This window comes from Dendrobates tinctorius, unplaced genomic scaffold (genome assembly GCF_039654945.1).
Source record: "Dendrobates tinctorius isolate UK_male_01 unplaced genomic scaffold, ASM3965494v1 ptg000019l, whole genome shotgun sequence".
NCBI classification, from domain to species: domain Eukaryota; kingdom Metazoa; phylum Chordata; class Amphibia; order Anura; family Dendrobatidae; genus Dendrobates; species Dendrobates tinctorius.
In genome coordinates, this window is record NW_027361687.1 from 58667173 (window position 1) to 58728120 (window position 60948).

The window sequence follows — 60948 nt, forward strand, 5'->3', positions numbered from 1 at the left end:
TATTGGGCCGCTAAACTGGACTCCTGGCCTGAATTGGCACAATATGCCTTACAGGATCTCGCTTGCCCAGCTGCAAGTGTGCTATCGGAAAGAGTCTTCAGTGCAGCTGGATCAATCCTGACAGAAAAAAGGACCCGTCTGTCAACCCAAAATGTGGATGATCTAACCTTCATTAAAATGAACCATGCATGGGTTTCCAAGAATTTTGTCCCGCCTTCCCTTGATGACACATAGGTTGCCAGAAAAATGGCTTGCTTTGGTCCTCCTATTCCGCGAACTTGACCTATTTCGCCTTTTGCAGCAGCTGAATGTCCCACATCAACATATGCCACTTTGTATACCGCCATAACTGGGCTGCCCCCCCCCCATGGCCGGGGTCACCTCTTAGCGCACGAAACCATGCGAGTGCCGTTGCCCTGGACAGGTGGGTAGGCCAACTCTTGGGCGCGGGCACTGGCACAGGGTCCCTCATAGTGCAATCAAGTGTCTCTGATGGTGGTGGTGCAGGAGGGCCTAAACAGCCAAGTGCAGTGAGATGGAAGATGGGGACGACAAGGAGTTCAGAGTAGTGCTGGGATTCCCTAGCAAGGAGACTTATGTAATTGTTTTCAATGTTGGAACAGCAATTTTTGGGGAGCACTATACTCTGGTGAATGATATACCACCACCATACACTGGAGCATTCCAAAGGTGGACATCAGACACTGGAGCAGCATTTACAGGGCCCATTATACACTAGAGCAGTAGAAATGGGGCCCATTATATATGGAGCATTATTTGTGGAGCTTCATCTATTGGGACCAACATATACTATAGCATTATGTGGAGCTCATCATATACGGTTTGAAACATTATATGGGATCAATGATTCCATATGGAGAAATATATTGGCCTCATTACTCTGTATAGCGCACTAAGCGCTGGCCATAATACTGTATGGAGTTATATACTGTCCGTTTTTGGAGGTATTGGAGAATTTAAAATGGATATCAGTCATGAGATGTAAGAAGTGAAGTATTTTTCATTGTACTATACTGCTATTTCTCTGCCGTATCGGAGCATCATGAGTTGTGGTATGTGTTAAAGGGGCGCTCTTTGGCCCTGGGCCCACGAAAATCTGGAGCCAGCCCTACCCCCCCACAACTGTAGCCAAATAACCCCCATTTTTCAGTGTGTAACTAGTATTATGAAGTAAATTAAGATTGAAAAGCTTAAGTAATAAGAATTGATGCTTTTGGCATTCAAATGGGCACTGTAGGTGTGTTTCCTGTCCTCCTATCACTGCCGACTTTAATTCCCCATTGACTTACATTGGGTTTCGTGTTTCGGTCGGACCCCTGACTTTTCCCTATAGTCGGCCGATTTTGCTCGACCCGACTTTTGCAAAAGTCGCGTTTCATGAAACGAAACTCGACCCTAAAAAAACAAAAGTCGCTCAACTCTAGTTGTGATCCCGGTGCAGGCTTACCTGCACACCTGGGGCTATGATTGTGGCCTCTCCCTGTTTTTGGGAGAGGCTTCTTATAGCCTCAGGACGCTCCCATCCCTGTCAGTTATACTCTTGCCCTTGGCATAGTGTGGTGACCCCTGAGTGTGTTTTTGCTGTGTTCAGGTTGCTTGATAATCTGTGTATGACTCGGTCTGTTCTCTGGATATTGCTTTGGATTCTGCTTGGTACCTTCTATGTCTGTTTGGTTTTGACTGCTGCTTGGCCCTGACTATCCGCTCTGTCTCATCCTTGGTACGTTACAGCTATCTCTGTGTATGAACCCCGTTTTGCCTGACTCTGAGTAATTCTGTATAGTGTCTTTCCATCTCACTAAGCAGGACGCTAAGCCCCGCCCCCTTCCAGTCACATGATCGTAGGTCCCATGTCTGCTTGCTAAACTTCAGCATCCACAGGTCCTATGCATCGGTGGTTTCTGGCTGTACCTGACCCCGGTACCCCTACAGTGCGGGTGAGTCCCTGCTCAGCGGAGGCTGCACACTGGCGCTGACAGGATCCTGACACTCAGGACACGCGCACTGGCTCAGTGAGCAAGTACAGTGAGGTGTTCCTGACAATACCGCTCATTACACTCATGAATATGTGCATATTCATGAGTTTAATGAGCAGTACCACGTGACCACTGAAGGCAGGAAGAGAGACCGTGGGAGAAGCGGGGGGGCTGATGAGACCACGCCAGGGTAAGTATGATCTCTGACGCCCCCACTCCCCTCCCCTGCCGACCCCCAGGTATATGACTCGTGTATAAGCCGAGAGGGGGACTTTCAGCCCAAATGGGCTGAAAATCTTGGTTTATACAGGAGTATATACGGTAATTCTTGGTTTATACAGGAGTATATACGGTAATACTAATTCCTCCATTTTGTTGGCGAGGCTTCTGGCATTAGTATACATGCACTTTATGTATCTCTCTGTACCTCTCTTCCAGGGGTCCCCAACCTGTAACTCGTGAGACACATGTGGCTCGCAGTCCCATGATTTGTGGCTCGCAGCTTTCTGTCAGCTTGGTGCATTAGCTCCAGGCAGAGGCATAGCTAGGGTTTTGGTTCAGGGGGAGGGAAACTTCTGAGTGGGCCCCTAACCAGGAAACTTTGATTACAAGTCGGTGACGCACCCTGTTATGAATGGGTCACCGAGGAGGATGGCAGGAACAAGCTAAGCCACCAGGAAACCAGAGAGGTTGGTAATTCAGCGGATTGCAGACCCCTGATCCTAACAACACAACTAGCAGCAGCCATGGAGCGTTCCTACGATGCCCTAGATGCCTCGGCACAGCCGGAGAACTAGCTAAGCCTAAAGCCAGAAAGGTGAAATCTAAACTGCCCCGAAGCAGATCCCCAAAGAAATAGACAGCCCCCAAACATATATTGTCAGTGAGACAAGATGAGACAGAAACATAGACAAAAAATAGACTGAGCAAATGATGGGGCCCAAACTGTCTAGATAGGACAGGACAGAAAAGATACTGTCTGCAATCACGCAAAAACCCTAAAAAATTCAACACATCTGATATACAAAAAACCTGAGGCCACACAAACTCACCCCCCTAGATCAACACTCTGGTGTGAACTGGAAGCAAAGCAAAAGATACTAGTATAACAGGGGACTAAACAAACTGGCACAAGCTGTAACATATGGAGCGGGGCCCAGCGCTGCCACCAGCAGGGAGTACGCTGAACCCTCGAAACAAAGCAAAAAAAGGCACAACCAGATTAGATGCAAAGGATTAGCAAAAGAATCACTTAACTGAACCATGCAGATCAGGCAGGAGACTGAAGAGCTCAAAATGCTCAAGGAGGAAATCAACAGCAACCACTAAGGGAAGCCTGCTCACTTATATGCTCCCAGCCAGTAATCCCAGATTCCCAATCATCGTCGTCAGGTGGCAAACTTCCATCAGACTGGCAAGCTCCTGTTAGCGTGGGTGGTCAGGAGCCAGAATCTCCAGGAGTGGACCCTCTGGACCATGGCACCGAGGGGCCCCGGGCGAGCTGTCAGGTGGAACCGACCCCTATACAGGGACCGTTAGGAGCAGGCCCAGGGGTTCAAGTACCACGGTAGCCGGTACCGAGAGGGGCGGCTCAGGATGGACTGGAGTAGGACAGTGGGACTGAAGTGTAGATGACAGAACAGGGCTGGCACACAGGAGACAGGAATGGAGTAAGACTATAGACTGGAACGTGGAGGAACTGAAGTGTAGATGACAGGACAGAGTTGGAACACAGGAGACAGGAATAAAGGAGGACGGAAGGACTGGAGCAGGATGGAACTGGAACACCGGAGGCAGGACTGGAGTAGGATGGCAGGACTGGAACAGGATGGAACAGGAACACCGAAGGCAGGACTGGAGTAAGACGGCAGGACTGGAACAGGATGGAACAGGATGGAACAGGAACACCGGAGGCAGGACTGGAGTAGGACGGCAGGACTGGAACAGGATGGAACAGGAACACCGGAGGCAGGACTAGAGTAGGACGGCAGGACTAGAGTAGGACGGCAGGACTGGAGCAGGATGGATCAGGAACACCGGAGGCAGGAGACGTAGGAAACAGGAATACTGGAGCAGGACTGAGAATAACTGTTAGCGAGCACGGAAGACAGGTTGCGAGGCTGCTGCAGGAAACACTGAGGACGGCACCGATAGACTGTAGAGAGCACAGGAGGAAGCAGGGCCCAGTGTGCAAGGTAACACAACGATAAGACGTCTCCTCCTGATATAGCTCCATCTGGTCTGCCATTGGTCCAAAGGTGCTTCCGGGTCAGGGCACAGCCGGAGCACAAGAAGCAGCAGGGAGGCGCGACCGCGGCCTATGGCGCATGCGCATTGCATGCAGGGATGGCGTCGGCCGTGAGCCCATCAGAGGTGACCACCGTGGCCGTCGGGTGGAGAGAGGCTGCGGCGTGGGAGCGGAGGCCGGCTGTGGCGTGGGAGCGGAGGCCGACTGCGGCGTGGGAGCGGAGGCCGGGTGAGTATGACGGAGCGGTGTAACAGCTCCACTACTCCCAGTAACCACCAGAGGGAGCTCCAGCTCTGAAGTCTGAGCAAGGGAATTCACAAGAGCACCCTAAGGGTATGTGCACACATAGTTTTTTGCCTCTGCGGATTTTGTAGAGAAAACCGCAGGAAATCCGCAGGACAAAGTGCTGCGGTTTTTCTGCGGTTTATCTGCGGATTATCTGCGTTTTTTCTGCGGTTTTGCCCTGCAGTTTTACACCTCATAATGGATGAGGTGTAAAACCGCAGCGTTTCTGCACCAAACAATTGACATGCTGCGGATTGTAAACTGCAGCAAAACCGCGCGGAAAAAAACGCAGCATGTGCACAGCTTTTTTTGATTTCCATAGGAAATAAAGGTACTGTACAACGCAGCAAAATCTGCTGCGTTTCTGCAGAGCCAAAAACGCTGCGGAAACGCAGCAGAAACCGCAAAGTGTGCACATACCCTAATAGTGGATGTAGGAGATGACTGCAATGTTACTGAAAATAATCTCTATATAAGGCTATGTGCACACGTAGTTTTTTGGGTGTGCGGATTTTGGAGAGAAAACCGCAGGTAAATCCGCCAGACAAAAGTCCTGCGGTTTATCTGCGGTTTTGCCCTGCAGTTTTACACCTCAAATTGGATGAGGTGTAAAACTGTAGCGTTTCTGCACCAAACAATTGACATGCTGCGGATTGTAAACCGCAGCAAAACCGCACGGAAAAATCCGCAGCATGTGCACTGCGTTTTTTTTTCCATTGAAAATAAAGGTACTGTACAATGCAGCAGAATCTGCTGCGTTTCTGCAGAGCCAAAACCGCTGCGGAAACGCAGCAGATTTCACTACGTGTGCACATACCCTAAAGACCAACATGGATATTACCGCCATATGGTCAGTGGTAAATGCCAGTCCTACAAAACATACAAGTGATTACTGAACAGTTATAGTTAGTGACTTACAGCTGACGTTCTTTCTGATGGAATCATTCACTTTTCACGTCTTTTCCATCTGGTCCAGACTGACATTGACAACGTCTCCAGCCAGGACTCGGCTGCAGAGAATACAACAAAGACACGTTTCATTTCCCATATTCCAGCTCCATCACCATGTATCCCAAACCTGCACAAACCCCTCATCCTGCTGATACCCCAATGCTGAGCCGCTGCTGCCGTATGTGTCTCTATTACTGCACCTGATACCCCAATGCTGAGCCGCTGCTGCCGTATGTGTCCCCATTTCTGCACCTGATACCCCAATGATGAGCTGCTGCTGCCGTATGTGTCCCTATTACTACACCTGATACCCCAATGCTGAGCTGCTGTTTCCATGTGTGTCCCTATTACTGCACCTGATACCCCAATGCTGAGCCGCTGCTGCCGTATGTGTCCCTATTACTACACCTGATGCCCCAATACTGAGCCGCTGCTGCCGTATGTGTCCTTATTACTGCACCTGATGCCCCAATACTGAGCCGCTGCTGCCGTATGTGTCACTATTACTGCACCTGATACCCCAATGCTGAGCCACTGCTGCCGTATGTGTCCATATTACTGTACCTGATACCCCAATGCTGAGCCGCTGCTGCCGTATGTGTCCTTATTACTGCACCTGATACCCCAATGCTGAGCCGTTGCTGCCGTATGTGTCCCTATTACTGCACCTGATACCACAATGCTGACCCGCTGCTGCCATATGTGTCACTATTACTGCACCTGATACCATAATGATGACCCGCTGCTGCCGTATGTGTCCCTATTACTGCACCTGATACTCCAATGCTGAGCCGCTGCTGCCGTATGTGTCCCTATTACTGCACCTATTGTGTGGTTCTGTGTGCCCTCTAAATTCTAAAACAACCCTCTATAATATAGCAATGCCTGGTGCAAGTGCCCTAGAAAACAGTGCCCACATTTTGTCCCCTAGAATGTAATAATGCCCTCTGTGTGCCTCGTTTGACAGTCACAGTAACTAACCTGAGTTCCCCTATAACAATAAGTGCCCACTTTACATTTAATAATGTCCTGAGTCTCCCCCCTGTACAGCTCCCCTATACACAGTATAATGTCCCCTCACTGTGTATATACTGACCCCTTAGTATGCCCCAATGATGGCACCAACACTGCATGATGGCCCCCTCACTGTAATCTCCACATTGTTTGATGACCCCCTAGCTAGCCTCCATATAGTATAATACACCAGATAGGCCTCAATATAGTATAATGCAGCCCCCATAGGCAGACTCTACAGTATAATGCAGCCCCCCCATAGGCAAACTCAAAAGTATATTGCAGCCCCCCATAAGCAGACTGTAATGTAAGGCAGCACCCACCTATAGGCAGACTGTAATATAAGGCAGCATTCCCCCCCATAGCCAGACTGTAGTATAAATCAGCAACCCCACCCTATAGGCAGACTGTAGTATAAGGCAACACACCCCATCCCCTATAGGCAGACTGTTGTATAAGCAGACCCCCCATCCCCTATAGGCAGACTGTAGTATCACGCAGCACACCCCATCCCCTATAGGCAGACTGTAGTATAAGGCAGCACACCCCATACCCTATATGCAGACTGTAGTATAAGGCAGCCCAGCATCCCCTATAGGCAGACTGTAGTATAAGGCAGCAACCCCCATCCCCTACAGGCAGACTGTAGTATAAGGCAGCCCCCATCCCCTATAGGCAGACTGTATTATAAGGCAGAACACCCCATCCCCTATAGGCAGACTGTAGTATAAGACAGACCCCATCCCCTATAGAAACAGAGAGAGAGAAAGAACAGAGAAAGAAAGAAACAGAGAGAAATAAAGATTCTATAAAGATACTATAGTAGCCTGGCTCCCATTGTAGTGCCCACTTGAGCCTCCCGATGCAGGACATATCATGATCCGCTCACATGGCCGGCATCCCCAATTCCAAGGCGATCCCGCTGTCCGCGCTGTCAGAGGACACGGTGATGGATCCGCTCCGCACACCCCATACACATGCGGCTCCACTCCGTACACCTTGTACACAAACGGCTGCGCTCACCCCATACACACACGGCTCCGCTCTGTACACCTTGTACACAAACGGCTCCGCACACTCCATACACACGCGGCTCCGCTCTGTACACCTCATACACATGCGGCTCCGCTCCGTACACATCATACACACATATATCTGCTCCGTACACCTCATACACACACGGCTCTGCTCAGTACACCTTGCACACACACGGCTCCGCTCTGTACACCTCGTACACACACACCTCCACTCCGTACACCTCGTAAACACACGGCTCCTCTCCGTACACCTCGTACACACACGGCTCCGCACACCGCACACCCCATACACACATGGCTCTCCTCCGCACACCCCATACACACATGGCTCTGCTCCGCACACCCCATACACACACGGCTCCGCTCCGTACACCTCGTACACACATGGCTCCACTCCGCACACCCCATACACACACGGCTCTGCTCCACACACACCATACACACACAGCTCCGCTCCATACACCTTGTACACAAACGGCTCCGCACACTACATACACACACGGCTCCCCTCCACACACCCCATATACACGTGGCTCCACTCCGTACACCTCATACATGCATAACTCTGCTCCGTACACCTTGTACACACACAGTTCCACTCGTACACACACAGCTCCACTCTGTACATCTCATGTGCACACAGCTCCACTCTGTACACCTCATACACACACATCTCTGCTCCGTACACCTCATACACACGCAGCTCTGCTCTGTACACCTTGTACACACATGACTCCGCTCTGTACACCTCATACACACAATCTCCACTCCGTACACCTCATACACACAAGACTCCGCTCTGTACACCTCGTACACACACGACTCCACTCCGTACAACTCGTACACCCACAGCACTGCTACATCCACCCTGTAAACCCCTCCTGACCCCACACAGAAACTTCCCCTCATCCAGGACCATGACAACCAGCACAACAAAGTTCTGCAGCCGCTGAGGCCCCTGATCATGTGACCCCTGACTCCTCCCCTCCTGTGACCTCCTGTGCACAGTTTCAGCCCAGCAACGTGATTGCAGACTGTGAGGTGGGGGGCTCACTGCTGGCATCGGGGCCTCCCTGCCTGCTCAGGGGGCCCCATAACGGCCAGGCGGCAGAGTAAGGAGATCAATTCTCCCTGCTCTGCCGCAGAATGTAAGCAGTACAGTACAGTAGTGTAGCTCCGGGTGGGTCCCCTCAGAGTGCGGGGCCCGGGGCCACCGCCCCCTCTGCCACCCAGTAGCTATGCTACTGGCTCCAGGTCTATTAAACAGGTATGAGGAGCACATCTCAAAATGGTGAATTTTGTGGGTAGCCCTGCACAGAAGAGCAGATCTGGATGCACATATACCAGTCTTAGAGGATTCAATTTAATTTAAGTATGGTAAACTGTAGACAGGATGATACTACCTGTCGGAGGAGGTGCCTGAAGCTGGATGTGATAGTGTGTTGAGAGTGCTGGATGGGAGAATACTGAATGGGGGAATTGTGGGGATCACTGGATCTTGTTGTAACTGCTTCGGCGGGATTTCTGTGGAAAAGCTTTGGTTATCATTATACCCATAATGGGGGCTTTGGTTGCCACTACTGTGAGGGGGGAGGGAGCTGAATGTGACTCGCAACCCTCTCTAGCTCAGAAAGGTTGGGGACCACTGCTCTATTCTTTCTGAAATCATTAACTGTTCTAACCCCTCCCCCCATGCCACCCCCACCCCCAATGTCATTATTTGTGCCCAGGTCTCTAGCTGCACTGTCTTCCCCTCCTATAAAATGAATACCCTCCCCCCAGTTCCTAGTTTAAACACTCCTCCAACCTTTTAGCCATTTTCTCCCCCAGCACAGCTGCACCCTCCCCATTGAGGTGCAGCCCGTCCCTAGCATAGAACCTGTAGCCAACTGAGAAGTCGGCCCAGTTCTCCAGAAACCCAAACCCCTCCTTCCTACACCAATTCCTGAGCCACTTATTAACCTCCCTAATCTCCCGTTGCCTCTCTGGTGTGGCATGTGGTACAGGCAGTATTTCTGAAAATACCACCTTGGAGGTCCTTGCTTTAAGCTTACAGCCTAATTCCCTGAAATCATCTTTAAGGACCTTCCACCTGCCTCTAACTTTGTCATTTTTGCCAATGTGCACCATGACCGCTGGATCCTCTCCAGCCCCTCCCAGTGATCTGTCAACCCGATCAGCGATGTGTCGGACTCGAGCGCCAGGTAGGCAGCACACCGTTCGACGATCCCTGTCTTTGTGACAGATTGCCCTATCTGTTCCCCTAATAATTGAGTCTCCCACCACCAGAACCTGTCTGGCCTGCCCTGCTCTCCTATTTCCCCCCTTACTGGAGCAGACACTCCTCCGGCTTTCAGAGGACATGCTTTGCTGCAGCAACGCTACTCCTGTACTGACACTCCCCTCACCTGCCAACTTAGCAAACTTATTGGGGTGTGCCAGATCAGGACTAGCCTCCCTGGTGCTCTTCCCTCTACCCCGCCTTCTAACTGTCACTGTTGTGCTCATTAAGATGTGTGTGATCCACCTACACAGAACTAACATCTGTCAGCTTGATCTACGTATGCTCATTATATGTGTGATCCACCTGCACAAAACTAGTATCAGTCAGCTTGGTCTGCATATTCTAATCATGAAGTATGTGACCCACCTGCGGAGAATTAGTATCTGTCAGCTTGGTCTGCGTTTGCTCATTATGATGTGTGTGATCCACTTGCTCTACTCCCATCGCGGGCAGGTTCCTCTCTCTTGTGTTTGCCTTGCATTGCTCATGTTATTGTACTTGCCTATATTTGCCCCTTTTCACATGTAAAGTGCCATGGAATAAATGGCGCTATAAAAATGCATAATAATAATAAAAATAAATAATATTCTACAGTTTCTACGCCCCCTGCGCAGCTGCTGGGTCCTCCAGGCTCACATGGCTCGGTCGGCTAGATTTTGATAGATCTCTTTAAAGAACACGTACATAAACATACATAAACTGTATCTGTTTTTGTATTTATTTTATATTTATCCTATATTTTAGCTGCATGTTTTATTTTTACCACAAGATGGCACAGTGACAAACCTGAGGCGCCTGGAGTGACTATAAATCACTGCAGTGATTTATTTTAAGTGTGGGACCGTCTGAGGTCTTTTGTATGGAGGGGCCAATCAAAGATGTTTAGAAAGCAGGGAGCTGGTGATCGGGGGCCGTATTTATTTGTGGACTGTATACTTTAAGGGGTCTTGGTTCTTCTTTGGGGTCTATTTAGAGTACATGGTCTGAGGTTTGCATTTTGGGGGGTCTTGAATATGGCACAGGTACTGTATTTCTTGAGGGGGCTGTATATATTTATAAGTCTACTCTTTAGATTATCTGAAAGGTGGGCTGAATTTACTTGGAGGTCGGGGGTTTACATTTCTTTATGGGTCAGCTCTAAGATCTATACTTCATTAGTGGGTCTGGTCAGGGGGATATATTTTTTTCTGGTTCATGTCTGGGGTCTTTATTTCTGTGGGGATCTGGTGGCTGGGTTTATTTAAGGCTTTGATAATGGGTTTTTATTTTTTAGTGATCTGATTTGAGAGCTGTGTTTATTTAGGGGTCTGATCTGAGGGCTGCGTTCATCTGGATAAATGCTATTTTCCTGCAAATATAGCGGGGTCCTTAGAATAGGCCATTTATATAAAGTCCGGGATCACCCCGTTAATATTTTGAGCATTCTCACTGCTATTTTTTGCCTCCTCATTCTTTAGGATGTTGCCTCGTTCTCTGCATGGATTTGCTTTTTACTCTATTATTGTGTGTGATACTTTAAGGAGGGAAATTCAGCACATCACACACTAAAGGGTTAACTTCCCCAATCAGCTGTGCAGAAGGGTCTAGAACAGGGGTCTCAAACTCGGCAGAGTAAATGTGCCGCACATAAAAAAAAAATTTGAGCTGGGGGGCCACATTCCTTTCAAACTTAATACACTTCATACACACACGGCTCCGCTCCGTACACCTCGTACACACACGGCTCCGCTCCGTACACCTCGTACACACGCGACTCTTCTCTGTACACCTCGTACACACACGGCTCCGCTCCGTACACTTCGTACACACACAGCTCTGCTCCGTACACCTCGTACACACACGGCTCTGCTCCATACACACGGTTCCGCTCCTTACAACTCGTACACACAGCTCCGCTCCTTACACCTCGGACACACACGGCTCCGCTCCGTACACTTTGTACACACACAGCTCTGCTCCGTACACCTCATACACACACGGCTCTTCTCCGTACACACGGCTCCGCTCCTTACAACTCGTACACACACGGCTCCGCTCCTTACACCTCATACACACACGGCTTCGCTCTGTACACCTCGTACACACACGTGTTATGAATGAGTCACCGAAGAGGAAAAACAAAAAGCAAGCTAGCCCAGAAAACCGGAGAGGTTGGTAACTAGCGGATTGCAGACCCCTGATCCTATCCACACAACTAGCAGTAGCCGTGGAGCGTACCTACGATGGTCCTAGATGCCTCGTCACGGCTGGAGAACTAAATAAGCCTAAAGAAAGAAGAGGGAAAATCAAGACAGAAACTCAAATGAACAATAGCAGAGCAAAACTTAGCTTGAGAAAGCAGGAACCAAACTGGAAACCAGAGCCCCAGGAAGGAGAAATCACCAGCAAGAAAATAGGGATTTGGCTGCCTTAAATCCAATCAGAGACTCCTGATGTCCAATCGCAAGCCTCCTCCTCAGGTGGCAGGTCTCTGCCATTTAGATCAGCTTAATTACCTCTTGTCGCCAACAGAGGGAGTCCAGATAGAGATCTCACGACTCCTCTGTCAGCACAGCCAGCTCCATCCCCCTCACCAGAAGCCAGAGGTAAACCAGAAAATGAGTTCACAACACACGGCTCCACTCCATACACCTCGTACACACACGGCTCCGCTCCGTACACCTTATACACACACGGCTCTGCTCCATACACCTCGTACACACATGACTCAGCTCCATTCTGAACACACACGGCTCCACTCTGTACACCTTGTACACTCGGCTCGGCTCCGTTCTGCACACATACGACTCCGCTCCGTACATCTCGTACACACGGCTCTGCTCCATACATCTCGTACACACACGGCTCCGTACACCTCTTACACAAACGGCTTCGTTCCGTACACATCATACACACATGACTCCGCTCCGCACACCTCGTACACACATGGCTCTGCTCTATACACCTCGTTCACATGCGGCTCTGTACACACACGACATGGCTCTGCTCCATACACCTTGTTCACATGGCTCTTCTCCGTACACCTCGTACACACAAGGCTCTGCTCCATACACAGATGGTTCTGCTACATCCACCCTGTAAACCCCTCCTGACCCCACACATAAACTTACCTTCAGCCAGCATCATGACAACCAGCACAGACAGCAATGTCTTGCATACACGGAGACCCCTGATCATGTTACTCCTGACTCCTCCCCCTCCTGTGACCTCATCCCAGGGCCTGTGCAGAGGGTGCGCACAGAACAGCCATCGCAGATCGCACGCTCCTGAATGCGCGCCTTCCCCCTGCCTCAGGGAGTGAGACATGTGATGCAACACGGGCCACAGATGCCTGCCTCAGGGGGCCCGTGGGCCACGTGTTTGAGACCTCTGGTCTAGAAGGAGGAAGGAGAAAAGTCTATATAAGGTGCTCAGTGCAGGGAGCTGTGCAGAGCGATGTGTTGTGCGGAGCGGTAGTCCCTGATTGAGGCAGCTGAGACTGCAGAGCTCTGATGGTGTGGTCAGAATTTCCAGCTTATCCCTCAACTGGGGGGATGATAATAATTTGCTCTGATGCCCAGCTGTGTAGGATTCAGAAGTAGTCCTATGGAATTGTGCATGAAGATGATGGGAGTGATGCTGCACTACATGTATTGAAGCTTTGCACTGAGGCGCACTGGGGAGCAGAAGATAAATTAGGAGAACTGTGCAGTCCAGAATCCTAGAGGATGGCGTCAGAGCTTAATATTACCCTCATGTAGCGCCGATGTGAAACCACTACCCTCGTATATTGCCAATGTGAGACCGCTACCTTTGTGTATCGCCAATGTGATACCGCTACCTTTGTGTATCGCCAATTTGAGATGGCTACCCTCGTGTATCGCCAATGTGAGACTGCTACTGTCATGTATCGCCAATGTGAGACTGCTACCATTGTGTATCGCCAATGAGAGACTGCTATCGCTGTATTTTTTAATTATTTAAATAAATACAATTTTTATAAAATGGCGTGAGTTCCCCCCCATTTTTGACAACCAGTCAAGCTAAAGCAGACAGCTGGGGAATGGTATTCTCACGTTGATAAGAATGACCACCGAGACCTTCACTGAGCAACTTATCTTGAGTAAACAGTATTTACTTTATATGGGTAAACATGAGATAAGAGAATTCAGTAGCACACAACCCGTGCTGCTGGCATAATACACTCAAAAGCGAAAGAAAAAGTAACAACAACAAGAGAGCTTCCCTCCCCACAATACAGCAAACATATAACTTCACACTATCGCCATCTGCTGTCACCTTGGTGGGTGCAAATACCACGGTGGGAACTGCCTCTGCCGGAGGAATGTAAGTCTGCCCTTTTTCATAGGCCGCGATGAAGTCCTCCGGGATGGGGCGCACATTCAGGGCATATCAGCCGCGTAGCCCCTCATGGCGGGTGAATGTCACATAAACCCCCTGTGTAGATCACGGGCGGGGTGTCCCCTCCGGAGGTGGGACTCTACATCCCTCTGACTGACGAAGAGGTCTGAGATTCTCTGGGGGTCCGAGATGAATCCAAACCCCAAACCCCCTCTCCAAGTTGAAATTCAGGACCCGTCCCCACCCGGTCGAGTTCCGGGGACCGTAGTGCCCGGTGCGGGCCTTTTGTTTCCGGTCAAGATCAGGGCCCAACACTGCCAGCCTCCTTTGTTCCTGCTCCCGCTGTTCTGCTGCCAGCTTGCGGATAGTCTGCTGGCAGCGGGTTTCTTTCTCCTCCTCCTCCTCTCGGGACCGGCCTCTGCCAACAGCGGACAGGGACACCACTGCCAGGGGTTCGGGTGTTTCCTCCCAGGGACTAGTATCCCGGGCCCAAACTAGGTCCATCACAACTTCCCCGGACGTTGGAGCGGATGGGAACTCAGAGGTCTCCCCGGCTGCAGGGGCGGCGGTCAAACCTGACGCTTCCTGGTGATGTTCTGGCTCCGGTGCAGGCACTGGACAGCAGCCGGTGGCAGCGGTGGTTACTGGAGCTAGTTCAAGGACGGCTGAGGCCTCCGGTGGGACCTGCGTGGCTGCGCCAGGTCCAGACAAGAACACAGTCTCTGCCTCACAATCGGCTCCCGGGTCCTCAGATAACTCCTCCTGGCAGGCAGCGCCCAGTGGCGGTAGCAGCGTGGAGGTGGTGACAGGCGCTGCCGAAGCCATCGCAGCGGCCACGGGTTCCACAGGTACTGCCTGGGGGAGAATTGGCGCAGCGGTGGGTACCGGTGATGGAGGTACCGTTTCTGCAGGCCCCTCCTGGGTGCACTGCTGATCCAAGGTCCGCAGCGCCTCCTGCTTCAGCTGCAGACTGCGGTTCAGCATGGCGATTTCTTCCTCCAGCTGCTGACGGTCCATCAAGGAAGCAGGGCCAGAGTCTTCAACAACTGCGCCGGTGCCGGTTCCGTTGCTTTAAATGGGAGATGTCACAGTGGCAGTGACCCGGTCCGTGACCTCACACCAAACGGATTTTCAACTACTGACTGACAAGGGCACGAAGAACTGTGGAGTGTGCCTTTGGATTGCGGGCATCTAAATGGTGCATTTTTGGAACACCCATCAATCTAAAAACTGAGACAATTGATAAGCTTGTAAAAGTGACTCACCCCAGAGGCCGTGGGGTACTCGGTGCCGGGCCCGTTGCTTTCAATGGGAGATGTCACAGTGGCAGTGACCCGGTCCGTGACCTCAGGCGGTCAATGTAAAAGGGGTAGAGGGATGGGGATAAAGTTATTGAGATGATTCATGACGCCACCTATGGTTTCTGGTCAGTGTGACCAGCGCTGCAGGGTTGCTTCTCTGGGACAGATGGTGTGTTGCAGCAATGATGTGGAAGGTCCCCACAGGTGGAGCTGTAGTCCCATGGCAGTAGTAATAGATGTTGAGGTAGATGGTGCAGTGTTAGGCACAGAGATGAAGCAGGGCTGAGAGGGTTGGCGCAGGAAGAAGGCAATGAGACAGCTGAGTGCAGTTCCAGTTCTTTTACTCACGTTCTTGGCACAGACAGGTGCCCGCTTCAATGCTGCGGTCTCCAGATCAAGGGCTCAGTCAACTCCCACGCAGATGGAATTAACATTTCCAGCACCCCCTTTCGTGTGCCTGTTCTGAACGTCTCCTTTCTAGCGCTTATCTGAGGTACTTGCAGTACTGAGTAACACTGAAGTTCCTCCTGCTTGTTGTTACTCAAACTCCACTCGCATGACAAGTGACTGTAGCCTGCTTCGGGGACTCCATCCGCTCACACTTAGGTTGCCACCGTGTCTTAGTCTTTTGTGGGAATAGAGTGGTCACAGGTACTATTCCTCCGGTTTCTGCTGCAGGAACAGCCTCGGAGACCGGACTCCGGCCATGCGCTCCAAACTTGAGGAAGGCCTATGCTCTGACCCTAGTCCTTAGTTCTCTTCTCCTTACTTTCCTCACAAATCTTTCTTCCTTCTGAAGAATCAGACTATCTATTGCTCTTTCCCGTGCCAGCAGCTCCAGGTCACTGAAGTCTGCTGCAGCACCTCCCTTCACTCCATCCCTCTCTGGGGATCTTCTCTCACAGACTGACCACTTCCTAACATTCTCCCGCTCTCTGGTGTCATCTCAGCTCCACCCACCACCCAGCACTCTTTGTGTTCCAAGCAGGGAGCCACAAAGGGTGCTCTGCTATTCTAAAGTGTTTGTGTTGGATGTGAGTGGTGGAGTCTGGTCAGGTGTTCCATCTTACCTGGGGAGTGGGATACTACACATCAGGAGGAGGTGCAGTACCCCTGTGGTGATTGAAACCCCAGGGGCGCCACATAAGCGTGTGTTGTTCTGCACAATTACATCCTGGTGAAAGAGCGATCCAACTTAGAACTTGACGAACCTGTTGCTAGCACTTTTCAGGATTACCAAGATCACCCTCTGAGGACTACAGTGGAAGTTGCCCAAATGAGGGATAAATTTGCTGCCTACTTTGTTTCAGATATTGGATGTGTGGCATGGCAAGATGAAATGGTTTAAGCCGCTAATAAGTAAAATCTACCTGCAATGTTTGCTGACTTTAATACTAAACACCTTGACTGTAACACCCATTAATACGTCACTCAACAATACACACATCTATATATATAATTGCCTTAAACTGTCTGTCATCCACTTCCGTCTGGATGTCCCCGAATCCCACAATCCACTGCGCCACATCGGAAGTACGCCAACCGCCATTATGGAACACCTAAGTCATGCCGCTCGGACCAGGATGCCACTGTAATCCCAAACGCCGCTGCAATCCCGACCGCCGCTGGGTTCCCAGCAGCCGCTCGGATCCAGGTTGCCGCTGCGATCCCAGCAGCTGCTCGGATCCAGGCCACCTCTGCCGCTGGGATCCAGGCTGGCGCTGCAATCCCGAACGCCGCTGCGATCCCGAACGCCACTGGGATCCCGGCCGCTGCTTGGATCCCAGCCACCGCTCAGATCCCAACTGCCGCTCGGATCCAGGCCACCGCTGCGATCACAAGGCTGTGAAAGGGGTGTAATGAGGGGATATAACGAGAGGGGTATAATGAGAGGGTGTAATGAGGAGGTGTAACGAGAGGGTGTAATGAGGGGGGTAATGAGAGGGATGCCCCCGTCGGACCCCCGCCAGGACCCACTGCCTGACTACACGCGCCGGATCCCGCCGCTGCCTGCCCACCCAACTTCGTGCAGTCACAGCCAGCAGGAAAGACCGCGGCTTGAGGCCTGTGTTGAAGATTGGGTGCGGCCACCCTCTGGTGGCGCGGCACACCATCTACAGCACAGGCCGCAAAACACCATCTTTCCTGTTGGTTGTGACTACACAAAAGTGGGTGGGCTGCCATCCCCAGCACCACAAAGCTGCCCCCATCGTGATGTTACTGCCCTCCTGATGCGATAGCATCGGGCACACATCTAGTGTTTAGATAAAGAGATAACGAAAACACAAGAATTTTTATTAACAAAAATAAAAACAATGTTTAATTTAACGCTTCCTGGACCTGCTCATTCTGAAGAAGGCATGCGTATCAAATGAAAGGTATGAACCACTGAGGACTCTCAATTCTGAAAATTTTTCTATCTACTGGCTAACACGGTACAAAGATATACACCTTTCCTGTACTTCTAAGTGTGCATTAAGGAGCTTGAAAGGAATCGAATAGAGTCCTAGGAAGCCTCAGTATGTTTTACAAGTCTTTTTTGAGAAATGAGTACTTTCTATTAACCGCAAATCTATTAATTGTGAATAGAATTTCCTTGGAAAATTCAGATAAGCTGCCGAATTCGAATTTCGAAAGATTCACTTATCCTTAATAAAGAAGCACCCTACAGCAGAGAACATTGCTTTCCAGTAGGTTTTGGAAGGCTTTTATGGTGTCCAACTCTACTAGGAGATCAGGAAGTCTCCACTCTTTAGAATACTCCCTTGGATGCTCCTAGAGAGTTACAAAAAGATATATTGATTTCTTATAGTAGAAATCCTATTAAACAACTGTGGTTATTTGTTCATAAGCCTAATCACTGGATGGAGGAAAAACTTAGGAGATCCAAAGATCTTTAAGCCAGTAGATGAAGAGATTTGTTGCTCAAGGCACAAATTTCACAACCAAAGGGGAACCTTTCTTCTACATGTGAAATGTACTCATTATCAAAACAGAAACGAATGTGCGGTTTCTTGTCTAGACTTCCCCCTTCTTGAGGTCTTATCGCACATAGAACTGAGATGTAAACCCTTGAGACATGAAAAACCACATCAACTGTCTACGCTGGGTTATTTGTCAATGTACCCTCAGGAAGTTGAGATGTAAGCTGTTGTAAGGAAAGACTTAGGCTACTTTCACACATCAGGTTTTCGGCGTCAGGCGCGTTCCGGCGTCGTGCCGGAGCGCCGGATCCGGCAAATGTTTCGTAAAACCGGATGTGACGGATCTGGTTTTCTGCCGGATCCGTCTTGCTCTTGACAGCCAAAACCGGATCCGTCTCATCCGGTTCATCCGGTTTTCGATCCGTTTTTCGACGGATTACGCCGGATCCTGTTTTTAAAATCGCCCCTTGTGGCCTTCCAAAAGGGATTGGCTACTGAAAAACTATATATAGCGTGTTCCTACAGCCCTTCTTTGACAAGTTGTAGAGGAGAAAGTGCAGGTTGGAGAGAAGAGCAACTGGCGAAGATGGATGTTGTGATTGGAAATATTTTGAAGAATTTGGCGGATTTTACAGCGGAGGCGAATCGTTTGAGGGTGATTGTTCTGGAGAAGGAGAGAGCGAGACAGCAGCGCATCAGGCATCGTAGACGACGTTTGTGGATCCACCCCATCACAGCCAAGAGAATGATGCGTGGGGTCTATTCTACACTCTGCATGGACCTCAGACGAATCCCGGATAAATTTTTTTGGATATGTTCGGATGAAAATGGAGAATTTTGATTACTTGGTGGAGCGCATTGCACACCTCATAAGAAAATCGGACACCTATTGCCGCTTCTCTGTTTCACCCGCAGAGCGTCTGATGGTGACTTTAAGGTGCCACATTTATTGGATATGCTCGCATCAGAGCACACTTTCACTGCAATCTTGTTGGTGGTAGTTTGCAGCTCCAAGTGTTATAGCTGACTTTTGGTATGTAATGCTGTGATTTTAAACTAATTGATTGTTTTTTAATTCCCCACAGATTTCTTGCAACTGGAGAATCCCTTTCGTCACTGCATTTCCAGTACAGACTCGGGATTTCCACCATATCTGGAATAGTGAAGTACACATGCCGTGCACTGTGGGACTCCTTAGCTGAAGAGTTTTTACCAGAGCCCACAACAGAGAGGTGGATTGAAATTTCAGAAAAGTTTCAACAGATATGTCAGTTTCCGAACTGCTTGGTCGCTGTGGACGGGAAACATATCCGCATTGTAAAGCCAGCCGGATCGGGATCGGAATATTTCAATTACAAGAAATATTTTTCAATTGTCCTCATGGCCATCGCTGACGCGGAATACAAATTTATTGCTGTTGATATTGGGGCCTATTGCTGCTCCAATGACTCTCAAGTTTTCAGACTGTCTGCCATGGGGCGTAAACTGTAGTGAGTTCATTTTCCCCTTCTTCACTGAGGTCTGGGGAACTCCCTATTCTGGTAAAGGAAGGTAATGAGCCTGATTATCAGGCACCTGAGTCTAATGAGGATGACTGGCTGAGTGGAGTCACTGACTGGATATAAGGCTGCCGACGCCCTCCTGCCCTGCGGGTGATTTCTCTGTGGACTCCTAGGACACCAGTCTGATTCCTGCTTTCCTAAAGCTAAGTTTTTGCTTTGCCTGTTTGCATTTATGTTTTGTGTTTGTTTTCCTTGCTTTTCTGGATTCTGCCATTCCCTGCTGGGATGAGCTGAATCTCCTTTTGCCGGTTGCTCTGTCTTCAGAATATTCCTGAGTACTGACATAGCTTTTTTGAAGCCTAGCTTCTTCAGGGCCTTTTTCACTGTCAGTCTGTTGGCTCTTATTTTCATAGGGTTTTTTTACAGATTGCAGACAGCAGCCTTCCTGTCCTTTCCTATCTAGGTAGTTTTGGGCCCCGTCTTTGCTCAGTCTATCTTTCTGTCTGTGTTAGTGTTTTCATCTTGCTTCACCGTCATTATATGTTGGGGGCTGCCTATTGCTTTGGGGTCTGCTCTGGGGCAGTTTAGATTTCCCCTTTCTTTCTTTTGGCCTATTTAATTCTCCGGCTGTGATCGAGGGGTCTAGGGCATCGTAGGAACCCCCCACGGCTACTGTTAGTTGTGGTGATAGGATCAGGGGTCTGCAATCCGATAGCTGCCAACCGCTCTGGTTTTCTGGACTTAGCTAGCATTTTTGTTTTTGCCTCCTACGGTGACTCAATCATAACAGAATCACCCGCCATACCGCAGATCCTAGGGTACTCAATAGCAGGAAAGAATTGTGTTTAAAAAAAAAAAATTAAAAAAAAGGTGTGTATATTCTTTCCTCTATATCTCTGAGGCCGTAGGGGGAATTTTTTTTTCTCTCAATGGAGATAAAGCAATTGTCTGATCGTGTGGAGCAGCTCGCTGCGGAAGTGCTGGGAATTTCCACCTACCTTGCTCGTTCGCATGCTGTTGAACCAAAGATCCCTACACCTGATGTATTTTTTGGGGATCGATCTAAATTTTTGAGTTTCAAGCATAATTGTAAATTATTTTTTGCCTTGAAGCCTAACTCGTCAGGGAGCTCCGCGCAGCAGGTTAAAATTGTCATCTCTTTGCTGCGTGGCGATCCCCAGGATTGGGCGTTTTCTTTGAAACCAGATGATCCTATTCTGACTAATGTGAACGCATTCTTTCAAGCTTTGGGGTTGCTGTATGACGAACCTAATGCTATTGATCAGGCTGAAAAGACCCTGTTGGCATTAAACCAGGGTCGAGATTCTGCAGAGTTGTACTGTCAAAAGTTCCGAAAGTGGGCGGTCCTTACTACCTGGAATGATAATGCCTTGGCTGCTCTCTTTCGGAAGGGTTTGTCAGAAGCCGTAAAAGATACTATGGTGGGATTTCCTGTTCCCTCTGGTCTGGACGATTCTATGTCATTAGCCATTCAGGTTGATCGGCGTTTACGTGAACGCAGGATTGCACGAGAGGTGTTGCCACCGGTTGAACTGACATCTGAACCTATGCAATGTGATAGAGTTTTGACTAAGGCGCAACGTCAGGAGTTCAGAAGGCGTAATAAGCTGTGTTTTTTCTGTGGAGATGCCTCGCATATTATTTCTGTTTGTCCTAAATGAGAGAAACGCTTTGCACACACGTTTTCTGTTGGTGGTGTTCAACCTAAGTTTCTTCTGGCAATTACTCTGATCTGCTCCCTGTCCACATTTTCCGCCAAGGCTTTTGTGGATTCGGGAGCAGCGCTAAACCTAATGGACTTGGATTTTGCTAAACGTTGTGGATTTCTGATGACACCTCTGCAGACGCCTATCCCTTTGAGGGGGATTGATGCTACTCCTTTGGCTAAAAATAAACCTCAGTTTTGGACCCAGGTGGTCATGCGGGTCGCACCAGACCATCAAGAAAATTGCAGATTTTTGGTGTTGCATGGTCTGTATGATGCTGTTGTTCTGGGGTTTCCCTGGTTGCAAATTCATAATCCAGTTTTGGATTGGAAATCTGTGTCTGTGGTGAGTTGGGGTTGTCGGTGTGCCTTTAGTGAGGCTCTGGTTTTTTCCACCTCTCCTCAGTCGCATGATGTTCCTGACTATTTGGCGGACTTTTATGATGTATTTAGTGAGAATGAGTCTGCGTCTCTGCCTCCTCATAGGAGTTATGACTGTGCAATTGAACTAAGCCCGGGTTGTAAATTTCCCAAGGGTCGGCTCTTCAATTTATCTGTACCCGAGCACGAGGCTATGCGGTCCTATATTAAGGAGGTGTTGGAGAAGGGTCATATTAGACCATCCTATTCACCCTTAGGTGCCGGTTTTTTTTTGTAGCCAAAAAGGATGGATCATTAAGACCTTGTATTGATTATCGTGCTCTCAACAAAATTACTGTTAAATATCAGTATCCGTTACCCCTGATTTCTGATCTATTCTCCAGAGTTAAAGGTGCTTGCTGGTTTACCAAGCTTGACCTTAGGGGGGCGTATAATCTTATCCGCATTAAGCAGGGGGATGAATGGAAGACGGCATTTAATACTTCGGAGGGACATTTTGAGTACCTGGTGATGCCTTTTGGGCTCACTAATGCCCCTTCTGTCTTCCAGTGCTTCATGAACGATATTTTCCGAGACTTTGTCGATACATTTTTGATTATCTATCTGGATGATATTTTGATCTTCTCCAAGGACTGGGATTCTCATGAGGAACATATTCGGACTGTGTTCCGGATCTTGAGGGAGAATTCCCTGTATGTCAAAGGATCGAAATGCCTTTTTGGAGTACAGAGGATTTCATTTTTGGGATTTATTTTGTCTCCGTCAACTATTGAAATGGACCCGGCCAAGGTACAGGCCATTTATTATTGGGTTCAGCCCACTTCTTTGAAGGCCCTCCAGAAGTTTTTGGGGTTTGCTAATTTTTATCGGAAATTTATAGCAAAATTTTCTAGTATTGCCAAGCCATTGACTGATCTGACTAAGAAGGGTGCTGATGTGTTGAATTGGTCTCCGGAGGCTGTTGCTTCCTTTCAGGAGCTGAAGCGAAGATTTACCTCCGCCCCGGTTTTGCGGCAACCGGATGTCTCACTCCCGTTCCAGGTAGAGGTGGATGCTTCTGAGATTGGTGCAGGAGCTGTTTTGTCCCAAAAGGATCCTGTAACATCTAAAATGAATCCCTGTGCTTTCTTTTCCCGAAAGTTCTCTCCATCTGAACGTAACTATGATGTGGGGAATCGGGAACTGTTGGCCATGAAATGGGCATTTGAGGAGTGGAGACATTGGTTGGAGGGAGCTAGACATCAAGTCGTGGTCCTCACTGACCACAAGAATTTGATTTACCTTGAGTCGGCCAAACGCTTGAATCCTAGACAGGCTAGGTGGGCCTTGTTTTTCACACGTTTTGATTTTGTGGTTTCTTTTCTTCCTGGAACTAAGAATGTCAAGGCAGACGCCGTCTCTAGGAGTTTCTTTGCTGATTCTCCTGTGGTGACCAAGCCTGCTACCATCTTAGGCGAAGGGGTAGTTCTTTCTGCCATCTCGCCCAATTTGAGACTTGCTCTGCAAGAGCTCCAGGAGGACAAACCTGAGCGTTGTCCCAGTGGAAAGTTGTATGTTCCTGACCAGTGGAAGAAGAGAGTGATGTCTGAAGTTCATTGCTCTGCATTAGCTGGTCATCCAGGTATTTTTGGTACTAGAGATCTGGTGAGTCGCTCTTTTGGTGGCCCACCTTGTCTCATGATGTCAGGAATTTTGTGCAGTCCTGTGGGACTTGCTCCAGGTCTAAATCTGGTTCTCGCTCTAGTGGGTTGTTGATGCCTTTGCCGGTCCCCAGGAGGCCATGGACTCATATTTCAATGGATTTCATCTCTGATATGCCGGTCTCTCAAAGAATGACTGTTATTTTGGTGATTTGTGATAGGTTCTCTAAGATGGTTCATCTTGTACCACTCCCTAAGTTGCCATCTTCCTCTGAGTTGGTGCCCCTGTTTTTGCAACAGGTGGTTCGCTTGCACGGGATTCCTGAGAACATTGTATCTGACAGAGGAGTTCAGTTTGTGTCTAGATTTTGGAGGACTTTCTGTTCCAAGCTGGGAATTCAGTTGTCCTTCTCCTCTGCTTTTCGCCCTCAGACCAATGGGCAGACAGAGAGAACAAACCAAACCTTGGAGTCGTATTTGAGATGTTTTATTTCTGCTGATCAGGATGATTGGGTTTCATTTTTGCCCTTGGCCGAATTTGCTTTGAATAATAGAGCTAGTTCTGCCACTTTGATGTCACCTTTTTTTTGTAACTTTGGGTTTCATCCTCGATTTTCTTCAGGGCAGGTGGAGCCTTCTGCCTGCCCAGGTGTTGACACTGTGGTGTAGAGAATTCACCAGATCTGGGACCAAGTGGTGGATAAGTTATCTCTCTCCCAGGAAAAGGCCCAGCGGTTTTCGAATCGACATAGGACCATTGGTCCCCAGTTTAAGATTGGTGATATGGTGTGGTTATCTTCAAAAAATATTGCTATGAAGGTAGCTTCTCCTAAGTTTAAGCCTAGATTTATTGGACCTTACAAGATTTTGGAGATTATTAATCCAGTCTCTTTTCGTTTGGCTCTTCCTGTCACATTTAAAATCCATAATGTGTTCCATAAGTCCTTGTTGAAGAGGTTTGTTGAACCAGTTGTTCCTGGGGTGGCACCTCCAGACCCTGTATTGGTTGAAGGTAACATGGAATATGAGGTAGAGAAAATACTGGATTCCCGTCTGGCTAGACGGAGACTCCAGTATTTGGTTAAGTGGAAGGGTTATGGTCAGGAGAATAATTCCTGCGTCTCTGCCTCTGATATTCATGTCAAAAGATTGGTGCGTGCCTTTCATCAGGCTCACCCTGATCGCCCTGGTGGCGTGGTTGAGGGTTCGGTGACCCCTCCTCAAGGGGGAGGTACTGTTGTGAGTTCATTTTCCCCTTCTTCACTGAGGTCTGGGGAACTCCCTATTCTGGTAAAGGAAGGTAATGAGCCTGATTATCAGGCACCTGAGTCTAATGAGGATGACTGGCTGAGTGGAGTCACTGACTGGATATAAGGCTGCCGACGCCCTCCTGCCCTGCGGGTGATTTCTCTGTGGACTCCTAGGACACCAGTCTGATTCCTGCTTCCCTAAAGCTAAGTTTTTTCTTTGCCTGTTTGCATTTATGTTTTGTGTTTGTTTTCCTTGCTTTTCTGGATTCTGCCATTCCCTGCTGGGATGAGCTGAATCTCCTTTTGCCGGTTGCTCTGTCTTCAGAATATTCCTGAGTACTGACATAGCTTTTTTGAAGCCTAGCGTCTTCAGGGCCTTTTTCACTGTCAGTCTGTTGGCTCTTATTTTCATAGGGTTTTTTTACGGATTGCAGACAGCAGCCTTCCTGTCCTTTCCTATCTAGGTAGTTTTGGGCCCCGTCTTTGCTCAGTCTATCTTTCTGTCTGTGTTATTGTTTTCATCTTGCTTCACCGTCATTATATGTTGGGGGCTGCCTATTGCTTTGGGGTCTGCTCTGGGGCAGTTTAGATTTCCCCTTTCTTTCTTTAGGCCTATTTAATTCTCCGGCTGTGATCGAGGGGTCTAGGGCATCGTAGGAACCCCCCACGGCTACTGTTAGTTGTGGTGATAGGAGCAGGGGTCTGCAATCTGATAGCTGCCAACCTCTCTGGTTTTCTGGACTTAGCTAGCATTTTTGTTTTTGCCTCCTACAGTGACTCAATCATAACAGTAAACTGTATGGAAACACCTTCCAGTTCCCACCCCCTAGACCGCTGCCGCAAACATCTGGTCCACCTGTGCCATTTGTCTGTGTTGGGGATGAAGCCTTCCAGCTGTCAGAACACCTTTTGAAACCGTACGGTAGCAGAGGATTGTCAAGAACAAAACGCATTTTTAATTGCCGCCTCACAAGAGCAAGAAGAATGGTTGAATGTACCTTTGGTATTCTGACAGCCAAATGGCGGGTCCTATTGACTGCGATCAACCTCAAGACAGAAACTGTGGACGAGGTGATCAAAGCTTGCGTGGTACTCCACAATTTTGTTATCTGCAAGGAACCCATTTCCATTGAGGACACCTCTGAAGAAACCACCTTGCAAGATTACCATGACATTACCACTAGAAGTTCTGTGACGGTTTCAGTAATGAGGGACAATTTTGCACTATACTTTATTTTACCTCAAGGCAGAGTACACTGGCAGGATGACAGAGTGTGAAAGATTTGTGCCCTTAACCTCAACTGGTGTACCTTCTGTACCAACAGTATATACCTTTGCCAACCAAAGTTGGCTATCTTGTCAAGGTCTTACTATTTTTACCTTTAGGCCACAGGTGTCTGCCTGGTTGTGTTTTATGCAAAGTATTTCACCTTTTAACAAAAGTTGTGTACATTGTTAGGAAATCACCAACAATAAACACAACTTTTTAGGTGAAATACTTTGCTTCAAACACAACCAGGAACACAACTGTGGCAAAAAGCTAAAATTTACCCACAGTTATATACCTGGTTTTGAATACCTTTTTACCTTTGAAATACCCTGTATTTAACCTTTTTTTAAACATAGTTCGCCGCAGAAAGAAATGACAGACAACCATTGTAAAACGATAATTTAACTTTTATTTAAAATATTTTTTTTGTAAAATGTTTTTAAAGTGTAAAAAACTTTTTTTATAAATGTTTTAAACCAAATGACCATTTTTATTAAAAAACACATTATAAATCTGTGTAGTGTGGGGTGGAAATACTGCTGGAGAGGCTGCGGGACACTTCGACACTGGGATTGTGTTGAGAGGACTGGGATCGTGGTGGGGAAGGAACAGTTAGAGGTGAAGGTGTGGAAAAAGCTACAGAATGGGTGGACATGTGGGAGGCAGAAGAGGTGGTGGGCGGTGGAGTGGAGGGTTGGGCAGGGACTGTAGGAGCAGATGATGTTGATGGCAAGTTGTATGGGGAAGGAGTTTGGTACGGGGAAGGAGTTTGGTACGGGGCAGGTTGCTGGAAGTGGGGAGATGTCTGGTACTGGGGAGGTTGCTGGTACTGGGGAGGTTGCTGGTACTGGGGAGGTGGCTGGTATGTAATAGGAGGGGGAGGATGGAAAGTGGCTGGAGGGGGTGCAGGTGGAGGAACTACTGGGGAGGGAGGAGGAGGTTGGGAGGTAACGTGCTGGAGAGCACCGTGGCATGAATGCATTACATGCATCTGCTGGGTAGGAGAGAGCGTTTCCATGCGCTCCACAACAGACCTGAAAAAGGTGTGGTTTGGCGAAGATCTTGCTTCTGAATGCATGGTTTGCAGAAGTGTCTTCACCTCCAGAATGCTGGAGTTGATCTGCTGAAAGCCTGCGGAGATTTGCTCTGACAAGACTTTTAGACAGTTCTGGTAAGATGCATTCAGATGCAAGAACTCTGGCGCATAAGTCTTTTCCTGACCCCTCTGCCGCTGCCGCCCAGTACCCGCAGGTGTACTAGAGGTGGCAGGGGCAGAAGGGTGGGATAAAGGGAAAGCGATCTCCTCACCAGCAGCTTCATGTAATGTAGGCGGCCACGATGCTCCTGTGCTGGTGGATGGGACAGATGGGTCGAATGTGTGGGAAGGCTGGGAAGGTGCAGATGTACCGGGGCGGTCGAAGTGTCCCTCGGTGCCGGTCTCCTCAGGGATCGCCTCAGAAGGGTCCAATCGTGCAGGCTCCCGAGTGCTGCTCACCGTGCTGTGGAATAAAGAGAAAAAAAAAACAATTAAAATAGTGACATGGCATGGCCCTGGCTGAAAAAAAATTGTTACATCTAAACATTTTTTTTTTCACATGTGGTGTGTAATATTTACCTTCTGGTGACCATTGTATCCCGGAGGAACGACAGGGCTCGTGCGTACTTGTACTTGCTCCTGCGTCCTCCAGATCCACTCGGGGCCCGCATCTCTTTATTGAACTCCTTCTTGAAACGATCCCTCACAGACCGCCACCGCTTCACAATTCTGTCCCCTGAAACGAGAAAGGACAAAGTGGTTAGTATACAACATCAGTGTATTTCTATTTCCATAGTAAATAGAAATCCTGAACACATGATCCGTGGGGACCACGAGGACTGGAGTTCGGGAAACACTGGTTTACATCAAGCAACCGGTACTGTATATACTTACGCTCTTTAATCTGGGCCTGAGCATCGAGGTCCTCCCAGCGGGCCACAAGGAGCGAACAGATTTCCTCCCAGAGTCGTCGGGTAACGATCAGGTCAGCATGGCGGCGGTCAGCCATATTTCATAGCGACTTCCTTTCTCTGACGAGATCGATGAGGTGGTCCACATCAATTCCTCCATCCTCACCGTCTGAGTCGGGAGCACGCTGTGAAGGCTGTTAAAGTAAAAGAGAAAAATAGCAAAATTAGTCACCACACTTAAGACATGAAATAAAAAGTGTACCAAAATTTCACTTAAATATTATACTTACACGCTGGTGACCGCCGCGTTGCTGTCGCCAACGACCCTGGGAGGCACTGCGAGGACCTCTTGGCCGAGCACCAGATTGGGAAGACTAGAGAAGAAAAGAAAAAAATTTATGTGTTTGGATGTAGGCATTTGTTTGCTGTGTGTGGTCTGCAGAACATTGTTTTCTATGTGTTGTGTGTAGTGTGATGTTGTGTTTCTGCGTTTGATGCAAAAAACTTACCAATTGTGAGCCCACTCCAGGTGTCTGTCCACCCCTTCCTTCTTCTTCTGGGAGCTCCTCTTCAGCTTGTGATTCCTGTTTTGAAATAAAAGGCAATGAATAGACATATATTACAGAGATGATGGATTTTGGAAATAAAAACTTACCGTCAAACGCTGATGATGCGAGGGAGGGCTCCCAGAAGAAGATGTGCTGTCCTCTTGCTGGCCAGACTCCATGGCTGTGGGTGGTGCTGTTGCTGCTGCCAGTGCTGCCAGTGCTGCCACTGCTGCTGCTGCATCTCTTGGGCGGCTGTTGAATAAAGAGAAACAAAGGGCCAATGAATATCTTGATATTCCATGGCCCTAGTTTTGAGGAATGGGGGATTTGATAATTACCGTCTCTCATCTGCTGCTGGACTCCCCTCCCGTTGTTCAGCATGCTGCTCCATTTGGGGTGGTGGTGGTGGTGCTGATGGTGCTACAGTGGTCTCCTGCCTTCTCCTGCGCCTGGTTGCTGTCTTGGGTGGCATGTTGGGTGTGGCTGAGGGTCCCACTGTCATGCTTTTATATATGTGTCTTGTGGGCAGAGCTACTGAGCATGCTCAGACCCAAAAAACCGGATCCGGCCACCGGATCGGCTATCGCCGGATCAGGCGCATTGCGGCGCTCATAGGCTTTCATTATGTGAAAAAGCCGGACACGCCGGATCCGGCGTGTCCGGCTTTTTCGCCGGACCCAAAAAATGTTACAGTAGCCGTTTTTTCCAGACGCTGGATTGCGACACATTGCCGGATCCGGCGAAAACCGGATGAAACGCATGGCCATCCGGCCCGATCCGGCGCTAATGCAAGTCAATGGGGGGGAAACTGTATCCGGCATTGCATTTCGCCGGATCCGGTTTTTGTCAAAAGTGCCAAATCGCGCCTGACGGCGAAAACCTGATGTGTGAAAGAGGCCTAAGGCCTCTTTCACACATCAGTTTTTTGGCGTCAGTCACAATTCGTCAGCTCTACGGATCCGTCACAGACTGTGAAAATCTGATGTGATGGATCCGTTTTTTCAATGGATCCGACTGACAGATCCGTTGAAAAAATGGATCCGTCGCATCTGTTTTTTCATTTGTTTCATCCGTTTTTTGACGGATCCGTTTTTAAAAATAGAGATAGAAAGAATAGATAGAAGAAAAGATAGATAGATAGATAGATAGATAGAAGAGATAGAAAGGATACATAGATAGAAAGAATAGGTAGATAGAAAGGATGGATAGATAGATGGAAAGAATAGATAGAAAAAAAGAATAGATAGAAAGAATAGAGGCTATCCGTCGCTAATACAAGTCAGTGAGAAAAAAACGGATCCAGCAGCGTCAGTCGCCGGATCCGTTTTTGTTTTTTTTACAAATTTGATGGATTGCGACTGATGGCAAAAAACTGATGTGTGAAAGAGGCCTAAGTGGTAATTTCATGTGATTTCCTAACTACGGTACTTCTCAACGAGGAGGCCGCCATGGGGAAAGCTGTGCAAATTTGCTTTCCTCCAAGAAGAAGAAGAAGAAGCTGCCTCTCTAGTGCCCTCTCATGACATGATATTTCTTCAAAGAAAAGGAAAAGACTCCCATTGATTGCCCACCAAGCTTGAAGAAGGGGACCTACAGGCCAGGTAATGTTTCCTGGGGGAAAAAAGTATGCAAATTAGCTATCAACCAAAAGGAAGAATCCTGTCTCCCCAGTGCCACCCATTAGAGGTAGCTACCTAATAAGGCCAAGTTCAGACATCCATGTTACAGACTAGTACAGGCTAGTTGAACGTCTTCTCAAAAAGATGCCTATGTTAGGTCAGGAGTAATGATGAGCAAGCGTGTTTGGATAAGGTGTTATTCGAGCATGCTCGGGTGTTAACAGAGTGTCTTCGATGTGCTCTAATACTGTGTTTGAGCTCCCGCGTTGGCATGCCTCCTGGCTGTTCGACAGCCACAACACATACAGGGATTGACTAACAAAGAAACAATCCTTGCATGTGTTGTGGCTGTCAAAAAGCCATGAGACATGCCACCACAACTTGAACAGATTATTCGAGCATGCCAAAGACACTCTATTAGCACTCGAGCATGCTCAGATAACACCTTATCCAAACACGCTTGCTCATCGCTAGTCAGTAGATCTACGGACTGTCCAGAAATCAAAGTCCATTCACTGAACGTGAAAAGCAGATGCATGAGGCCGTCCTTAGACCTTGGTTTTAAAGTTAGCTTGCAGTCAGACCGGAACATTTTGGATGTCTAGTCCACTTCTCAACCAAGGTAAACTCAAAGGAGTTCAAGAAGGGAGGAGAGAGAGTGTATGATGTATCGGACAACTATACTGCATAATGATTCCTCTGAAAAAATACACATGGAGAGTCTACCCTGTTACATCCCGATATGTTCAATATGTGCTAGTATTCTCAAGAGATTTTACCTGGAGCCTTAACCAGGAAATAGTCCAGGAAGCTGAGACTTGGGTGCTGTATGCAAGGTACTTTTACTACAAAGTTACCTAGAAAAGGTCCTTTGAAGGTCCATTGTTACCTGGCAACTTTTATTTCTCCTGCTGGGAAGTGATATAGTTCACTTTCCCCATTGAAATCAATGGTCAGTCCGTGTTATACATGGGCAGACAGATTCCCCCACCCACCTACCGCCATGATGATTCATTGGAAATATCTGGAAACGTCCCTTCCATTGCCATTGTCTATACTGATCTGATCAATATACCTTTGTGTGACAACTTCTCTAAAAATTTGCCTTGAAACAAAGTCTGAGCACTTCCCTATGTTACATCTACAAAACTTCCTGCAGAACGTTCTACTAAAACTAAATGCTTGACTTTCTAGAAAGCATTTGAAGATTGTAGGAGGATGTACAGGCTTCTAAAAATGTGGCTGCTTTCCTCCCCCAAAAAATCAGCACCTCACATATTTACAGTTTGATTACAGCTCACCACAATCAATTTGATGTAGCTAAGTTGCAATGTCAGACATAGCCTGTAGACAAATGTGGTATCTGTTTATAGCGGACAAAATGCAGAGGTCTCATTAAACTCAATAATATGTCTGTATACAGGTAGCTGTTGTGCTCCCCCTAGTGGTGGTTGCAAGCTCACAAGATGGGGTATGATGCTCCATGCAAAAAAGTGCATGGAGCACAAAAAAGGACACCACAGAGTCTCTCAGTGCTAAAAGTGGTAATTTCAAGTAACAGCCTATTTGCGCTTGATCCTGCCAATGACACCAGAATGTAAGGTTCTTTTCAAGCGGATTTTTCTTATGGATATTTGGAGGTCAGTTCTTGCACTGTGGATTCCAAAATAGAAAGTCGGTCACAGAAGGATGCACAATACAGTTGAATATGTGATTTAAGTAACCCTCTGTAACTAACCCTGAGTGGTGAGAAGATGTGATTTAAGTAACCCTCTGTAACTGACCCTGAGTGGTGGGAAGATGTGATTTAAGTAACCCTCTGTAACTGACCCTGAGTGGTGGGAAGATGTGATTTAAGTAACCCTCTGCAACTGACTCTGAGTAGTGGGAAGATGTTCCTTAAATTACCCTCTGCAACTGACCCTGAGTGGTGGGAAGATGTGATTTAAGCAACCCTCTGTAACTAACCCTGAGTGGTGGGAAGATGAGATTTAAGTAACCCTCTGCAACTGACCCTGAGTGGTGGGAAGATGTTCCTAAAATAACCCTCTGCAACTGACCCTGAGAGGTGGGAAGATGTGATTTAAGTAACCCTCTGCAACTGACCCTGAGTGGTGAGAAGATGTTCCTTAAATAACCCTCTGCAACTGACCCTGAGAGGTGGGAAGATGTGATTTAAGTAACCCTCTGCAACTGACCCTGAGTGGTGGGAAGATGTTCCTTAAATAACCCTCTGCAATTGACCCTGAGTGGTTGGAAGATGTTCCTTAATTAACCCTCTGCAACTGACCTTCCCAAGTGGTTGGAAAATGTCCCTTAAAGGGGATTGTTATACCACGAAATCCAATTTTTTTCCAGCTAATTTGTGCTGTATTATAATATACAAGCCCCCTATATATTTAGTTTTTTGTTTCTACCTTTCATTCGTACTGAATTCCGCTTCATTCTCTGCACCCAGTTTGTTTCATCTGGCTCTACCAGACCAGGCAGCTTCCCCCTGAATCAGTGTCCAGCCTGCCCTCTACCCACCCAGTGGACATTTTTTGGCTGTTAATATCTGCTCCAGCCTCACCCTCAGCTGCTACAGAGCCTCATAATACATCTCCACTACTACAGAACCTCATCATACACCGCAGCTGCTGCAGAACCTCATTATACCCCTCAGCTGCTGTAGTTATCGTTACATTACGAATAACAAAAGACTAACTGGCACATCCAAGCTAGTGTGAATAAGTGCACACTAGGAGCAACCACCTCCATATAAAATATACAAAAAAAAGTTGCACTCTGTTGTGCTAAAGCATGTCAATGTGAAATATATGAAATATGAATAGCAATACTGCCTCTGGATACTAGGAAAAAATGAGACGCTTAGCACATAATTTGGCCAATTCATGTATGCCCATCAACAAAAGTCAAGGTGGTCTCAAAACTGATGGGTCCCTACGTATCTAATGTGAATAACTCTCTTAGGCTGAAGTCTGAATTCCAGGGTGAATTTCACACTAACATACTTTAGCAGGATAGAGTGCAACGTTTTTGTATATCGTTACATTACATTGATAGATTGGCTTTTATGCCCACACTAACCATTACATGGTGATTTGGAGATTGCAGTATAGTGGCTAACACTAGGCTTCCAATGTCATTTTTCCACATGGTAAGGAGCCTGACAGCTGATATTTATGGCTCGACCCCCAGGATCAAGGAACAGGGCTGCCACTAGGAATTTCAGGGCCCCATACTGGCAAAGATTTTCGGGGCCCCCTTGAGACTCCATCCAGGCTCCACCCCAGCCCTGCCTCCACCCCTCGAACAGTCCATGGGTCGCCCCCATCCCAGGACTGTGGGGTACTTGGTACCGGGCCGGTGTCAGCGGGATGTGTCACGGCAGCGGTGACCCGGTCCGAGGCCCTGGGCGCCCAAATCAGTGGTGGTTTGTAGTTAATGAAATGGAATAGTTTGTGATGCCACCTGTGGTGTTTGGCATGCAAGATGTTAAGCCAACGCTGCGTGCAGATCCTCTGGGGCTGATGATGTGTTGCAGCGGGAGTTGGAAGTTTCACCCCCAGCAGTTCGCCCCCTTCCTAAAACCGCAGCGGGAGTTGGAAGTTTCGCCCCCAGCAGTTCGCCCCCAGCATTTCGCTCCCAGCAGTTCGCCCCCAGCAGTTCGCCCCCAGGTACACTTCACTCCCGAACATTTCGCCCCCAGCATTTCGCCCCCAGGTTGTTTCTCCCCCGCACATTTCGCCCCCAACAGTTTGCCCCAGGATGTTTCGCCCCCGGATGTTTTGCCCCCAGCAGTTCGCCCCCGGATGTTTCGCCCCCAGCATTTCGCCCCCAGGTTGTTTCTCCCCCGCACATTTCGCCCCCAGCAGTTCGCCCCCAGATGTTTCGCCCACGGATGTTTCGCCCCCGGATGTTTCGCTCCCAGCAGTTCGCCCCCGGATGCTTCGCCCCCAGCAGTTCGCCCCCGGATGTTTTGCCCCCAGCAGTTCGCCCCCTGCTTTTTGCCCCCAGATGTTTCGGCCCCAAATTAGGCAGGGAATTTCAGCCTTGTGTTTTAGCCCTAAGGCCACTTTCACAGTAGCCACTTTCCCAAGTGCTAAATCGCTAAGAAGATTGCCAATTTTGAATATACTAGATGGTGGCCCGATTCTAACGTATCGGGTATTCTAGAAGGCACAGCCACGTGGTATGTTGCACAGGTTATGTAGTATATTGGACAGTCCACGTAGTACATTGCACAGGCCACGCAGTATATAGGACCGCCGACGTAGTATTTTGGACAGCGCACGTAGTAAATTGCACAGTCCACGTAGTAAATTGCACAGCGCACGTAGTAAATTGCACAGTTAACGTAGTAAATTGCACAGCGTACGTAGTATATTGGCCAGCCAACGTAGTATATTGCACTGGTCATGTAGTATATTGCACTGTCCACGTAGTCTAGGAATGTGGGCACTATATTCGTGTTTAAAAAAAAATAATAAAGATATACTCACCTCAGCCACAGGCCCTGAAGTCCTCGCTCCTCTCTGCAGTGCTGGCAGTGGCTTCCGGTCTGAGCGTAGGACCTGCGATGACGTCGCGGTCACATGACCGTGACATCATCGCAGGTCCTGGACGCATAGCATCGTTCGGACCGAAAGGCACGGCATGCATCGGAGAGAGGCGCGGAGGACAGCGCGACGTTGGAGGGGGTGAGAATAACTTTTTTTTTTATTATTATTATTTTTAACATTACATCTTTTCACTATTGATGCTGCATAGGCACCATCAATAGCGAAAAGTTGGTCACACAGGGTTAATAGCAGTGTTAACAGAGTGCGGTACACCGCGATCCGTTAACGCTGGCATTAACCCTGTGTGAGCGGTCAGCGGTGAGTGCAGGGCAGTGAAGCAGCAGCCATTTTTATGGCAGACTGTGACCGTCGCTGATTGGTCGTGGGCGTTTTGCCACGACCAATCAGCGACTTGGATTTACATGACAGACAGACGCCGCGACCAATGAATATACGAATAAAACGTTACAGACAGAAAGACGAAAGTGACCCTTTGACAATTATATAGTAGATAAGTCAATGGCTAGAAAAGCGAGGTGTTGTTTCGGCCAGCTCTTTTTATTTTATTACAGGAGCTATTTTTGAGCACTTAGCGTTCATCAATAGCCTGTATCTTATGGGTCATTACGGAGAGCGCTCACAAAAGCGCTCTGAAAAATGCCAGTAAAGCACGTGCTTTGGAGTTCTAAAACAGTGGCAGCATAAGGGTGCTTTCACACTTCCGCTACATATGCACTACAGGCCGCCCGTTTGCTTCTGTAATGCCGCATTCCGCTAACCTGCAGCGGAACGAAAAGAAGAAAATGCTCTTCTTTTTGTTCTGACACTGATAGCGGAATGCGGCATTACGAAAGCGAATGGGGGGGCTGCAGATCGCGGAACCCAGCCGTTCACTTCTATGGGCAATGCAAGCGGAATGCCAGCATTCAGCCAGCATTGCCCTGGGGTCAGCTGGATGTCAGATCCAGAGCGGATCGACCTCTGGCGGCCACAAACACAAGTGTGAAACCACTCTAAAATTACAGTGTGCAAGAGGCCTAAAATCTAAACAATTTTGAACTTTTACCTGACCCAGCACTGACCTGCTTTGTTGCAAGTTTTGTTACAGATGTAACAAGTAGCATGGTCACATGTCCTGCAAGTTACATTAGACTAGCTTTTATTCCATCTGTACACCAGAATATAGCAGTGTCTGGAATCTCCACAAAGAGAGAAGTGTACTGCCACAAAAAATCAGTCAGCTTCCACAGCAATTCACTTTCTACAACTAGGAATTCAGTTCTGTCCAAACGTGGAAGGAGGAAGTTGGTCCATGAGAATCACATTTACTTATTTTCCAAACGAACCGCTGATGATGTCCATTCCATCTGGGTATGTGAAAAACGATCGACTTGCAAGGGACGTGTTTGGACCAATGAAGAATCTGGCAAAGTTGTGAAAGTAGTCAATCTTCACAATCACGCAGCACAAGCTGCAAGACCTGAAGCAATCCGACTTGTTAATGAGGCTGTGACCAGGGCAAGGACAACACAGGAGACACCACAACAGATTCTCACAGACGTCGTTTCAGGAGCCCATTCTAATGTTGCAGCACTTCTCCCAAAGAAAGCATCACTGAAGAGGACAATACGATTAGCAAGGCAACTTGGCAATATCTCAAGGTTACCTCAAACCCTTGATCAACTTGTTATCCCCCTGGAGTTCCAGGAGATCAGTATTGATGGTGTCCAGCAGCAGTTCCTTCTGCATGACTCTGGTAAGCTACTTAACCATTTAACATTGTATTAAAACAATTCCATTATGCATAATTATTGCAAAGATTATTTTGCACAAATGTGAAAAATGCTACACTATAAGGTGCTGATATAAAATACTATGTGATTTTGGCCTTCAAGGGAATCTTTGAGGGTAATATAATGTAGTGAGGCCTACTGACTCCAACTAGTGTTAGCCGATCACTGGAAAGATAGGATCAGATCGGGCTGATCACACCGAAAGATTGGAATTCATTCAGATCCAATCTCCAGAGCTAGATGTAGATCCGTGGACAGGTCGGGCTGAACTCCGTAGCTCAGGTGAGATACGCCAGGATTTGCAGATGTGTTTTGCCTGCTGCCTCCAAGCACTTTTTAAGCACTTTGCAAGCGCTTTGGCAAAACGCTTCTGCAAATAGGGGACGTGGCCAAGCTCTGCTATGGGCGTGGCCATGCCCTGCTATGGCCTAAACCGAGCGTATTTGGCGTGGTTTGCAGGCATTTTTCGGGAGGTTTCCCTCTTGCCCATTCCCATTCCTTCCGGGATCCGCCAGAAAATAGCTTTGAAGCTATTTTCCGGTGGGGCGTTTTCCGGCCCCGGCCGGAATCCGCCCGTAACCCGCACCATAGACATGAAAGGGCGGGTTTCAGGCAGGAAACACAGAACAGAATACGCCTGTAAATCCAGCTTGTCTGGATAAAGCCTGAGGCCTCGTGCCCACTGACAGAAGGGGATTGCGGAGCGGCATCTCGGCAGCGGCTGTAATTGCGGTAGCAATTGCAGATCCCACAGGAATCTATTTGTGCCTGCAATTGTGGCCACTATTGTGGTACCCTAATTCTGTATCAAAATCTTCACTTAACTCTATGGATTTAGGTGCAGGTTTTAGTGCAGGATTTCAGCCCCTTGTCTGAATGGCTGGAATTTTGTTTGTATAATGGCAGCATACATTGACATGCTGCACTGCATGTTTTTTTTAAATTTTTTCATCAGCATGTGGATGGGATTTACACATTAATGCTGCATATGACCCCAGCCTAATGGACCATTCAGTTATGCCTTAGGCCAAAAGCACACTGGTGATTTTACTGGCTTTTTTGCGTCCTGCACAATCCTCTCAATGAGACAGCATAGGCAGCGCGGACGTCACGAACGTCCGCGCTGCCCACCTGACGACTAGCGCGCCCATCCGCCTGAATGGAATGCCCCATTCAGGCGGGCGGCCCGCCCAGTCGTTCTTTCAGACGTCCAGCCGCACACCGCGCCTGGAAGCGGCTGTCAACCAGACGGCCGTTCAGCATGGCGGCGATCGGCCGTGCTGAACGGCCGTCTAGTTGAAGGGTCTAAAGGTACCCTAAAAATTTGACCTATTTCAAGTTTGGAAGTAATTTTAATTTTAAACAAAAATATATAATTTTCCACTGGGACAATATATGTTGTAAAAAACTATTGGTTGGCCCCTTCACACTAGATTTTGCTTCAGTTTTTTTATTATGAAATCAGAAAATCTGGAGCAAAATGTGAGTATTTAATGTGAGATATGAACAGAGGCTTCTGATTAGGATTTTTTTTTGTGAATTTATCCCAAAACTCTGTCTGCTGCTTGTTACACTTTTTCTGTTATTTCCTCTACTAATACTTTCATTTTATATTAGGAAATGGACACAGCCGTATGTTGATATTTGGAACAAGAGACAATCTCCATCTACTGGCACAAAGTAAAGAGTGGTTTGCTGATGGCACGTTTTTCACTACACCAGCCTTGTTTAAGCAACTTTACACAATCCATGTAGTCCACAGCGGCCTTGTTGTTCCTGTAGTGTACACCTTGCTGACAGACAAGAGCCGTTCTACATACCAGAGGTTGCTGCAAGAGCTGAAGAACTTGCAGCCTGGACTGCAGCCAGACAACCTGATGTTGGATTTTGAACTAGCTGCAATACAGGCATTTGAAAGTGAATTCCCCAACCTTGTGAAGACTGGTTGCTTTTTCCACCTATCACAGTCGGTTTGGCGTAAAGTTCAAAATGAAGGACTCAAGATGCAATACCAAGGTGACCATGAATTTGCCCGTTGGATACGCATGATACCTGCCCTGGCCTTTCTACCACCACAGAATGTTGTGCAATCATTTGAAGAATTGGTGGAAGATCCTGACTTTCCACAAGAAGCAATACCTATTGCCAACTATTTTGAAGACAGCTATATTGGTCGAATGAATCGCAGAGGACGTCAAGCACCTTTGTTTCCAGTTCAATTCTGGAATGTGTATGAACGAACATTGAATGATCAACAGCGAACAAATAATGATGTCGAAGGATGGCACCGTAGCTTTCGAGAAACATGTGGTACTCTTTTCCAAAATATATACCGGTTCATTAATTGTCTGAAACATCAGCAAGAGCTCCATAGTTTTGAAATTATTCAGATAATAGCAGGAAATCCCATCGCTGCAAGAAACAAAAAGTATGCTGCAATTTCAGCAAGGGTTAAACGTATCGTGCAAGATTTCAATAATAGAAGCTTGATGGATTATCTGAGAGGCATTGCCTACAGCTTTGATTTTTAGCTCATGGTCGCATATTGTATGTTTTGAGAGCAGTGTTTTTAGCTGTAAAATAATTCAAGCATTATAACCTGTAATTTGTATTTTCTCTTTTTCTCTAATCCTTCCCCTCTATACCTTTTTATGCTTCTTGTTAAAACAGTTTTGATATATACAGTTAAAGCATAACTCCACAAAAAACATGTTATGTTATAGTACCTGTGCCCATGATATTCATTTCCAAAGGAGACCTTCCAGCAGCTTCACTTCTGTGTGAAAAGTCTCATCCAAGTTAAAGCTCCAAGTGCTGCAGGATTTCAGTGGTTACTAAGGAGGTTGTTTCTCCTTAGTAGCAGTACTTGTGGATGGATTCTAGAGGGCGTGGCTGCACAGGAGCATGCAGCTAACAATATATTACCTATGATGTATAAAGGGCTGCTGGTTTACAGCCCTCTGCAAAGCCCCCCCCCTATGTGTTCTGTCCTGTAACAGCTTTACACAGGCAGGGGGGAGCCCTCCTCTTGTCCAGGACAGAGCACATGAGCGGAGGGTGAAGGGGAGCTTTGCAGAGGGCTGTGAACAAGCAGCCCTGAATGTATCATAGGGAGCCAGGATCCGTTCTGCTCCCAAGGGGGCACGACCTCCTTAGTAACCAATGAAATCCTACTATTTTCCTGTCTGTTTGTAAAATTACTCATCTAGAAAACAAAGTTTGAGAATAAAAAAAACTAATTTGATCAGAATTCTATATCTTAGACTCATGTGGTGTATTATTAGTGATAAGCAAACCTGCCAATGTTCAGTTCAGGCAGGTCTTTCCCGGATGCGAAAGATCCAGGGATGAACATCCGGGGGCGAAACATCCGGGGGTGAACTGCTGGGGGCGAAACATCCGAGGGCGAAGTGCTGGGGGCGAAGTCCTGGGGGCAAAACATCCGGGGGCGAACTGCTGGGGGCGAAATGTGCGGGGGCGAAACATCCGAGGGCGAACTGCTGGGGGCGAAATGTGCGGGGACGAAACATCCGGGGGCGAAACATCCGAGGGCGAACTGCTGGGGGCGAAACATCCGGGGGCGAACTGCTGGGGGCGAAACATCCGGGGGCGAACTGCTGGGGGCGAAACATCCGGGGGCGAAATGTTCGGGGGCGAAGTGTACCTGGGGGCGAACTGCTGGGGGCGAAACATCCGGAGGTGAACTGCTGGGGGCGAAATGTGCGGGGGCGAAACAACCTGGGGGTGAAATGCTGGGGGCGAAATGTTCGGGGGAGAAGTGTACCTGGGGGTGAACGGCTGGGGGCGAAACTTGGTGTAGCTCCCCACAGGTGAAGCTGTAACCCCCGGGCAGTGTATAGGCGCAGGCGGTGTGAGGAATGTTGGTACCCAGATGTAGCAGTGCTGACGGCGTTGGCGCACAAGTGAATGGAAGACACCAGGGTTTGTAGTTCCAAAGCTTTATTCACAGTTCGTGGTACACACTTGTGCCTGCCTCCGTGCCGTGTCCTCCGGGGCAGAGACTCAATCAACCTCCCGGGCAAGTCAGGATTCTCCTCTCCAACACCCCACCAACATGTACCTCTCCTGAACGACTCCTCTATTGCGCCTTGTAGTGTGAAGAGCTCCAGTACCGTGGTACTCTGAAGTTCCTCCTGTCAGATGTTCCTAACAACTCTCCTTGTACGGCAGACAGCTGTAGCCTACTTCGGGGACTCCCTTTATCCTGAGTCCCGGCTCTCTATACAGATGCTGTTGTGCCCCAAGTCTTGGATGGGAGAAGTGCATTTACAGCCAACTACTCCACCGGTGTCTGCTGCAGAACTATAAGTGTCCATACAACCTCGGGGACCGGGCCCCGGCCTTGTGCTGAGAACCTATAGGCAGGGTTCCTCTTCCAACCCACAACTCCTCTCTGTTCTCTTACTCCTTCGTTCCGCGCTGTTCCTTCTCTCTCTTATGGAAACTTAGGTTGCAGTTCTACGTCTTTCTCCTTCTGTTCCCTTCCCGTGCCAGCTGGCTCAGGTCACTGAGGCAGCTGCAGCACTCCTTCCTCTCTCTCTCCTGACTGACTGTCCTTCTCCCGCCTGACCTCCCGTCAGACTGACCTGTCATTCTAAACCTTCCCAACCTTTTATATATCTCAACTCCACCCACCTCCCAGCACATCTCATGTTACGAAGCAAGGACCCACAAAAGGTGCTCTGCTATCCTCTAAGCATGGAGCCGCAATCTGGTCCATTGCTGAACTATCCTGTGTGTGGGTGCAGGTGTTGGAGTGTGGAAAGGAGTTCCCAACTTACCACGATGGTGGGGCACTACACCTTAGGAGAAGGTGCAGTACCTCTGTGGCAACTGAGCCTCAGGGGCGCCACATCCACAGTCCTACTACTCTCTCTTGGAAAAACTCCACTTCTCACCAATCACACATTAACAGTTCCCATCACCAGATCACACATATAGCCAGAAGCTTTTGTTTTGGCCAAAAGATTTTTTTAGCCACCACCACGACAAGGTAGAATCTTTTGGCCAGGTCCTACTCTAATCTATTAAACATTTGTTAAAATAGTCAATACAATTTAGGTATATTTTTATTTATTTTTAAATTTTTAAAATGACCAATAATATCACATACAGGGGGCAAATACCACCGCACCATGAACAGACACCATATTACCACCACATAGTGAACTATAATACCACATACAAGGAACAAATACCGCCACACCATGTCCAGACCACATATTACCATCACAGTGACCGAATAATATCACATACACTACCATTCAAAAGTTTGGGGTCACCCAAACAATTTTGTGTTTTCCATGAAAACCCATACTTTTATTAATCAAATGAGTGGCCAAATGAATATAAAATCTAGTCCAGACATTGACAAGGTTCGAAAAAAAGATTTTTATTTGAAATAATAATTTTCTCCTTCAAACTTTGCTTTCGCCAAAGAATGCTCCCTTTGCAGCAATTACAGCACTGCAGACCTTTGGCATTCTAGCAGTTAATTTGCTGAGGTAATCTGGAGAAATTTCACCCCATGCTTCCAGAAGCCCCTCCACAAGCTGGTTTGCCTTGATGGGCACTTTTTGCGTACCATACGGTCAAGCTGCTCCCACAACAGCTCAATGGGTTTGAGATCTCGTGACTGCGCTGGCATTGACGCTGGCCACTCCATTACAGATAGAATACCAGCTGCCTGCTTCTTCCCTAAATAGTTCTTGCATAATTTGGAGGTGTGCTTTGGGTCACTGTCAAGCGCTGTCCACAGGGTATGGCATGGCATTGCAAAATGGAGTGATAGCCTTCCTTATTCAAAATCCCTTTTACCTTGTACAAATCTCCCACTTTACCAGCACTAAAGCAACGCCAAACCATCACATTACATTCACAATGCATGACAGATGGCATCAGGCACTCTTCCAGCATCTTTTCAGTTGTTCTGCGTCTCACAAATGTTCTTCTGTGTGATCCAAACACCTCAAACTTGGATTCGTCTGTCCATAACACTTTTTTCCAATCTTCCTCTGTCCAATGTCTGTGTTCTTTTGCCCATATTAATCTTTCCCTTTTATTGGCCAGTCTCAGATATGGCTTTTTCTTTGCCACTCTACCTTGAAGGCCAGCATCCCAGAGTCGCCTCTTCACTGTCGATGTTGACAGTGGCGTTTTGCATGTACTATTTAATGAAGATGCCAGTTGAGGACCTGTGAAGCGTTGATTTCTCAAACTACAGACTCTAATGTACTTATTTTGTTGCTCAGTTGTGCAGCGGGTCCTCCCACTTCTCTTTCTACTCTGGTTAGAGCCTGATTGTGCTCTTCTCTGAAGGGAGTAGTACACACCGTTGTAGGAAATCTTCAGTTTCTTGGCAATTTCTCTCATGGAATAAACTTTATTTCTAAGAACAAAAATAGACTGTCGAGTGTCACATAAAAGTTTTGTTTTCTGACCATTTTGAGAGTTTAATGTAATGTTCCAGATTCTCAACTAACTCAAAGGAAGGTCAGATTCAGATTTATAGCTTCTCTAATCAGCCAAACTGTTTTGAGCTGTGCTAACATACTTACGCCAGGGTTTTTAAGGGTATTGTAACCATCCATTAGCCTTCTTACACAGTTAGCAAACACAAAGTACCATAAAAACACTGAAGTGATGGTTGTTGGAAATGGGCCTCTATACACCTATGAAGATATTGCAGTACAAGCCAGACATTTGCAGCTAGAATAGTCATTTACCCATTAACAATGTATAGAGTATTTCTGAATCATTTACTGTTAGCTTCATTGGAAAAAACTGTACATTTCTTTCAAAAATTAGGAAATGACCCCAAACTTTTGAACGGTAGTGTACAAGGGACTAATACCACCGCACCATGTCCAGACCACATATTACCACCACATGGTGACCAACAATACCACATACAAGGTACAAATACTACCACACCATGACTAGACTATACATTACCACCACATAGTGACCAAATAATAGCACATACAAGAAACAAATACTGCTATACCATGGCCAGACAACATATTACCTACACATAGTGACTGATTGTTACAATACTGATCAGTAATAAAAAAAACACAATACTAATATCACCAGGTAATAAAGTGATCACCGGTGACATTATACCAAGGAGCTCTGTATGTAGTGTATAGTGTAAAGGTAATACAGTGATCACTGGTTACATTGTACACAGGCCCACTGTATATAGTGTACAGTGTATAGTTTCAGTGTACAGGTAACACACTGACTCACCAGAGACGTCTCTAAGTGAAATCTTTTATCTTCGTTTTTCATCTTCATCCAGCACAGACCGCCATCACTTCTTCCAGCCAGGGTTCGTCTCTGCAGGAAATAACACAGTTATCTAGATCTCTGCCTGCAGAACACGTTACTTATTTTTTCCCAAATTCTAAACTACACGAGATGAAGAAAAAAAGGCGACAGTCTCGCTCTGCACAGTAACAGGACTGCCTCCCCCATTTAAAACAGTATCCTCAAAAATAAAATAAATACATCACTGCAGTAATAATATATCTTAATTAGCTCTTATGGTAATAATATCCCCCATCCTGGCCTCTGTGTTTCTCATTACTGGCTCCAGCCATATGATCTCCCATACTGCCCTCATGAGTATCCATTCTGCCCTCATGTGATGTCCCATCCTGCCCCATCTGTCCTATGATGCTGCCCCATCTGTCCTATGATCCTGCCCCATCTGTCCTATGATCCTGCCCCTTCTGACCCATGATCCTGCTCCATCTGTCCCATGATCCTGCCCCATCTGCCCCATGATCCTGCCCCATCTGCCCCATGATCCTGCCTCATCTGTCTCAATCGTATCCATCTTGCCCTATGATCCTGCACCATCTGTCTTCGTCCTGCACCATGATCCTGCACCATGTGTCTCCATCCTGTACCATGGCTCCATCCTGCATCGTGTGTATCCATCCTGCCCCCTGTGTCTCCCATCCTGCCTCCGTGTCTCCCATCCTTCCCCTGTGTCTGGATTCTGCCCCCGTGTCTCCTATCCTGCCCCGTGTCTCCCATCCTACCCCGTATCTCCAATCCTGCCCGGTGTCTCCATTCTGCCCCCTATCTCCATTCTGCCTCTTGCCTCCATTCTGCCCCCATGTCTCCCATCCTGCCCTTATGTCTCCATTCTGCCCCCATGTCTCCCATTCTGCCCTCATGTCTCCATTCTGCCTTTTGTCTGCAATCTGCCCCTTGTCTCCATTCTGGCTCTGGTCTCCATTTTGCTCCAGGCAGCATGGAGACACATGGTCCATGTGTCTACATCCTGATGGTGAAACATATTGCAGCTTGCCGCTTTCAATAAAAGGAAAAAAGAACTTTTCTCCTTACCTGGCTGCCCTCCTGCGGTGATTATCCCTCCAGGCGTTTCAAGCGCGCAGTCACCGGCAAATGACAATGACATCATAAGATGGCGATGCGCGCACTGACATCAGCTGCAAGCCTCCTTATTGGCTGGTGGCTTAAACTATTGCTGTGTTGACCTGCACGACAATAGAGTAACTAAACCTGCATCTCAGATGCAAGTTCAGTTACTGCATTGGCAGAATCCTGCCACTGGGGCCCGGAGCAGAAGAGACGGGGCCGGATGCGGTCCCCCTCTGCTGATCAGGCCCCATTTACCAGTCAGGGCAGTAATGCACTGATGGCGGCCCTGACCATTATTTCAGTCATGGATGTTCTACTCTGATGCTGCCACTTTTTTGATAAACGATACAAGTAATATACGTCCTGCGACTATGATGACGAGCTCCAGAGGCCGGACCCGAGTGGGTTTTCCCTGCTTTGCTTCCCTAGACTGATAGGTTCCTCCTGTGCTTGTAATTCTGCACACTGACATATTGAGTCCTGATGATGTGTAATACTTGCTGATTCCTGCAGTCATCACGTTGTCACTAGAGTTTTAGTCCTCTTCCTCTCTGAAGACGCAAATTGCATATTAAATTTCCCAGAGGAGCATGCATGGCATGTAAGTCTCCTCACTCTGACATGACTGGCCTGGCTTGTCACTCTCTCTAGAAAGCAATTTTAGCCATTTTAATCTGGCACAGTGAGGCCCCCTCATGGCTATTAACACTCACCCCACACCCACCCCAGCCAATCCCCACAAACACACAGCCTACAGACAGTGTCAACTAACAGCATGTTTTCCAACAAACATATTCCGGGCTAGCCACCCATGTTAACAACTAGACAGTATTTTTAGACACGGACAACAAATATAAACCATACTGTTGAGAGAAGTTTTATTTAAAGGGGTTGTTAAATTTACAGGGTTTTGCAGGCTAGGTGATAAAGTTGTTCATGGGATAACCCTTTTATTTTACTGCTGTATTTTACTGACACAATCTGCAGTGTATGGAAAAGACGTGTTATTTTACCAGATGACCGCAGTCCCTACACAGGAAGCTCAGTAGTTGAAATGGGATGCTGATATTATTTAGGGCTGCAAGATGAAGTTGTCTCCGACCCTTTTGACCAGTTCCTGTCTGCTTGTCTTACATTTCAGAACACTCTGGCTTGACATCTTAAGCCTTTTCTGACCACTTCCGCTTCAAGTACAAGGTATGTCCTCAATTCGATAAAATGTTTAAGCCAGTCTACAGCAAAAAAAAATGCCTGCAATAAGACATTATATGAGTCTGTCCACACCTTTTGATGTGACCCGGGAAAAGAGGGAGAAGGTGATAATACCAATTTCCTAGCATAATTGTACAAATATATTCTTTGCCCGTAATGGGTGTCATGAAGCGGGGGGGGGGAGTTGCCCACAGTTTGTCAGGGATTTATTATATCCCACTTTCCAGTGCTGGTTTGGGACATGCAGCTCTCTGGTGCCCCCTTACACTCAGGTCAGTCAGGGAACTACACTTAGGATAAGTAGTTGCCAGAAGGGCTGTCTGGTCATGTAATGGCTATTGGGCACTCTGAAGGGAGGGCGATATGTATGTCCCCAGTCTCAGGCAGGTTATACACACATAAAACCTCTGTTCCATCACTAGCCGAGTCTCCCCAAATCCCCAGAACACTCGCTGCCACCAGCTGCTAGGTCTATATTAATATCGGGTCAGGAGCCAACCCACTAGGTAGCGTGAATTTAGTACGGAGACGCGATAAGTTTATAGAGCAAGGAAAACTGAACTAGTAAAGATTATAGATTTTACTCCAAAAAGAATAGGCAGCGTTTACAAAAGTACAAAAGATGTTACAAAGAGAGACAGATACAATATATACAGGCAATTACAAAATAAAGTGGATTAAGATATGAAACTTACAGCTATCAGGCAATGGCATGCCATGTGGAGGTGGGGGGAGGGGAAACGTCCCAAATCATCAGGTCAAAATGCATAGCCTCTCCTAGCTGATTCCCCAGGCAAGAAGATAGCTTCCTAATTGGGCTTCATAGCCTTATACCGTATGTCCCATGACCTCACTGGGTGGGCGGAGCTAGGGAATGCACTCCCCTTTTGGAAGTTGCTAGAAAACTTATAAGTACCAGAACTCTGGCTGCGAGGCTTGTAGAGTGGCGGCAGGGCTATCATCTTTCTTATTATGAAATTAGCTTTCTATTGCTACAAAAAATGAACTCTCTGCTGGTTAGGGGAAGGCAGGAACCCTTTTCTCAGCTCCTGATGTGCGCATAAGTCAGAAAACGCCACTGTGGGTAGTTTTCGGGATGCAGTCTCCAAACATATATTTGCCCTGCTTCCCTGCCTAATCTGTGTTATTAAATTTGATCTGAAATGAACACAGAGACATTGGATTGCCATGTGCTTGAGAAAGACTGGATTTATCTGGTTAGGGCAATAAATGTGCCTAGCTGCTGGTCTCACATTACACCTTCACATTACACAAATTTGTAGCAGCCAGAGGGAGGGGAGAAGAGGAAGGGGGGCTGCAGCTTTGTGAGGGGGAATGTCTGTGAGCTGTACCTGCTTGTCATTCCCAAACCAAGGAGATGCAGCAGAGCACTGTATGTGTCCCTAGAATAAAAAACAAAATAAGTCATTTTGTGACAATAAAAAAGAAAAAATCCAGCGTGGAATGAAAAGGTAAAAAACTTACTTTATTACTAGTTACTAAAAAGGAAAAACATTTTCCGGACAAGCATGCAGGCAGTTACAGCTCTTTTTCAAGAGCAGTAACTACCTGCATGCTTGTCTGGAAAATGTTTTTTCTTTTTAGTAACTACGGTAGTAATAAAGTATACCATATATACTCGCGTATAAGCCGACCTGTGTATAAGCCGACCCCCTTAATTTTGCCACAAAAAACTGGGAAAACTTATTGACTCACGTATAAACCTAGGGTGGAAAATGAAGCAGCTACTGGTAAATTTCAAAAATAAAAATAGATACCAATAAAAGTAAAATTAATTGACACATCAGTAGATTAAATGCTTTTGAATATCCATATTGAATCAGGAGCCCCATATAATGCTCCATACAGTTCATGATGGGCCCCATAAGATGCTCCACACAAAATACGGCCCATATAATGCTGCACAAAGGTTAATAATGGCCCCATAAGATGCTCCATAGAATAAAATGCCCCATATGCTGCTCCTTAAAGGTTATGGCCCCATAAGACGTTCCATAGATTATGCCCCATATGCTGCCCCATAAGATGCTCCATAGATTATGCCCCCATATGCTGCCCCCATAAGATGTTCCATTGAATATACCACCATATGCTGCCCCCATAAGATGCTCCATTAAATATGCCTCCATATGCTGCCCCATAAGGTGCTCCATTGAATATACCCCCATATGCTGCCCCATGAGATGCTCCATTGAAAATACCCCCATATGCTGCCCCCATAAGATGCTCCATTGAATAAGCCCCCATATGCTGCCCCCATAAGATTCTTCATTGAATATGCCCCCATATGCTGCCCCCATGAGATGCTCCATTGAAAATACCCCCATATGCTGCCCCCATAAGATGCTCCATTGAATAAGCCCCCATATGCTGCCCCCATAAGATTCTTCATTGAATATGCCCCCATATGCTTCCCCATAAGATGCTCCATTGAATATGCCCCTATATGCTGCCCCCATAAAATGCTCTACTAAATATGCCCCTATATGCTGCCCCCATGAAATGCTCCATTAAATATGCCCCCATATGCTGCCCCCATAAGATGCTCCACTGAATATGCCCCCATATGCTGCCACCATAAGATGCTCCATTGAATATGCCCCTATATACTGCCCCTATAAGATGCTCCACTGAATATACCCCCATATGCTGCCCCCATGAGATGCTCCATTGAAAATACCCCCATATGCTGCCCCCATAAGATGCTCCATTGAATAAGCCCCCATATGCTGCCCCCATAAGATTCTTCATTGAATATGCCCCCATATGTTGCCCCCAGAAGATGCTCCATTGAATATGCCCCCATATGCTGCCCCCATAAGGTGCCCCATAGATTATGCCCCCATATATTGCTGCTGCCGCTACTGCAGGTATTAACAAAAAAAAAGACATACTCACCTCTTGTCCCTGGGGGCCAGGTGCCAGTGTGCTTAGCAGGCTCAGGACCCGGCACCTGAGATATTCACCTGTCCCGGTTCCAATGCTGCTCGCCGCTGTTGGCCCACCGGGTCCAGTTGTAAGTGACATCAGGCAGCAGAGGGTGCGCACTAACCACGTCACTGCGCCCTCTGCTGTTTGAACATCACTGACAGCAGGACTCATCAGGCAGACAGCTTCAAGCAGCGTTGGAACCGGGACAGGTGAATATCGCTATACTTACCTCCCCCGGCGCGTCTCTGCAGCCCCATTCTCCCACGGTCTCCCTTCCCTCCTTCAGCGGTCACGTGGTACCGCTCATTAAAGTCATAAATATGCACATATTCATGACTTTCATGAGCGGTACCATGTGACCGCTGTAGGAAGGAAGGGAGACCATGGGACAAGCAGGGGGGCTGCAGAGACCACGCCAGGGGGGTCAGTATGATGTGACACCCCCGCTCCCCTCTCCCCCACCTACCACCTGGCTATGTGACTTGCGCATAAGCCGAGAGGGGTACTTTCAGCCCAAAAAATGGGCTGAAAATCTCGGCTTATACGCTAGTATATACTGTTAAGGGATGGAGGAACGCACCCAATAATATAGATGGTAATAGGATTCGAGGTGCGTTCGCAGCCCGGAGTCCACCGTGCAGAGGTGATAACCTGCAGCTAAGCAATGAGGAGAGATATAAAGTATGAGAAAGCCAGACACCAGCGGGTAACCCCTGACCCAGTGCTTGCAGAGGCGGACTCTGTTACTCCACGGAGTCCACACCAGTCGGCGTGTAAGCGAGACCTGTTTATGTCACAGGTCACTGCTATATGTAGCACTGCTCAGAGCGAATGCAATGTCTGCCCTGGTGATAACCACCAACCAGCCTAACAACTGCTGGTAAGCGCATGCAACAGAGCGTGGCACTGCTCTGGCAGACACAGCGGTAGCAGCGGTACGTAAGGCCTGTACTGGCCGACGCCCCAAGGTGCTAGAGAACGGTGAGAGACTAGACTGCGGTGCTAAGCAGTGCTAGAACTATGGTGCTACTCTGATTCCTGAACCCTAACTCATACGTATCAGAGGAGGGGGAATCTTAATGAGTCAGTCACCAGTCTCATACATCCATCATCTCACATACACTAAGCGTTATAGCATCAGAGTCTATCATAGCGCATGGCGGGGTGGCCATGCAAACCTTTTATAGCCGTGTCCTTCCGGGACCCCCTGATGGTCCAATCCGAGCTGGAGAAGGACCTGAACATGTGACCTCCAATCTCCAATGAGAGATTGGCTCACGGGCATGCTCAGTGGACCAAAAGGAGGACTTAGTCCCTGGAGTCATTTGCTGCTGGCCAGCATGTGTTGCTATAGCTGGACCAGAAGTGCCAGCAGCAACCAAACCTACAATGCTGGTGTGAGGAGAGTGCTGGGATTGACAAGTCTGCTGAGCAGGCTCCACTGTGGCTGGAGAGGAATGGGAGATCGCTGAAGGCAAAGCTCAGGAATCCTGCTGTGCAGCGACAGGAACCCAACGCCTAACATATACGATACATCTTTTACCTTTTCATTCCACGCTGGATTTTTTCTGTTTTATTGCACTTTCTGGTTGCTCTGCCTGATCCGTGCGAGGAATTGGATTGGAATTTATCTACAGACATCGGGGTAAGCTGACATTTTTTTGCCATATTTGCATATTTCGTGACAATGGGCATCTCTCTTCACATACAAAGATCACGGCATGAGACCAAGTGGGTGAAGATCTCAGATCTCGTCGCATCTGCCTCTGAATGGTCACTCTAGTTGTGGAGCTCCACCAGAAGATAGTCTTAGAGAGCGACCATTCGGTTATTCTCACTCCCTGAACACCCTAAAGAAAATATAATGTAAAGGAGTTATGCATTTTAAGTACATTTATGCATAATTTCTTCAAAATAGTAAAACATTTGACTTGATAATTTAATTTAGTTATTGAAGATATTCCCTATAGTCTGCTCCAGTCCTGGGTTCCTGGTGGGATCACTCCCAGTTCTTGCATGATACAGGGCAGTATTTTGTGTGGTGGCTTTCTAAGCCAAATCTTCATCACTTTTAAGGAACTGCTAAAGAGGGTATACCATAGAGACAAATGAGTAGTAGAAGTCCCCTATGGACCTAAGGGAAAGGGGCCGGAACCTTGGCACCAAGACAACAAACAGGAGGGGCAACATTTTGGAAAAATTAGATTGCACACCCTGCCAAGCTTGATGGCATAATGCTGTGTTTTACCATAGAGCAGTGGTCCCCAACCTTTCTGAACTTGAGAGCCACATTCAGCTTAGAGAGAGGGTCGCGAGCCACATCCAGCTCCCACCCCCTTCAAAGTAGTGTCAACCAAAGCCCCCATTACAGGTATAATGATAACCAAAGATTTTCCACACAAATCACTCCAAAGCAGTAACCTGAGATCCAGGGGTTCCCACAATACCCCCATTCAGTATTCTCCCATCAATGACTTCAAACACACTTTCACATCCAGCTTTGAGCACCTCCTCTGACAGGTAGTATCATCCTCCAGTGTACCATACCTAAAACATCTCTAAACCCCTAAGACCGGTAAATGTGCATCCACATCTGCACTTCTGTGCAGGACTACTCACAAAATTCACCATTTTGAGATGTACTCTTCATACCTTTTTGCTTGACCTGGACCTAATGCACCAAGCTGGCAGACAGTTGCGAGCCACAATTCATGGGACCGCGAGCCACATGTGGCTCCCAAGCTACAGGTTGGGGACCCCTGCCATAGAGTATGGGTGGGGAAAAAAGAGTGTAAAATCAAAACAAATGTAGAGTACCCTGAAAAAAAAAATATGGAGGTGGAATTAGCCGGTTTGAGATCCTCCCAAAAGGGAACAAACACCAAAAGCCTTGATCAGAGGTATCAAAGGCAAAAAATAAAGGAGAATATAAGAAAGACCAAAAACACATTTTTTAGAAAGGCTAAAATAACATTTTTATTATAATTAATATAAAAACATATAAATATATGTATATACCAACAAAAAATAGGGAAAGACAAGTACAGGAAAAAAGTGTGGGTGTGCCTGGGGGTAAGGGGCATATACAGTAAGACACTGCAGAGGTGTATAATTTAACCAATTATAAAATATACAAATGATAATATGTTGATACCATAATATTAATAATACATGTGCATAAATGGTAATAAGACAACATAATATAACTGCTCAATCCATTTAGAAAAAAAACCTGTACAATATCAGGGATAAAGTAATGGCAGCATTTATACATATAGATATGGAGAAAAGTCCAGATAGACTTATTAAATAAAATGCAGTGGCTAAATGTAGGTTATACACAACCAGCAATAGGACAAAAGCATGTATAAACGTAAACAGGTGTATAAACACATAATAGAGAAGACAGAGTTATCCTAATCATATTGCCAGCAGAGCCACCACACCCGACACACATTTCACTGCATTTTAAAAACCATGTCACTGTAGCCTTTATTTAAACAAACAGAAAATAAAATTCAAGTTTTATATAATAATGGTAGGGTCCTTGTGGCTCCAAAACCTGGTGATTACCAAAAATAGAAACCATAAACCATAATTACTCCCAGTCGTTGCCCAACTGGCTCAGGAGTACCATAACCCAAAGGGTTCCATAGTACCTTTAAACTTCCAGGGACCTGACATTCCATTGCCGTAAGTCCCCCCAAAAGTACCAGATCAAAACCATCTTTTTCCAATTGAGGAATCCATATTCTAATGGATCCCCCAGACCATTTTAGAACAAACTTCAAGGACTCCCCAGTTGCCACAATGAGGGCACTTTGAATACCTCAAAATAGACGAGACCCTCCTACAATGTAATGCTATGGCCCTTTCAATCCCCTCTTGCAAATCCAGTGCCCAAAGGTCAATGCCTACCGCATTCAAGTGTATACCATCTGCCAACCCAAAATCATCCCCTCCATTTTCAAAATCAAAAGGGCAGTCAGCAATGGCCCCATTCCGAGAAATAAACTTAGATCCTGCCCCATTCACTTTTATCTGCGTCTTATTAACCTTCTTGACTGACAGAGCGCTACCCCAGCACTTTCGCAGAATGATTTCAGACCAAACTGTAATCATCCCTGAAAAGGACTTCCAAAGGTGCAACAAGTCATGTTCAACATCTTTGATCAAATCTCTAAACGGGCAAACTCTGAGGTCATTACCCCCCACATGTAACACCAACATATCCGGTGCCCTATCCAGGTGAGTGCTATGATGCACTTCTTGCAACACCCTTCTCCAACCCATACCTCTAAGTCAAGCCACCTGATCACCGCCACTTTCCTAAAAAAATCAATTCCCTGAATATGAATTTTTTAACCCGCTGCACCCTGGCTACCTATTCCATCAATGATACCACCTTCTCTTCTGGCAGCCGAAATTCCCATTTTAGTGAGTCAATAACAATTCCAGTCTAATATAGTTTTGGATTAAGGATATGGGATTTTTTAAGCCACATGTTCAATATTGAATTCCCTGCTGTGATGCCCTCCTTCATATGTACACTGCAGAGCCTATGAATGGACTACACTGATGTATATCGCACCTCTCCAGTCCATCCTTAACTCTTCCACCCGACTAATTCATCTCTCTCCTCGCTACTCCTCCGCTTCTCCCCTCTGCAAATCTCTTCACTGGCTCCCGTTCCCTCAGCGTATCCAGTTCAAATTACTAATTCTGACCTACAAGGCCATCTACAACCTGTCTCCCCCATATGTCTCTGAACTAATCTCTCGATACTTTCCCTCACGTAATCTCCGGTCCTCCCAAGACCTCCTTCTCTCCTCCACACTTATTCGTTCCTCACCCAAACGCCTCCAAGACTTCTCCCGAATAGCCCCTATCCTCTGGAATTCTTTGCCCCAACAAGTCCGACTATCAACCACATTTGGATCCTTCAGACGGAACCTGAAAACTCACCTCTTTGAGAAAGCCTACAGCCTGCAATGACCCCGCTACCTCCTTCTCTCTCACCACTACCGGTGATATCACCTCAACCAACACCGGAACTGCTGCAACCCACCAACCTACTGTCTCCTTCCCCACCATCCTGTAGCATGTAAGCCGGAAAGGGCAGGGTCCTCTCTCCACTCTGTATCAGTCTGTCATTGTTAGTTTGTTTACTGTAAGTGATATCTGTAATTTGTATGTAACCCCTTCTCATGTACAGCACCATGGAATCAATGGTGCTATATAAATAAATAACAATAATAATATATCATTAACCCCTTCATGACCCAGCCTATTTTGACCTTAATGACCTGGCCATTTTTTGCATTTCTGACCAGTGTCCCTTTTTGAGGTAATAACTCTAGAACGCTTCAACGCATCCTGTACCCCTGATGTACCTAAACGGAGGAAACCCCCCACAAGTGACCCCATTTTGGAAACTAGACCACCCAAGGAACTAATCTAGATGAGTGGTGAGCACTTTGAACCCCCAAGTTCTTCACAGCAGTTTATAACGCAGAGCCGTGAAAATAAAAAATATTTTTTTTCCTCAAAAAAAGATTATTTAGCCCACAATATTTTATTTTAACAAGGGTAACAGGATAAATTCGACCTCAAAAGTTGTTGTCCAGTTTGTATTGAGTACGAAGGTACCCCATATGTGGGAGTAAACCACTGTTTGGGCACACGTCGGGGCTCGGAAGGGAAGTAGTGATATTTTGAAATGCCGACTTGATGGAATGGTCTGTGGGTGTCATGTTACGTTTGCAGAGCCCCTGATGTGCCTAAACAGTGGAAACCCCCCACAAGTAACCCCATTTTGGAAACTAGACTGCCCAAGGAACTTATGTAGATGTGTGGTGAGCACTTTGAACCCACAAGTGCTTCACAGAATTTTATAATGCCCAGGCGTGAAAATTAAAAATATTTTTTTTCCACAAAAATAACTTTTTAGCCCCCTATTTTTTATTTTCCCAAGGGTAACAGAAGAATTTAGACCCCCAAAGTTGTTGTGCAATTTTTCCTGAGTACGCTGATACCCCATATGTGGGGGTAAACCACTGTTTGGGTACACGTCAGGGCTCGGAATGGAGGGAGCACTGTTTGACTTATTGAACGCAAAATTAACTGGAATAAATGGTGGCTCCATGTCGCGTTTGGAGACCTCCTGATGTGCCTAAACAGTGGAAACCCTTCAATTCTAGCTCCAACACACCCCTAACCCTAATCCCAACCCTAATCATAACCTTAACCACAACCCTAACCCCAATACACCGCTAACCCTAATCACAAGCCTTTCCCTAATCCCAACCCCAACCCACCCCTAAACCTATTCCTAACTCTAATTCCAACCCTAACCTTAATCCCAAACCTAATTCCAACCTAACCTTAATTCCAACCCTAACCCTAATTCCAACCCTAACCCTAATACCAACCCAAACCCTAATACCAACCCTCACCCTATTTCCAACCCTAACCCTAATTCCAACCCTAGCCCTAATTGAAAAATAAAAATATTTTCTTTATTTAATTACATGTGCCTGCCTATGGGGGTGATAAGGGGGGCGGTGATTTACTTTTTTTATTTTTATCACTGTGAGAGTTTATCATACTGATCAAAATAAAAAAAAATTGAATCTGCAGCCAGGAAATGCCGGCGGGCGCACTGCGCATGCGCCCGCCATCTTCCAAGATGGCGGCGCCCATGCAGGAGGGACGGCGGGACACCGAGAGGCAGAGCGGGTCATAGGAAGTACCGGGGAGGGTGAGGGGGGATTGGACAGCGGGGGGGACAGGAGGGAAGGGGAGGAGGAGCAGATCGTGACGGCAGCGGCCCATCGCTGCCATCAGTCCGTGGCGGGGGCCAATCTCCCCTGCCAGCCGGTGTGGGGGGTTAAATTAGTGTCTGCAGCCATGTACGATGCTAGTGCAGCATCGGCCATGGCTGGATTGTAATATTTCATCAATTTTTGTTGATGAAATATTACTTTCGCTCTGTTTGGCTGTTAAAAGTGAAACAGCCAATCAGAGCGATCCTAACGATGTGGGGGCGAAGCTACCCCCCTGGGCTTAACTCAATGTTGTCCTGTATCTGTGGGACGGGTGAAATTTCCGCGACCCCGGTCACCCGACCCGCCGAAACACTATTTATAGCATGACGCCTACGGGGGCGTCATGGGTCATTTTGGCATGACTTTTCATGACGCCTACATAGGCGTCATGGGTCGTGAAGGGGTTAAATATGACAGATCCATTAGGGATATGATTTATGGGGATACTATTGGTTGTGCCAGTGTGAGGGAGGGCCAGGGCTGTAGTCGTGGCTGAGTGTATGTACTTTAACATGCCCTGGTCTCCCGTCACATGAAAATAGTGTCCCCTCTGCAGCGTACCTTCTGCACCGTCAGGGTCCCTGTTCTGGCCATTCTGTGCAGCAAGATATTTTTAAGTGCTGTTCCAAATATCGCCAGTAGGTGTCATAAGTTGCCCTTCTCTTTCTTATTCATATGTTTGGAAGCTTCTGTTTTCCTAAATGGTTAACTGTTCAGAACTGCCCTTCTTCCTTCCCTGGTCAGCAACATGTAACCATTTTGAGCTAGTCTTCTGAGTAGCTCACATGTGCTCAGCTCAGCTCTCTGCAACACCATTGCTTATACAAGCAGATTTCGGTAGGATTAATGCAATTATGTGCTATACATCTGTGTTAGCAGCCATAATGCAGCCCCCCATGATGTTTGCAATGCATGTTCAGCTCCTGTAATGTTATTACACTGCATAATAGTTATATGCATCCTCTGGATATGAATCCTCTTGTCAGTGAGTGCAAGCTGGCAGCCATTAGTTGCTACTGTTGTGATAGTACTTTGTATTGCTGTAATTACCTGCCAGTATTTGTGTATTGTATATTATCTACCAGTACTGACATGCTGCATTATCTGTCTCATAGTTTTTACCTGAATCATCCATAACTGTGTTCAACAATCTCTGATAAAATCTACAACTTTGTACAACAACCCCTGATCTCATCTACTACTGTGTTTTATTATACCATCTGTTATCATCTCCCATTGTTGTCCATATCATCCCAATAAATAATAGACTTAAGCACCCATACAGTCTTGTTACTGGGAGTGGATGAAAGGTTAAGCCGTGTGCTGGAATCCACACAGCATCATACGTGGAAGAAGGCAGAACACTCCCATCGGGCTGGCTGAAGTTCCACTGCTACCGTTGCTGCATATAAAGAGACAGGGTCCTTTTCAAACTGAAAATGTAAAACTTTACTTTGTTGTTTTCGCAGCCCATCCTATTCTGATACAGCATCAGCATAGAGTTCCATACAGTCCACATCCTCCACTTTCCCAGCGCTTCCTTCTACATTCCTCAGTACATGCCCTGGTCGTACCACTGCTTGCGGTAATGCAGCGTTCTCCCTGTCCAGACTCTCTGCACTTGGGGGTTCCCTCAGCCATTTTGCCATGGATCTAAGGGCATCAGGCCATGCGATGATCTGCCACATGATGAGTGACCTGATTCACACTGCTGTTACTGCTGTTGTCTTTGTTGTCTCTGTTGCTCACTACATGTCCTTGAACGATACAGAGTCCAGCCGTCCTACACGTGCCCCCTGGCCCTTTCTGGGCTCACAGGCCTGACTAGCCTGTCTCGGCTCCCAAGCTTCACTGACTGAAAACAGGAAATTCCCCTATCTTACCCACGGCTGGCTCCCCCTAAATAAACTATTTCCCTAGTACAAGTATTTTACATATATCCAATAATAAAGGACATAACATTATTTACACTTAACGAGTCGTATATAGTCAGCGGAAATAAATAATGAACGATCTTAGTAACCCCTTACATTTCTCCCTTCCTTTTAGATTGGTCGTCCCCGACCAAGTTACAAATAATTTTTAATCTGTACAGCAATACTTCACGTAGGGAGGCAACACAGTTCAACGAGGTAGAAATATTACATTGGCTCATTACGAGCTGAGTCTTTAAGTCATTGCAGGAGAGTTCGTGCTCCTAAAAATAAGGGCCTGGCTAACTGTTAGGATCAGCGGAACGCACTAAATAAATGAATAATAAAGTGCGTTCGCCGCTCGGGGTCCACCGTGCAGAAGGTGTTAATACTGCTGCTAATTAATGGCAGATGCGCTATATGGCGGTATAATGCGCACAGATTCAAATTCACCCGATGTGCACAGAGCAGACTCTGTTAACTAACAGAGGCATGGTAACATAAACATAAACACCAAGCCTGTTAGACTCACAGGTCTCAGCGAAATTGCACGCACGGTATCTGGTCACAGGACACGAGTCCAAGACAGGGAGCGGTGTCCGTCTAAACCTACTGCAGATGCCAGTAAGTGCTGTTGAAAGCAGCGCGGCGGCAGACACAGCCGCAATGCGATAGTGCCGTGAGAGATGTGACACCACCGGACGCTAGTGTAGAGGTGCGGTGTGCACAGTGGCCTATGGCTTGCCACTGACTGGCGCTGACTCTTACTATAGTTCCCTATCCACATGCATAATATCAGAGGGAGGGGAATCTTAATAAGTCAGTCACCAGAGTCATACATCCGTCACCATTCACACATCTAGCAAGAGTCTATACTAGCGCATAGCCGAACGGCCATGCGGGCCTTTTATAGCTGTGCCCTGCCGGGACCTTCCAGATCTCTGAGATGGACCAATCAGATCTGGAGAAGGACCTGAGCATGTGACTCCTGACCTCCAATGGGAGATCGTCTCGTGAGCATGCTCAGTGGAGCGGCAGAGGAACTTAGCCTCAGGAATGACTTGCTGCAAAGCAGCATGTGAGGCTCTGGATTCCTGTTGTGTAGCTGCAGGAATCCGACGCCTAACACTAACAGTCCTGCAGGTGTAATCCACTGCTTAACAAATTACGGTCCCGTACATCGGACCAGAAAATAAATATACAAGGTGGAGCATTCATAGGGCCTACAGTTCCTGGGGGAGGCCCCCCTTCCTTTGTGGAAAGTACGGACCCGTAGACCATGTGCGTGCTTCCTGGTTCGGAAATACAGTCTGGTGCCATAGCCGCACATGGTCCGTAATCCCAGGTTCAGTGAATCCTAAAGGGTAAAGTTCTGCTTACCAGCAAGAAAAGTAGACAGTTCAAAAATGGAAAAAAAAAACAAAAACAACACTCAACATTCTACCGTGGCCGATACCGGCCACACTGCACCGGGATTTGGTGCTATAGGGCTCCTTTGCTCACAGGGATGCGGAACAATCGCCTTCTTGATCGTGCAACGAGCACTACTTCACTTTTGTCAAATGTACACTCCAGTTCAGTGACACATCTCCCATGTCACTTTTTCCCCACATCGGGCTCCATGCCCAAGCTCCAGTTGACGACCCTGCAGCCGCAGGTGTCGTATCCTCCTGCTGCAATGACAGGGAAGGAGGGGGCCTAGATCGTTCAGCGCCCAGGGAACAGGGGACCGACTGCACCTGTTCCAAGCCTACATATAGCTGCAGGTCATCCTCCACACTGCCCAGGGGTTGAGAAGGGGCCCCCTGTCATCTGATGGGACCACGACAAGCCAAGAGACGAGGTGTTACTAAGCGTGGGCTTGCTCTCTGGGGTCTGGGGCCGAGGCACAGTCCAGCCTTCTGGAGTCAGGGGCTAAGGACCACTCACCACTTACTGCGGTGCCCTCGTCACAATCGTCTCATGACTTCCAGATCCCTCCGCCAAGGCAGCTGCGCACTCCGGTCCAGTCTCTTCCACTTCCGGTGCGAACTCCTCCGGGACAGTCTCTGCTTCCGGTTCACCGGCCTCCAGCTCCGAGCAATGATGTTCCGGCTCCTGATGGCATCCCGGCTCCAGATGACAATCCGTCCCTGGTTCCACTGCAGGTACGGGGAAACAGTGAGTCCAGAACTCGTCGTCGACTCCCCTATCGTCCGGGTCGGGTCTTCTCCGGTACACGGTGGTGTTCTGGCTCCAGCAACCGCCAGCTGCATACAGGGTTTTCTTCTGGCCCCCACCCATTCCAAGGTGGGGGTTGCTTCCATCCGCTCCACCCATTTTGCAGAATTCGATTGTGGAGGGCAAGGTCTCTTCCTTCTCTAGCGTGCCCACCGTGGGTGGACCGGGGGATGTCGCTTGACAGATTTTCGCACCAGCTCAGGGCTGTAACGCCCACGAAGGGTGGGATCACTGTCATCGTTCTCCTTTTTGGCACCATCCTCCGCCATCTTCACAGCCGCCATCTTTGTCATCACAGTGTCAGTTACATTCATGGTTTTAGTCATGTCCATAATATCAGTCAAATCCAGCATTTCAGTAGCATTCACAATATCTTCATCTTCACTCTTTCTGGTCACATCAATAACAACTTCCACGGCATTCCCACGGTGCATGATTACGGGATCCTGCCGACTACGCCAAGTGTGACAGAGCGCCAGGGCCATAGTCATGACTGGGGATATATACTTCAACACGCCATGGTCTCCAGTCACATGAATATAACTTCTGCTTCACCTTCTGCACCGTCAGGGTCCATTCGGACTGGCTGAAGTTCCACTGCTGCCGTTGTTGCATATAAAGAGACAGAGTCCTTTCAAACTGAAAACATAAAACTTTACTTTGTTGTTTTTGCAGCACATCCTTTCAGATACAGCATCAGCATAGAGTTCCATACAGTCCACATCCTCCACTTTCCCTGCGCTTCCTTCTACGTCCCTCAGTACGTACCTGGGTCGAACCGCC

At 47.5% G+C, this 60948-nt stretch overlaps 1 long non-coding RNA gene across 1 annotated transcript; it reads left to right on the plus strand.

The window, feature by feature from the left end:
• Positions 1-36462: 36462 nt before the first annotated feature.
• LOC141082720 (uncharacterized) lies at positions 36463-39880 on the plus strand. Its single transcript, XR_012230557.1, has 2 exons — positions 36463-36586; positions 38241-39880. It is a non-coding gene; the product is annotated as an uncharacterized lncRNA (long non-coding RNA).
• Positions 39881-60948: the final 21068 nt, after the last annotated feature.